At 46.4% G+C, this 72,089-nt stretch overlaps 1 protein-coding gene and 1 pseudogene across 1 annotated transcript; both read left to right on the top strand.

Annotated features, from left to right (window-relative positions):
* Positions 1–22,657: 22,657 nt before the first annotated feature.
* On the top strand, positions 22,658–26,525 carry LOC109774869 (LRR receptor-like serine/threonine-protein kinase FEI 1). Its single transcript, XM_020333663.3, has 13 exons — positions 22,658–22,862; positions 22,951–23,089; positions 23,341–23,412; positions 23,503–23,574; positions 23,724–23,795; positions 23,893–23,964; positions 24,059–24,130; positions 24,298–24,404; positions 24,515–24,697; positions 24,783–25,115; positions 25,222–25,476; positions 25,784–25,917; positions 26,021–26,525. Exons 1-13 carry the CDS (start codon positions 22,739–22,741, stop codon positions 26,243–26,245), a joined length of 1,860 nt encoding a protein of 619 aa, XP_020189252.1. The 5' UTR covers positions 22,658–22,738; the 3' UTR covers positions 26,246–26,525.
* A 3,727-nt stretch (positions 26,526–30,252) lies between these two features.
* Positions 30,253–58,782, top strand: LOC141022243 (uncharacterized; annotated as a pseudogene).
* Positions 58,783–72,089: the final 13,307 nt, after the last annotated feature.

The raw sequence follows: 72,089 nt of genomic DNA, 5'->3' as shown, positions 1-72,089 counted from the left end.
ACTAAGGTTATTTCTCACTTGTACCCTTTTCATCCGTTGGCGGGTGTTATACGTCAGCCACTCAATTCTTCTGACTCAAATTATCAGGAGACCTCCCCCTCTTCGGGCGACTCTATGCAGTCGAGTCTTCCGGCTTTCAAGACCGCGCCCGGGTAATAACAACCATCTCATATTTACTTGACTGTACTTACCCTTTTTGTGCTTAACATTTCTGTCCTTTCAGTGCCCAGGCAAAGCTCACCAAAAGAGCGAAGAAGACCAAATCAGCCGGAGTGCCGGATTTGCCTGAGCCGGAGGTGACGGCTCAAGAACCACCAGCTGCCTCCGCCCCCGAAGCCACCACTCCAATGGACACGACACCTGAGGCCGCTGCCCCAACTACCAAGGCAACTACAGAAGCTTCTGTTAACCCGGAGGCCTCCAGCTCGGCTCCACCAGCAGACGACCCGGACGTGGTAATCACCCGGACGGAGTTCGTTGAGCCGGGGAGACCTACCGTGCTGGCCAAGTGCTCCGCTAAGGGGGAGTTGCTGCAGCCCCGCCGGGTGAACCTGGACCTCTCCGACTATACCAACCTGAGCATTGGAGAGCTCGTCTCTGGCTACATCAACCAAGTACACAAGAGTCGGGACACAGAGGTCGCTATGGTGAACCAGATCCAGCAAAAATCTGAGGTATCATTCTGCTGTCCTCCGACTTACCTCATAATTGCCTTTACCATGCTAGCCCCCAAGTTAACAACTTATGATTGAATATGTTGTAGACTTAAGTTCCAGCTTACTCCATTGAGCCGGTAGTTTGTAGATAGATACGTTCAATATGCATTAGCCCCCAAGTGCCAAGTGTCTTTGCTTGGAAAGCGCTTGGGACTTATATAGTAACTGTTCATGCCATAACCCGGAAATTTATGCAGGCTGCCGGCAAGAAGCTTGAAGCTGACCTTGCTGATGTCAAGAGCCGGCTGAAGATGCAAGAGATGGAGACCCGGAAGGCAAACGCCAAGTTTGTATCCAGCATTGCCGCTCAAGAGAAACTAAAGACAGAATTTGATGCTGAACGGAAGGCATGGGCCGAAGAAAAGGCCGCTTTGGTAACCCGGGCTGAACAGGCGGAGAAGACTCTCTCCGAGAAGACCGCCGAGCTCTCCGGCCTAAAGCGCCAGGTTTCCCAGATGGTGGCTGCCATCTTCGGTAAGTCGCCTCACCGGCTTTCATCAAGTTTACAATGTTTAGATCTCATAATTCATCCGTGTCGCCGGCTTATCTGATTCTGTTAAACAGGTCCCAGAAGTGCCAACCTCAACCAGAGCGTGGTCACCAAGCTGAAGGCCGTGTATACCCTGGTGGAGCAGCTCTACACCAGGTCACAGCGTGCCCTAGCTGTGGTGGCCCTATCCAACGAGGTGCCGACTCACCTGGCAGAAGTCCTGCGCCGGCTCGCCGCTCTGCCTCAGGGGATCCAAGAGCTGCGACGGGCCTCTGCGAGAGCTGGAGCGATCGCAGCGCTGAGCCGGGCCAAAGCATTCCTGCCGGAGTTAGACCCGGCGGACATCGCCCTTGGCTATCCAAGCCTGAAGGAAGACGGCTCAGCTTTCGATCAGAAAGACTTCGCAGCTTGCGTGAAGGCTGTGCGCCCGGTGGCCACCCTTATCGGGAATGACACAGATCTGACCAAGTACCAGGCGGGTTACGATGCGGAGAATCAGAGGATTCCAACCCCTCGCTATGAAGCCCTCAACTTGATCCCGCCGGCTCGTCAGCACACCATCGCCCCGGAGATTGACCCGGCCGGGTTAATTGACGAGGAAGCCCAATTCGAAGCTCTCAGCGGCATCGACTGGAAATCATCAACATTCCAAGTCTTGGGATCAGCCGGAGGAGAGGATAGGAACGAGCCGGAGACTTCGACTCAGCAGGCATCGTAAATCAGCTGGCGGTTCACCAAACAATGCTCCATCCTTTTAGACTTGATCAGTTTTGTAATAGAGTAGGTGCAACAGTTTATCTCTGCCGTGCCATCGTGCACGTAATGAATGCTGAAATCCCTTGAAGTTATCTCTTTGATGTTTCTCCGGGTCATAATCAATCCTTTATTTTTCTTTAACCTCAAAAGAGATGCCTTTAATTATTCTGCATAGAAGGGCAAATCGCAAGTCTCGGGGCGGCTTACCGCCCTAAGAATCACAAGTTTTAGATAACCCGGAATATGAATCAAAAAGGACTTGTCTTCAATGATATCCTGAATACAGCCGTAAGAACATACTTAACAGCCTGCAAGCATACTTCTGGTTTATATAACCCGGATAAAAAGGTTGGTACCGCAACTCCGGTGTACCTGTCTTATAGCACCCATTGTGTTCAGCAATACTGTCAACCCAAATTAAGCCGGCAAAGTGAGACCCGGCTGTACACACTTGAAAGAGTCAGACAAAGCTGACTATAAACTGGGAGAACTTAGGGGCTTCCGGTTCGAATACGACCAGAGACCCGGCCCAAAGGGGTTATGCTAAGATTCGAATACGATCATGTAGCCCCCAGTGGGTGTGGCGATGCCAATCAAGAGGGTACCGACAGCTATGTTCTCTTTGGTTCGAATACGACCCATGTTTGAACAGGAAGCCCCCAAGTGATTTTTAAGAATTGTTTAACGACTCTGATTCGAATACGATCCACGTCGGTTCTCAAAGGGGTTAAACTATGATTCAAATATGACCACAGGTAACCTCCCAATGAGCTCGGCACTTTGCCAATCAAATGGGTATCGACAGCTATGTTCTCTTTGGTTTGAATACGACCTATGTTTGAACAGGAAGCCCCCAAGTGACCTTACTGCTTACGGCTAGATTCGAATACGATCATAAGCCAGATCCTCCTTCAAGTTATCATGTAATCTTGCAATGAAAACAACACGTGCACATTTGGAGGGGAAAAAAGGGACAGAAGCCCTGCTTTATTGCTTATCATAATATATACATGGCTGAGAGAAATATGTACATCACGAGAGCTAGTGGCTCAAGTGTAGTAAGGCCGAAGCTGAGCTATGTTCCACGGCCGACGGGTCTCCTCCTCCGATTTACGTGAATCTTTATGCTCCCGAATGTCAATGAGGTAATATGACCCGTTGTGCAAGTTCTTGCTGACCACAAAAGGTCCTTCCCAAGGCGGGGAGAGCTTGTGTGCATCTGTTTGATCCTGGATGAGCCGGAGCACGAGATCGCCTTCCTGGAAGACCCGGGTTTTAACCCGGCGACTATGATAACGGCGCAGGTCTTGTTGGTAAATCGCGGAGCGAGCTGCGGCCACATCACGCTGTTCGTCCAACAAGTCAAGAGCATCTTGGCGCGCCTGCTCATTGTCCGCCTCAACATAAGCCGCCACTCGAGGTGAGTCGTGACGGATGTCGCTGGGGAGGACAGCCTCCGCCCCATAAACCATGAAGAAAGGCGTGAAGCCTGTAGACCTGTTAGGAGTAGTGTTGATGCTCCATAACACGGAGGGCAATTCCTCCACCCAACAACCCGGCGTCCGTTGCAAAGGGACCAAAAGCCGGGGCTTGATGCCCTTCAGAATCTCCTGATTAGCTCTCTCAGCTTGACCGTTGGATTGAGGATGAGCCACTGAGGAAACATCAAGTCGGATATGCTCTCGTTGACAAAACTCTTCCATGGCGCCTTTGGAGAGATTGGTGCCATTGTCAGTTATAATGCTGTGCGGAAAGCCAAAGCGGAAAATCACCTTTTTCATAAATTGAACGGCCGTGGCCGCATCGCACTTGCCAACTGGCTCAGCTTCCACCCACTTGGTGAATTTGTCAACCGCCACCAAAAGGTGGGTCTTCTTATCTTTGGACCTTTTAAAAGGCCCAACCATATCAAGCCCCCAGACCGCAAAGGGCCAAGTAATTGGAATCATCCTCAGCTCCTGAGCCGGTACATGAGCCCGTCGCGAGAACCTTTGGCAACCATCACATTTACTGACCAAGTCCGCCGCATCAGCATGAGCCGTCAGCCAATAGAAACCATGACGAAAAGCCTTGGCCACAAGAGATTTTGAGCCGGCGTGATGACCACAATCCCCTTCATGAATCTCACGCAAGATCTCTTGACCTTCCTCAGGGGAGACACAATGCTGAAACGCCCCTGTAACACTGCGGTGATGCAACTCTCCATCGATAACAATCATTGACTTAGCCCGCCGGGTTATTTGCCTGGCCAAAGTTTCATCCTCAGGCAACTCGCCCCGGGTCATGTAAGCCAGATATGGCATCGTCCAGTCTGGTATGATATGGAGAGCCGCCACCAGTCGTGCCTCCGGGTCAGGGACAGCCAAGTCTTCCTCCGTAGGCAACTTAACAGAAGGGTTATACAGGACATCCAGGAAAGTATTGGGCGGCACCGGCTTTCGCTGAGAGCCTAGCCGGCTTAGAGCATCAGCCGCCTCGTTCCTCCTGCGATCGATGTGCTCTACTTGGAAACCCTGAAAGTACCCAGCAATGGCCTCAACCTCATGGCGATAAGCCGCCATGAGAGGGTCTTTGGAGTCCCACCTTCCTGATACTTGTTGAGCCACCAAATCTGAGTCGCCAAAGCACCTTACTCGACTCAAATTCATCTCCTTAGCCATCCGAAGACCATGGAGCAAAGCCTCATATTCAGCCGCATTGTTAGTACAAGGAAACCTCAGTTGTATCACATAATGGAACTTGTCACCTTTGGGGGAAGCCAACACCACTCCAGCCCCCGAGCCCTCCAACTGCCTGGACCCGTCAAAGTGGATAGTCCAATACGTGTTATCCGGCTTCTGCTCGGGCACTTGTGACTCTGTCCAATCATTGATGAAATCCACCAAGGCCTGAGATTTAACAGCAGTGTGTGGCACGTACTTGAGACCATGAGGTCCGAGCTCGATAGCCCACTTAGCCACTCTCCTTGTGGCTTCTCTGTTCTGAATGATATCACCAAGAGGGGCAGAGCTGACCACAGTTATGGGATGACCCTGGAAATAATGCTTAAGTTTCCGGCTTGCCATGAACACACCATAAACAAGCTTCTGCCAATGCGGATACCGCTGCTTGGACTCAATGAGCACTTCGCTGATATAATAAACCGGCCTCTGAACCGGATGCTCCTTACCCTCCTCCTTGCGCTCCACCACCATAGCCACACTGACGGCTCGTGCATTCGCCGCCACATATAATAATAAGGGCTCCTTATCAACCGGAGCAGCAAGGACTGGAGGCTCTGCCAGCTGCTTCTTCAAATCCTCAAAGGCAGTATTAGCTGCATCATTCCAGACAAAGTTATCAGTTTTCTTCAGCAACTGGTATAACGGTATGGCCTTCTCACCCAAACGGCTTATAAACCGGCTCAAAGCAGCAATGCGACCCACCAAGCGCTGAACGTCATTGATACACGCCAGCTTAGCCAGGGAGGTGATGGCTTTGATCTTCTCCGGGTTAGCTTCAATGCCTCTGTCAGAAACCAAAAAACCCAAGAGTTTGCCTGCAGGAACACCAAAGACACACTTGGCCGGGTTAAGCATCATCTTGTAGACCCGGAGATTATCAAAGGTTTCTCTCAAATCATCTATCAAAGTTTCCTCCTTTATGGATTTAACCAATGTCGTCTACATAAGCATGAACATTGCGCCCAATCTGTTTATGAAGACAGTTCTGCACGCAACGCTGATAAGTCGCCTGTGCACACTTGAGTCCAAAGGGCATGGAGACATAGCAGAAGGCTCCAAAGGGAGTGATGAATGCTGTCTTCTCCTGGTCCTTAACTGCCATTTTAATCTGATGATACCTAGAATAGGCGTCCAAGAAACTTAAGCGCGCACAACCTGCCGTAGCATCAATAATTTGATCAATACGGGGAAGGGCAAAAGGATCAGCCGGACACGCCTTGTTTAAGTCCGTGTAGTCCACACACATCCGCCAAGTGCCGTTCTTCTTGAGTATGAGCACCGGGTTAGCTAACCATTCTGGGTGAAAGACTTCAACGATGAACCCGGTCGCCAAGAGCCGGGCCACTTCTTCACCAATAGCTTTCCGCCTCTCTTCATTAAACCGCCGAAGGAACTGCCTGACCGGCTTAAATTTCGGATCAACATTGAGAGTGTGCTCAGCGAGTTCTCTAGGTACACCTGGCATGTCAAAAGGTTTCCATGCGAAGATATCCCTATTCTCACGGATGAACTCGATGAGCGCGCTTTCCTATTTCGGATCCAGATTGGCACTGATGCTGAACTGCTGAGATGAATCTCCTGGAACGAAATCAACAAGTTTAGTCTCATCAGCCGACTTAAATTTCATCGCCGGCTCATGCTCCGTAGTCGGCTTTTTCAGAGAGGTCATATCTGTTGGGTCAACATTGTCTTTGTAAAATTTCAACTCTTCTGCCGCACAAACAGACTCTACATAAGCTGCATCGCCTTCCTCACATTCCAAGGCGACCTTCCGGCTGCCGTGAACCGTAATGGTCCCATTATGACCCGGCATCTTGAGCTGTAGATACACATAACACGGCCGTGCCATGAACTTGGCGTAAGCCGGCCGCCCAAATATAGCATGGTACGGGCTTCTTATCTTAACCACCTCAAAGGTCAATTTCTCCACCCTGTAGTTGTTCTCATCTCCAAAGGCCACTTCCAACTCGATCTTGCCGACCGGATAAGCCGACTTACCAGGTACCACACCGTGGAAAACAGTGTTTGACTGGCGGAGGTCCTTATCAACTAACCCCATACGGCGGAAAGTCTCATAATAGAGGATGTTAATACTGCTGCCTCCGTCCATAAGCACCTTAGTGAACTTATATCCTCCTACCTGAGGAGCCACCACCAATGCCAAGTGGCCCGGATTATCCACCCGGGGAGGATGATCTTCCCTACTCCACACTACAGGCTGCTCAGACCACCGTAAATAACGCGGAACTGCCGGCTCAACAGCATTCACAGCCCTCTTATGAAGCTTCTGATCTCGCTTACACAGACTGGTGGTAAACACATGATATTGTCCCCCGCTAAGCTGCTTTGGGTTGGTCTGATAACCCCCCTGCTGCTGTTGATGACCCTGGCCAGACTGTTGATTGAAGCCCCCTTGGCCGTTCGAAGGACCGGAATTTGAGCCGCCGCCCGGGCCATGAAAGCCGCCAGCGCCTGAGCCGCCGCTCGGGCCATTGTAATTCTTAAAGGCCTTCATGATTGCACAATCCTTCCACAGATGAGTCGCTGGCTTCTCCCTAGAGCCATGCCTTGGACAAGGCTCATTCAACAGTTGCTCCAGCGTCGGGCCTGACCCGCCACCTCGGGGAGGTGGCCTCCCCTTGCGTCGCTGGTTATTACCTTGTGAGCTGGCGTTGGCTACAAACTCTAGGCTGCCATCGGCCTTGCGCTTGCCTCCTCCTTGGTTCCCCGGGTTATGCTGAGGACCCTGCCATTGCCATTCTTATTTCCCTTCCCTGCCCTTTCATCATCTGAAGGGGGATCCTTGGTACCATCAGAGTCGGCGTACTTGACAAGAGCCGCCATTAATGTACCCATATCACTGCAGTCGCGCTTAAGCCGCCCGAGTTTCATCTTCAGGGGCACGAAACGACAATTTTGTTCCAACATTAAGACTGCAGAGCCGGCATCCATCTTATCAGACGAATGTATGATCTCCTTGACCCGGCGAACCCAATGCGTCGTGGATTCACCCTCCTGCTGCTTACAGTTAGTCAAATCCACAATTGACATAGACTGCCTGCAGGTATCCTTAAAGTTTTGGATGAACCGGGCCTTCAGCTCAGCCCAAGACCCGATGGAGTTCGGTGGTAACCCTTTCAACCAAGTGCGGGCAGTCCCATCCAACATCATGGTGAAGTACTTGGCCATTGCCGCCTCACTAACCTCCAGTAGTTCCATGGCCATCTCGTAACTCTCGATCCAGGCTGCGGGTTGTAAGTCAGCCGTGTAGTTGGGCACCTTCCTAGGGCCTTTGAAGTCCTTGGGTAAACGTTCATTGCGGATAGCTGGTACTAAGCAAGGGACACCCCCCGTTCTGGTAGGGATACCCACGTCGACGGAAGTCGTCGGATAAGCCGGGGGGGTCTGGTAAGCCGTCAATTGAGGCACCTGCTCCGCCTCTTGCCGTGCTCTGTTTTGGTCCGCTGCGTGATAGGCTCCGTCATAAACCGGGCCATGGCCAGGGGGCGGGTCATGGCGTCGGACGTTGCTTGAGCCGGTCGCTGAGACCATGTGCCTGTTGTAACTCGGGCTCTGACCTGGACGGGGGGTCGAGTGGATCCTATCCCGGCTGTAGGAGTACGCCTCTTGCTGCGCCAGTGCCGTCTGAAGGAGTTCCCTGATCCGCCGGGTTTCAATAGCCGTCGGAGAGTCGCCGTCGACTGGGAGAGCCGCCAGCCGCGCCGCCGCAGCGACCATGTTCTCCAGCGGGTTATTATAATGACCCGGGGGTGTTGGCACATACTGAGGTGGGGCAGGGGGCACCTGAGGAGGCCCCATCACTCGTGGCTGAATAGGGAGCCCAGCCCCGGGCGTTATGACCCCTGGCGGGTTACTAGACCCTGCACCTGGCGTGCTGAAGAGGTTGCGTGGATCGTAAACCGGCGGGAGCCGAGATTGGGTCTTTTGGTGCCTCCTCCGCATGACCTCATTGGACGCATTCTGATCCATCGTGAGTTGGAAGGATTGCGCCTGGATCAACTGAGTTTGGGCATCCAGAGCCGCCCTCTCCGCAGCCAGCCTGATCCCTTCCGCTGCAAGATCCTCCTTAGCTTTCACGAGATCCAATTTTAACTGTGCCACCTCCGCATCATGCTGGGCTTGATCCGCCGGGTCAACCGTGGCAGTTAACAGGGCCGTCATTTTGTCCGTGAGATCCATCAGCACCTGAGCCGGAGAAGGCGCCGGGTTTCCTGCCCCAGGAGCGGGGTTCTGGACAGGCTGTGCACCGGCCATAAAGATCCCGACCCGGCTTGGCAGCTCAAATAGGTCCGGAATACTGTCACCATCGGAATAACCCATGAGCCTGCCATCTTGAAGTTGGTACAACGAGTTTGACTCACCGGTGGCCGATTCGCCGTCAGAGCCGGCGGCCGTCTCATCACCAGATCCAGATCGATCAGAGAGTCCTCCGTGGATACACCCCACAAAAGCGTGCCTTACAGCAGGCCGGGCCCGAGCGGGTCGTGCGCGCTGAGCCACCTCGATGAGATCGGCGCAGAGATCCGACTCAGGGCCCGGCTCACCAATCTTGCTGATGAAAACATGAATACCACCGAAGGGGACCCGGTACCCGTACTCAATTGAGCCGGCGTCGGGGCCCCAGCCCGCATCGTTGATGTAAAGCTTGCCGCGACGACTCTTAGTCATCCGGCCCACAGCGTATCCCTTGAGCCCTTCGAAGCTGCCCTTCAATAACTCAAATCCACCGTGCGCGAGCCCCACGGTGGGCGCCAACTGTCGTGGAATTGTCACGGCAGATGTCCTCGAGCTAGGACTTAGTCGCGGAGCCATCGCAACTAGGAAGCTTGAAGGGGTTAATGCGGGACAAGGAACACGAGGGTTTATACTGGTTCGGCCCCTTACGGTGAAGGTAAAAGCCTACGTCCAGTTTGAGGTGGTATTGATTAGGGTCTCGATGACCAGGGAGCTAAACCGCTATGCCTGGCTCTCAATCAGATTGTTGTCGCCCCCAAACCGCTGCCGAGTCGTCCCTTTATATAGGGAGGCTGACGCCCTGCAGTTCTCAGAGTCCCGGCCGGCTCATAAGAGTGTCCGGCTCGGACTCTCAACTATTCTTGCCTTACACTACAAGTTCTACCATAACAATGATTGTAACTACGGGCCTTAAGCCTCCGCCGGGTCTTAAACCCATCTTTGGCCCACCGTCTTTAATCTTGGCGTCGGGCTTCTGGCAGTGACCACATGAGTAACCCGGCCCCTCCTGGCGGGTGACTCTAAGGTCTATATCCTCAACAGGTATATCTACTTGAAGAAACACAAGTTTGAAACATTTGAAAAGTTCAAAAGAATTTCAGAGTGAAGTGGAGAATCATCATAACAAGAAAATAGAAGTTTCTACGATATGATCACAGAGGTAAAATATTTGAGTTACGAGTTTGGCCTTCAGTTAAATCAATGTGAAATAGTTTCACTAATCACGCCACCTGGAACACCACAGTGTAATGGTGTGTCCGAACGTCGTAATTGTACTTTATTAGATATGGTGCGATCTATGATGTCTCTTATCGATCTACCACTATCGTTTTGGGGCTATGCATTAGAGACAGCTACATTCACATTAAATAGGGCACCATCTAAATCCATGGAGATGACACCGTATGAACTGTGGTTTGGCGAGAAACCTAAGCTGTCGTTTCTTAAAGTTTGGAACTGCGATGCTTATGTGAAAAAAAAGTTTCAACATGATAAGCTCGAACCCAGATCGGAGAAGTAAATCTTCATAGGATACCCAAAAATAAACTATTGGGTACACCTTCTATCACAGATCCGAAGGCAAGATCTTTGTTGCTAAGAATGGATCCTTTCTAGAGAAGAAGTTTTCTCTCGAAAGAAGTGAGTGGGAGGAAAGTAGAAACTTGATGAGGTAATTGTACCTTCTCCCGAATTGGAAAATAGTTCATCACAGAAATCAGTTCCAGTGATGCCTACACCAATTAGTGAGGAAGATTAATGATGATGATCATGAAACTTCAGATCAAGTTACTGCCGAACCTCGTAGGTCAACCAGAGTACGGTCCGCACCAGAGTGGTGCGGTAATCCTGTTCTGGAGGTCATGTTACTTGACCATGATGAACCTAAGAACTATGGGGAAGCGATGATGAGCCCAGATTCCGCAAAATGGCTTGAGGCCATGAAATCTGAGATGGGATTCATGTATGAGAACAAAGTATGGACTTTGGTTGAATTGCCCGATGATTGGCAAGCAATAGAAAAAATAAATGGATCTTCAAGAGGAAGACGGACGCTGATAGTAGTATTACTATCTACAAAGCTCGAACTGCCGCAAAAAATGTTTTCGACAAGCTCAAGGTGTTGACTACGATGAGATTTTCTCACTTGTATCGATGCTTAAAAGTCTATCCGAATTATGTTAGAATTGCCGCATTTTATGAAATCTGGCAAATGGATAACAAAACAGCATTCCTTAATGGATTTATTAAAGAAGAGTTGTATATGATGCAACCAGAAGGTTTCGTCAATCCTAAAGGTGCTAACAAAATGTGCAAGCTCCAGCGATCCATCTATGGAGTGGTGCAAGCATCTCGGAGTTGGAATGTACGCTTTGATAAGTTGATCAAAGCATATAGTTTTATACAGACTTGTGTTGAAGCCTGTATTTACAAGAAAGTGAGTGGGAGCACTACAGCCTTTCTGATAAGTATATGTGAATGACATATTATCAATCGGAAATGATGTAGAATTTTCTAGAAAGCATAAAGGAGTGTCTGAAAGGAGTTTTTCAAAAAGGACCTCGGTGAAAGCTACTTACATATTGAGCATCAAGATCTATAGAGATAGATCAAGACGCTTGATAAGGTTTTTTCAATGAGTACATACCTTGACAAGATTTTGAAGTAGTTCAAAATGGAACAGCCAAAGAAGAAGTTCTTGCCTGTGTTGCTAGGTGTGAAATTGAGTAAGACTCAAAGCCTGACCACAGCAGAAGATAGAAAGAGAATGAAAGTCATTCCCTATGCCTCAGCCATAGGTTCTATAAAGTATGCCATGCTGTGTACCAGATCTATTGTATACCCTACACTGAGTTTGGCAAGGGAGTACAATAGTGATCTAGGAGTAGATCACTGAACAGCGGTCAAAATTATCCTTAGTGGAATAAGGATATGTTTCTCGATTATGGAGGTGACAAAAGGTTCGTCGTAAAGGGTTACGTCGATGCAAGTTTTGACACTGATCCAAATGACTCTAAGTCTCAATCTGGATACATATTGAAAGTGGGAGCTATTAGCTAAAGTAGCTCCGTCCAGAGCATTGTTGACATAGAAATTTGCAAAATACATACGGATCTGAATTTGGCAGACCCGTTGACTAAACTTCTCTCACAAGCAAAACATGATCACACCTTAGTACTCTTTGGGTGTTAATCACATGGCGACGTGAACTAGATTACTGACTCTAGTAAACCCTCTGAGTGTTGGCCACATGGCGATGTGAACTATATGGATATTAATCACATGATGATGTGAACTATTGGTGTTAAATCACATGGCGATGTGAACTAGATTATTGACTCTAGTGCAAGTGGGAGACTGAAGGAAATATGCCCTAGAGGCAATAATAAAGTTGTTATTTATATTTCCTTATATCATGATAAATGTTTATTATTCATGCTAGAATTGTATTAACTGGAAACTTAGTACATGTGTGAATACATAGACAAACAGAGTGTCACTAGTATGCCTCTACTTGACTAGCTCGTTGAATCAAAGATGGTCAAGTTTCCTAGCCATAGACGAGTTGTCATTTGATTAACGGGATCACATCATTAGAGAATGATGTGATTGAATTGACCCATTCCGTTAGCTTAGCACTTGATCGTTTAAGTATATTGCTATTGCTTTCTTCATGACTTATACATGTTCCGATGACTATGAGATTATGCAACTCCCGAATACCGAAGGAACACTTTGTGTGCTACCAAACGTCACAACATAACTGGGTGATTATAAAGGTGCTCTACAGGTGTCTCCGATGGTACTTGTTGAGTTAGCATAGATCAAGATTAGGATTTGTCACTCCGATTGTCGGAGAGGTATCTCTGGGCCCTCTCGGTAATGCACATCACTATAAGCCTTGCAAGCAATGTGACTAATGAGTTAGTTGCGGGATGATGCATTACGGAACGAGTAAAGAGACTTGCCAGTAACAAGATTGAACTAGGTATTGAGATATCGACGATCGAATCTCGGGCAAGTAACATACCGATGACAAAGGGAACAACGTATGTTGTTATGCGGTTTGACCGATAAAGATCTTCGTAGAATATGTAGGAGCCAATATGGGCATCCAGGTTCCGCTATTGGTTATTGACCGGAGACATGTCTCGGCCATGTCTACATAGTTCTCGAACCCGTAGGGTCCGCACGCTTAACGTTCGGTGACGATTGGTAATATTAGTTTATGTGTTTTGATGTACCGAAGGAAGTTTGGAGTCCCGGATGAGATCATGGACATGACGAGGAGTCTCGAAATGGTCGAGACATAAAGATGGATATATTGGAAGCCTATATTTGGACATCGGAATAGTTCCGGGTGAAATCGGGATTTTACCGGAGTGCCGGAGGGGTTACCGGAACCCCTCCGGGGATTAATGGGCCTTGTTGGGCCCTAGTGGAGAGAGAGAGGGGCCGGCCAAGGAAGGCCGCGCGTCCCCTCCCCTTGAGTCCGAATAGGACAAGGAAGGGGGGCGGCGCCCCCCTTGCCTTTCCCCTCTCCCACTCCTTCCTTCCCCCTCCTAGTGGGACTAGGAAAGGGGACTCCTCCTCCTGGCACGCCCTGCTAGGGCCGGCCGGCCTCCCCCCTTGCTCCTTTATATAAGGGGGCAGGGGGGGCACCCCAGAACACACAAGTTGATCATTGATCTCTCTTAGCCGTGTGCGGTGCCCCTCTCCACCTTAATCCACCTCGGTCATATCGTAGCCGTGCTTAGGCGAAGCCCTGCGTCGGTAGCATCATCATCACCGTCATCACGCCGTCGTGCTGACGGAACTCTCCCGCAAAGCTCTACTGGATCATGATTTCGTGGGACGTCGTCGAGCTGAACGTGTGCAGTCCGCGGAGGTGCCGTAACTTCGGGCTGGGATCGGTCGATCGTGAAGACGTACGACTACATCAACCGCGTTGTCATAACGCTTTCGCTTACGGTCTACGAGGGTGCGTAGACGATACTCTCCCCTCTCGTTGCTATGTATCACCATGATCTTGCGTGTGCGTAGGAATTTTTTTGAAATTACTACGTTACCCAACAGGTTCATCATTCTTTATTTGGTGCTTATGTAATTCTTAAACATATATACCAGTGAATCGAATAATGCATTGGTTGTTTGAACCTGATGGATATGAATAAAGCTAAAGCCTACTTTCAAGTTTAAATTAGGTACAATTTTAAATAGCAACAATTAAATTAGGGCGAAATTAGGGTGTGCAGGTCATTACAGCGCACACGGTCAATAAAGCATAGCGTGTGCGATATACATCATAATCCAACACAGTTCACGGAGAGGAAACATGTGTAACAATGCACACAGTTGCCGTTTGCAAAGCGTGTGTGATGTCAGACACTATCTCATACGGTGCGGGAAAACTAAATGTGTGTGATTGTCTACGTATCGTACACGGTTTTATAATCATGAACTGTTTGTGATGTGCCAGGCATCGTAAAACTCCCGTGCCTGGAATCTGCCTGGAATCTGCCTAGATTTAGGTAAAACCACAAAACTCCGACTGCGATGGCAATGCGAGCACAAACGAGTAGCAAGGATGAAGCGTTTGGGATATTCGAGATATCGGAAAGGTTATATAGGGACAACTGTATGCATCAAGGATCCCTATCCCCGACGTTTTCTGGGTCGTGTGGGAAGGACCCCCCTATCAACGTCACTCACTAGGCGACGGTTCCAAATGTCGTCGCGGAAAGGGGTTAAAAACCGTTTGTATAGCACCGACGCGTACTAGTGGATGTGGAAAATCTCAAGATGAAAATTTTTGTGCCTAAAGTAGATGAATCAATTAAAGCTCTTTATGTTTCTATGGATGAAAGTAGAAAAGAACCGCTATGCTTAGAGCTAGAAGAGAATTTTTAGAAAAAAACGTTTTCTAGTGATTGCTTTCATAAAAGTGTTGAAAATCTTAAAATGATTGGTGTTTCTTCTATTGATTCCTTGTTTAGTAAAGTTAATATTGATGATAAAGGGACTGGAGAAGAGTCAACTTTAGCTAGAAGGCGTCCCGATAATTCGGAGGGTGAAAATCTTGTTGAGAAAATTGATAAAAGTGGGTTTGAAGAGGTCAAGACTTTAACTAGTGATGTGCCCACTGTTTTGGATTACAGAGACTTTAATTATGATAGTTCCTATTTTGATTGATTGTATTTCTTTGTTGCAATCCATGATAAATTCACCCCATGCCTATGAACAAAATAAAGCTTTTACTAAACATATTGTTGATGCTATGATAAGCTTTTGAAGAAAAGTTGGAATTAGAAGTTTCAATTCCTAGAAAATTACATGATGAGTGGGAACCTACTATCAAATTCAATATTAAAAATTATGAGTGTTTTGCTTCATGTGACTTGGGTGTTAGTGTTTCTACGATTCCGAAATCTTTATGTGATGTGCTTGGTCTTACCGATATTGAAGAATGTTCTTTAAATTTGCACTTGGCGGATTCTACTATTAAAAAGCCTATGGGAAGAATTAATGATATTCTTATTCTTGCAAATAGGAATTATGTGCCCATAGATTTTATTGTTCTTGATATTGATTGCAATCCGTCTTGTCCAATTATTCTTGGTAGACCGTTTTTACGCACTATCGGTGCCGTGATTGATATGAAAGAAGGCAATATTAAATTCCAATTTACACTAAGGAAGGGAATGGAACACGTCCCAAGAAAAAGAATTAGGCCACCATAGGAATCAATCATGAGGGCATCCTATGGATCTCGAAACAAAGATGACAAAACTTAGATCCTTGCTTTATGCCTAGCTAAGGGCGTAAAACGATAGCGCTTGTTGGGAGGCAACCCAATGAATAAAATTTATTTTTACTTTTTGCTTTCTGTTCTTCAGTATTTCCACAATTATGCTACTGTTATGATTGTGTTTTTTTGTTTTAATTAATGTTTGTGCCAAGCAAAGCCTTTAGGATCTTCTTGAGTGATAGTTGTTTGATCTTGCTGAAAAACAGAAACTTATGCACTCACAAACATAATTTTCATCAATTACAGAAAAGTGCTTTTGCTCTGATTCGTTTTGCAGAAGATTAATATACAAATTTCTCAGGCTTTCCTAATTTCCCAATATTTTTGGAGTTCAATAAGTATTCAAAATATTCAAATTGCTACAGACTGTGCTGTTTTTGACAGATTCTGTTTTCTTTGCGTTGTGTGCTTGTTTTGATGATTCTATGGCTTTGTTTGATGAATTTTTGCCATAGAAAAGTTGGAATACAGTAGATATAATGAAAAAAAATAAAATATGGATTGTTTTGCTACAATACTTATAGTAGTGATTTGCTTTCTTATACTAACGGATCTCATGAAGGTTTTGTTGAGTTTTGTGTGATTGAAGTTTTCAAGTTTTGGGTTATCTTACGATGGATGAAGGAATAAGGAGTAAGAAGAGCCTAAGCTTGGGGATTCCCATGGCACCCCAAGTTATTATCGAAAAATAAGCAAGCAACTAAGCTTAGGGATGCCCCGAGTGGCATCCCCTCTTTCTTCTAACGACCATCGGTATTTTACTCGAAGCTATATTTTTATTTGTCACATACTATGTGTTTTGCTTGGAGCGTCTTGTATGATTTGAGTCTTTGCTTGTTTTGCTTTGTGTTCTAAGTCATGATCCCTTGGTGGACACACCTATTTGAGAGAGCCAAAATTATGCCATGAATTGTTAGAATAGCTCTCTCTGCTTCACTTAATTTTTATGAGCTATGGTTTTGCTCTAGTGCTTCACTTATATCTTTTTGAGCACGGTGTGCTTTAGTATTTTTGAAGGAATGGTCTCTTGCTTCACTTAGATTTGTTTGAGAGTTAGTAAATTTTCAAGAAATTCTCTCTTGCTTCACTTAAATTATTTTGAGAGAAAGAAATATTATGCTCATGATCTTCACTTATATTTGTTTGAGCTTATCAAAAGCAACACATGAATAGTCCCAAAGTGATATATATCCAAGAAGGATATAATAAAAACTTTCATGAAGATCATTGGACAAAATAAACTTGATTCTTCGTAATAATTTTGAGATATGATGATGTGATATGTGAGTCATGTTGATGAGTAATTATGCTTTAGTAAGAATATTGGTGTTAAGGTTTGTGATTCCCTATGCAAGCACGAAGGTCAATAGTTATGCAATGAAATTACATCCTACTTATGGTGCATTATTCGGTGTTAATTATGCTTAATGCACACTTATGAGATTATTCACTTCTTGGTTGGTCGCTTCTTAATCTTTTGCTAGCCTTCATTTTGTAGTAAGTATGATCACTACTTGTGCATCCAAAATCCTTTAAACCAGTTTTGCCACATGAGTCCACTATACCTACCTATATGCGGTATTCTTTTGCCGTTCTCAGCAAATTTGTATGTGCAATCTCTAATTTTCAAAATAAATTTCTTTTTTGTGTGGTCGTACCGCTCGCAAGGCGGTGAGGGGTGGCAAATATTTTCCATGGAAGATGTGTTATTCTCACGATGAGTGTTTATTCACTTGTCATTGCACGAGAGTAAGGCAAAGGTATTAGGGATGCCCAGTCCGAAATGAAAAATGAATTTACTTTATGTTGTCAAATAATAAATTCCTTGGAAAGTGTTAGTATGGAGGGCAACCGTGGATTCGGCTAGCCATGGAAAGTGAAAGTATGGTGGAAAAGGATTAAACTTTATTTTCTGTTTGGGAACCGCCTATGATATATCTAGCATGGAAAGTGTTGGGAGCTCTAAGTCGTTTTCGTTGGTGGGAAAAGTATGCCTCTCAAAATGTTTTTATCTCTCAATTTTCGCTTTGAGCTCTCGCACCTCTACAAATCCCTACTTCCCTCTGTGAAGGCCCTTTCTTTTACTTTATGCAATTTTTATTTTGAATTTGAGTCTCCATCTTCTCTTATAAAGCACCAACTAGGAGGCACTATGATCGTACTTGAGCATTGGGTGTAGCTAATATGCGAGTGTGTTTCATGAATGGATCAATGATTGAGCATGATGGGCTAGGGATAACTTATTTTAGCGTTGATATTCTGAAAGACATGGTTGCTTGTTGATATGCTTGAGTATTTAAATCTTATGTCAAAACTAGACTATTGCTTTGAACCATATAAAAGTCCAAATGTCCATGCTATAAAGAAAGAATATGTGATGAATATGTTAGGCAGCATTCCACATCAAAAATTCTGTTTTTATCATTTACCTACTCGAGGACGAGTAGGAATTAAGCTTGGGGATGCTGATACATCTCCAATGTATCTATAATTTTTGATTGTTCCATGCTGTTATATTATCATTCATGGATGTTTTACAATATTTTTATAGTCATTTTATATCATTTTTTGGTACTAACCTATTGACATAGTGCCAAGTGCCAGTTACTGTTTTTTGCATGTTTTTTACATCACAGAAAATCTATATCAAACGGAGTCCAAATGCAGCAAAACTTTTTTTGGATTTTTTTGGACCAGAAGACATCCAATGGGCCGGAGAAGCGCCTGGGGGGTGCTCCGAGGGGAGCACAACCCACCAGGGCACGCTAGGAGGCCCAGGCGCGCCCTGGTGGGTTGTGCCCACATCGGGTGCCCCCTGAACCGCCTCTTTGCTCTATAAATACCTCAGTATTCCAGAAACCCTAGGGGAGTCGACGAAAATCAATTACAGCCGCCACAGAGTCCAGAACCACCAGATCCAATCTAGACACCATGACGGAGGGGTGCATCATGTCCATTGGTGCCTCTCCGATGATGCGTGAGTAGTTCTTTGTAGACCTACGGGTCCGTAGTTAGTAGCTAGATGGCTTCCTGTCTCTCGTTTGATTCTCAATACAATGGTATCTTGGAGATCCATATGATGTAACTCTTTTTGCGGTGTGTTTGTTGGGATCCAATGAACTTTGAGTTTATGATCAGATCTATCTTTTTATCCATGAAAGTTATTTGAGTCTTCTTTGATCTCTTATATGCATGATTTCTTATAGCCTCATATTTCTGCTCTGATATTTGGGTTTTGTTTGGCCAACTTGATCTATTTATCTTGCAATGGAAAGAGGTGCTTTGTAGTGAGTTCGATCTTACGGTGCTTGATTCCAGTGACAGAAGGGGAACCGACACGTATGTATCGTTGCTACTAGGATAAAATGATGGGGTCTATTTCTACATAAATAGATCTTGTCTACATCATGTCATCGTTCTTATTGCATTACTCCGTTTTTCCATGAACTTAATACACTAGATGCATGCTGGATAGTGGTCGATATGTGGAGTAATAGTAGTAGATGCAGGCAGGAGTCGGTCTACTAATCTTGGACGTGATGCCTATGTAATGATCATTGCCTGGATATCGTCATCATTATTTGAAGTTCTATCAATTGCCCAACAGTAATTTGTTCACCCACCGTTTGCTATTTCTCTCGAGAGAAGCCACTAGTGAAACCTACGGCCCCCGGGTCTCTTCTTTATTATATTTGCCTTTGCGATCTATTTTATTTACCTTTTATTTTCAGATCTATTAAACCAAAAACACAAAAATACCTTGCTGCAATTTATTTTATTTGGCGTTTGATCTATCAATATTTACAACTCTCTCATGTCCGTTTGGCAATTTCTGGCGCCGCTACCCGAAAGGGATTTTTACCCGTGGGGTTGCGAGTATTTGTTATTTGTGTGCAGGTGCTGTTTACGTAGAGTTGCTTGGTTCTCCTACTGGTTCGATAACCTTGGTCTCATCACTGAGTGAAATACCTACGTCGCTGTGCTGCATCATCCCTTCCTCTTTGAGGAAATACCGAAGTAGTTCTAGCAGGCATCAAACGGCAGCACGCGGGTCGGTGCAGTCGCGGGGAGAACCACGAGGCGGCAGCGGCCCAACGGGGTGACACAACGGCAACCCGATGCTCGATCGGTGTAGGGGTGCGTTGTACTCTGGACAGTCTTCATGGGACCTACGGAGGCGCGCACAACTGACGGGCCAGGTCGGTCGCATGGCATAGATGAGGCGGATCGAGGCGGCGGGCGGGTGATCAATCCGATCGAGCGTGAGGTCGGTGACGCCGCTTGGTGGAGGCGGGGTGGTGGCGGCGTCCAAGCTGAAGCCGGCGGCGATGACCTTCGTAGTATGACGTGCGGACGAGTGCGCCAGCAGAGACGCGCGGGTGGCCAACACAGCGTCGGCGCCCGAGCGGCCAACGCAACAGCGACACCCTCTCGGCCAAGACCGAAGCGGCGAACGCAACGTCGTGCAGATGCGGCCGTACATACACGGTGGAGGCGGGTGGTGATGCAGGAGTCTCGGTCGGAGCAGGGTGGCGACGGCCGACGTAGAGCGACGGGCGGGCAGAGGCACGAACGACGGCAGTGTCGGGCCGCCGTGTCGCACGAGGCCGCCAGGTCAGAGAAGAGGCCGAGTGTCGCGCCGGTGTTGGAGTAGAGGCGCGTGGTCGACGGTGGCGGCGGGAGACGCAAACCGATCTTAGATCGGAAAACCAAAAAGAAACGCCGATTAAGACGACTGGCGAGGGAGAAAAATCCGGATTAAGAGATCGAAAAAAGACTCTCTAGGGTAGCCGGTCTACACGACCGGCGGACGAACCCTAGATACAGGCACCGCGGCCCCCGTAGGTGGTCATGGAGGCCGACCGCCCCGGGGGCGGCGCGCAGGGCAGAAGCGGCGGGCGACGGCTACGATTTGGATCGGTTCTGATACCATGTTAGAAGGGATATAGCGAGGGCGCGAGGACGGGCCTTCTGGACACTTAATCTTCTGGGCACGCAGCTTGGGTATTCTTTCTTGTTATCCATGCGCTGGTGCGGCCAGGTGTTGATATGTATCTTTTTACTTTTTTTTGTTGTTGCAATGAGGCGAGTCACTAGTGTTGAAGAGATGATACATTGTTTACACTTATTATTTCTTAGTTTAGTGTTTGTACGTAATGGTGGATGGAATCGGGCAGTCGGTTTGTTTGTTTACACTTATCCATGCGCTTTGTTTGTTTTGCCATTTTTCAAACGTGAATGAATGGATGAATACTTGGCCTCGGTTTCTCCTGGTGGATGCTCGGTGGTTGGCCACCCGCCCATCCCATCCCATCCCATCCCATCATCAACGGCTAGTAGAGTAAATCCAGTTCCGTTGAGTAGTTTTGGATTTGGATCTTGCTCCCCGCACTTCCGACACCATCCACACTCCCCTCAACTGCTGCGTCATATATGGCACGCACTAATGGCTTGCTGCTCAGTTGGCTATAAATATTGCCACCTTTCGAGTTCACCGTCTCATCTCTGGTCTTTCAACGCTAGTCACCGAGTGGGCATCTTGAAATGTCCGAGACTACTTATCCGCCCATTGACCAATGAAGAGAGGAGTAAAAGAAAGGATTAATAAAAATACTAATAGTGTTAAAAGGGAGAGAGGGATTTGGTGGAATAGTTGTTGTATTGCTTGAGCCTCGTGGGCATATATATAGGAGTACAATGATCTATTTGGAGTACAAGACAAGCCAGCACAAATCCTAGTCTATCTCGTCTTTCCTAATATAATCACGTTACTCAACATCCCCCGCAGTCACAACAGTAGCGACGCGGACGGTGAGACTGGAGAAGAATCCGAAGGCAAGCCGACGGACACCCCCCACAGTCGTAACAGTCGACGCATCGCGGAGTCGTGGCTGGAGTGGAAACCGACGAGGTTGCTCAAGCAAGGCGGTAGCCCTTTGTGCCGTTTGTCGAGGTAGCCGAGAGTGTATGGTGGTGGAGCCGTGGTCGAGGTAGCCGTGCGAAGAATGCCGTGGTCGATGTCGAGTCGGGGTAGCCGGTGTCGAGGAAGTCGCCGTGGAGCCGCGGGCGAAGGGGGCGCCGAGTTAGTCATAGGCGCAGTAGTGTCGAAGTAGTGGTACGCCGGGGAGAAGACGTTATTGACGACACGTCGCGCCGAACGGTTAGCCGAGCTAGAGCCACTCTTGGCTGTTTTTCCCTCTGGCTTGTCCAAGGCATTCCTCGCCACTGTCTTGGTCCATACTCTCCTTTTCTCTTGTTGGTTCATTCATTTCTTGCAGCAAAAGTTTAGTTTAGTTTACTTTAGTTTGTTTGCTTCGACAAGAAAACAAAATATTTGCTAATGGCATCCGTTTTATCCACGGCAAGATCGATCGGTGGCGTTTAGTCCAGCTGAGCTGAGGCCAGACGTGAGTGTTTTGTCCAATCTTATCTCCTCTCCATAGCGCCAGTTTTTTTGGTGGCTTCTAGAATAAGCTGCAAAAAGCTACCCCTACCTAGACCAATCAATTTTTTTTAGAAGCCTAGTAGTTAAGAATTGACTAGTAGGCTTCTAAAAAGAAAATTTTGGTTGGGCTTCTAGAATAAGCTAGATAGGGGCAGCTTATTCTGAAAGCCCAAAAAGCCCTTAGCCAGTTCTTCTGTTTTGCTTGAAAAAAAAACTATGCTAATCTATCTCCCTGCCCGCTTTTCGTTGTTGGCTCCTGCTGCCTCCGCCTTTTTCGAAAGCGGCCACGACCCCTGTCTCGTGGACCAGCAGCCCCTCCCTGCGTCTCTGACTGGGCAGCGGGACCACGGACACGCCCGGCCCCACGGGTCAGCGGGTCTACAGTGCCCCGCCTGGGACTCCCCGTCAGCCGCACACATGCGCAGGCAGCATCCAATAATTAAAGCAAAGGCTTGGCCAGCTTCTCCCACACCTCGCTCACTCCCCAAGCTCACTCTCACACCCACTTCAAACCCCTCCACCCCAAACCCCAGCCACCCACCCACCATGGCCGCCCACCCCACCGGGACCAAGAAGCGGAGCGGCAGCGGCCATGGGGCCGCCGCGGCCCTCGTCGTCGCCGCCCTCCTCGTCCTCTGCTCCACCGCGTCCATGGCGCTCACCCCGGACGGTACGGCACCGCCGCATTCCAGTTCCATCTACTGTGCTGAATAAATCTCCCTAACCAAGAGCTGACGTGATGTGGTGGTCGGTCGCAGGCGAGGCGCTGCTGGAGCTCAAGCTGGCATTCAACGCCACGGCGGGGCAGCGGCTGGGCAGCTGGCGGGCCGCCGACCCCAACCCCTGCGGCTGGGAGGGCGTCTCCTGCTCCTTCCCGGACCTCAGGGTCCAGGCCATGTATATACACCATATGCTCCGGCCTTCTCCTTCTCCTTCTTCTTCCACCATCCCCCTTGTACATTTTAGATCAGATTCATTAGACCGAGTAGCATTTTTGGTTTCTCTCGATTCGATTGTTGCGGGGGTGCTGGCTGGCTGGCTGGCACGGTTCCCCATGCATGTGTGTGTTCCACCTTGGATTCCTTAGCCCCACCCGTGAATGAATGTATAACCTCTAACTTATATTTTTGTGTGTGTTTGTGTGGCAGAAATCTGCCCTACATGCAGCTCGGGGGCATCATCTCGCCCAGCATCGGCAGGCTCACCAAGCTGCAGAGACTGTAAGATTTGATTTTTTTTACCACCTCCACAAATCCACCATTCAGTGGATGCATATGCACTGGCCTCACACCCCCTGTTTCTTCCTTCAGAGCTCTGCACCAGAACAGCCTGCACGGCCCCATCCCCGCCGAGATCAGGAACTGCACCGAGCTCAGAGCCATGTAAGTATGCCACCAGTATACCATCTAGATTTTCTTTGTACCACTACTAGGAGTTCATTGGATTGGATTTGTTTTCTTTTGTTTGGTAGATTATCAGTTTGTTGAAATAAAATGCTGGTGTTCTGATTGTCTGCCTGTATGTTCTTCAGTTACCTGAGAGCCAACTACCTGCAAGGCGGCATCCCTCCGGGGATCGGCGACCTCACTCACCTCACCATCCTGTAGGTTCTTGATACCGCCATCGTCCTCTTTGTTACATGGTTTGACGCTCTAATGTGCTGTCGGTCTGATGACGAACGTGTGTCGAATAAAATGCAGGGACCTGTCCAGCAATCTGCTGCGGGGTGCAATACCGGCGACGATCGGGAGCCTAACTCATTTGCGGTTCCTGTAAGTTGTTGGGGATGTGGTCTGAATCTCATTGACAATGCCTACAGTTCCAGTTCACAAGGGTGCTCATGGGAAGCTTGAACTGACAATGTAGGAACCTCTCCACCAACTTCTTCTCGGGAGAGATCCCGAATGTCGGCGTCCTCGGAACCTTCAAGAGCAGCTCGTAAGCTTAGCTCCAGCCTCATCTCCATCCAGTTTGTGTGTCTTTCTATATGATGTCAGTATAAGTTGTAAATATATGAATGAGTGGTGTCATTTAGTTTGTACCACAGCTGCACTGTATCAGCTTCAGCCTGTTTTTAATGCCCTGGTGTGTTTCAAATGCTGCAGGTATGTCGGAAATCTGGAGCTTTGTGGGCTGCCCATACAGAAAGGTTGCCGCGGAACCCTCGGGTTCCCTGCGGTGCTGCCGCACTCTGACCCCCTCTCCTCCTCTGGCAAGTCTTAAATTCTAATGCTACCTTGGCAATGTGGGGACTAATTTTTGAATTTTGGTAGGATCTGTGCCACTAACTGACGTGGTCATTTATTTTTGGTCACCATGTAGGTGTTTCTCCAATCACCAACAATAATAAAACCTCACACTTTCTGAATGGCGTTGTGATCGGTTCAATGTCAACCATGGCCGTCGCGCTGGTCGCGGTGCTAGGCTTCCTCTGGGTATGCTTGCTGTCCAGGAAGAAGAATGGTGTGAACTATGAGAAAATGGACAAGCAAACTGTCCCGGATGGTAATGGAAAAACTGACACCAACTATGTCACTCCATAATTTTGTCCAGGCTCACTAACTAACTGTGTGATGTCTTGGCGACTCAGGTGCAAAGCTTGTGACATACCAGTGGAACCTTCCGTATTCGTCGGGCGAGATCATTAGAAGGCTGGAGCTGCTTGATGAAGAGGATGTGGTTGGTTGCGGCGGGTTTGGTACGGTGTACAAGATGGTGATGGATGATGGCACGGCGTTTGCCGTCAAGAGGATTGACCTCAATCGAGAGAGGCGAGACAAGACTTTTGAGAAGGAGCTCGAGATCCTGGGCAGCATTAGGCATATCAACCTTGTCAATCTGCAAGGATACTGCCGGCTCTCCACGGCCAAACTACTCATATATGATTTCATGGAGCTGGGCAGCTTGGATAGCTACCTCCATGGTAAGGCCCACTATATCTCTTGACATACTAACTAATATTTCATCATTGTGGTTGCAATGCCATCTTATGTTCACTGGTGCTTACTCTGCTGTGTTACAATTGGCAGGAGATGCACAGGAGGATCAGCCATTGAACTGGAATGCGCGTATGAAGATCGCCCTGGGCTCTGCCCGCGGTTTGGCATATCTGCACCATGATTGCTCGCCGGGGATCGTCCACCGGGACATCAAAGCCAGCAACATCCTTCTGGACAGATGCTTGGAGCCGCGCGTGTCTGATTTCGGCCTCGCGAGGCTGCTGGTGGACAATGAGACCCACGTAACCACTGTCGTGGCGGGTACCTTCGGGTACCTAGCACCAGGTACTCGTTCTCTCTATGCTAAAGTTCTATGCTAAAGTTATATGAATATTTATGCATTACTATTTCGAGGATAGTATGTTGACATATTCGTTCGAAAAAAATATATTCGTAGGAATATTTGTATTACTTACTCCTTTCCCAGCATATTATCTGAAAGAACTCCTTTCACTGAATGTGATTGTGTAGTTTCTAGTTAGAAGTAGTTGACACAATGCAAATTTAGACATCTCGTGTTCTCAAAAAATTAATAGCTTACCTTATCTTCTAGTAGTACCTTAAGTCCAAGCTAACAAAGCTTTGCTGCCAGAGTACCTGCAAAATGGGCATTCGACCGAGAAATCAGACGTGTATAGCTTTGGGGTGCTTTTGCTGGAACTGGTGACCGGAAAGAGGCCTACGGATTCTTGCTTCCTCAACAAGGGTCTCAACATCGTCGGCTGGGTAAGCAGTCTTGTTCCAAAGCTGTTGTAACCAGTAATATATCCCAAAGCAAGCAAGCAGCTCCGATGTCTCAACCTTTGCTTTACTGTCGAAATGCATGCAGCTGAACACGCTGAGCGGGGAGCATCGCCTGGAGGAGATCCTGGACTCGCGGTCGGGCGACGCGGAGGTGGAGGCGGTGGAGGGGATCCTGGACATCGCGGCCATGTGCACGGACGCGGACCCGGGGCAGCGGCCGTCCATGGGCGCGGTGCTCAAGATGCTGGAGGAGGAGATCCTGTCGCCCTGCCTCAGCGAGCTCTACTACGAGCAGCACCTGGAGCTCTGAGAGCCTTGAGTGTAGGTGAGTGAGTGGACAGTGCCAGTTGTGCAGGTACTGCTGCTCATGATCGACCGATGATGGCCTGGATCTGGATTGAAGAAGCTCAAGTTTTGTAGATACGCTTGATGATGAACCACCACCGTGTGTGTAGGATGGACTGAAGTTGGCATCTCTAGACTAGCGAGTGGTTCTTGGGTCAGAACCAGGACCAATGCAGCAATCGGCTGTGCTTTTTGTACATAGGGTTGGAGACCTTTGAGCCTTTTCTTTCATCCCCTTTTTCCGACGTGGTTGCTTCTTCATTCGAGCTTAATTTCTTGCTGCATTTCCCCCTTTTCTTTTACCACCTTTTCATTTTTGATTTTAGCTGCATTTTTGACTGCACTGCCACTTTCTTTGGACCAAATCACGCAGGTAAGACAAGGCAACGTGAGCTAGGAGCTAGTGGTTCTCATCAGACAAGGGTGGGTCAACACCAGGGAGGCAACTTTCTATAAGCAGCTGCTAGTTGGTAGTCTCACCTTTGTCAACAGCTTAATGGTGGTTTAGGAGTAGTATCATGTTGTGGCATTAGCCTTTATGATTAGTTTATGAGAGGCCGTGCGTGCGTGCATTAGTTTATTAGTATTAGAGCATCTGTTGCTGATGGAGTGGCTCCAAATATTCCAACTCTTCTTGGGCAAGCACAAGCAGGAATCCTGGCTGCTGCACAATGCTCCAAGATTAAATTAGTGGCCTTGAGTACTCTGCTCTGCTCTCACCGTTGGCCGCATCCATCCACGGCACGCCACACTTGGAGAAACGAGCCTCCCTCGTACTCGAAATCGCCATCGCTTTGGAGAGAAAGGAGCGCAGCAGCTTACTTGATGGATGGGGAGTGAGATCTGAATGAATGAATGGATATTGACACCATGTTCAAGATGGAGCATGCATGCACCATGTTCAAGAGTGAGCCTTTAAACGCATGGACGGACATCGAGTGCAGGAGGACGCAGAGAAAGGCCCGGCTGCACCTTCATCGAAGCATTTACTATTAATTACAGAGCCCTGCCCTCCCTGCGTGTGTTAAAATGAATCTGCCCCTTCTCTAAAACTTTAGCATGGAATGAACCGATTCAATTTCCCCCCCATAAAAATGACCCATTTACATGATGCCTTGGGCTAGGGCACCATGCTAGATAACACGACGCCCTAGGTCCCTGGCCCTGGGTTGAGGCGGCTGTCACGCAATCTAGCGTGACGCTCCGGGCCAAGGTGTCGTGCTATCTAGCATACCCACAAGCCAAGGCGCCATGCTAGATAGCATCTCGTCCTAGCTCCAGACATCACATTTTAAATGTCTCATTTTGTGATTTTTTGTATTAGATTCATGCTGGTAAAATAGATGTTCGACATGACAGGCAGTGCTTCTTGCTAGCATTAGCATAAGAGCATTTACAACCAGCAAATCCGGCCACCTAAACTTCGATGGAGGCATCTGGATGTGTCAGTCGACAGCGCCAATCCGGCCTTTAAATATCCTTCTACACAATCATAGCCTCCACTTTTGAAACCTCAAACCCATATGCACGTCGATCATTACACGTAAACAATGAATACCACACACAAATTAAAATTATGTGGACATAAAAGTACATAGTTCAAACATAAAATCTATTCAAAGCCTAACTGAAACATATAATTCAGTGATTTGATTTCCGACGTGGGTCCACATATACTCCACAAGACCATTGAGTAGTACACATGTTGATCTCAAAGTTGTCGACAACACAACATGATCTTGTTGCTTCTCACATTCCTCATGAATGCTCGTTATCATCATCATTTCAGCATCTTCGTCATCTAAATCCGATGAGTCAATGAACTCTTTTGTATATGAATTCGTCAAGGTCCTTGTTCCCATACTCATCATCCGGCGAATCAACCGCATCCTACAAACGGGCAAACGAATAAAAGATCCGTTCAGACATTTCATCGGACACATAGAGGGCGAGGCGTATGTCCGGAGGAGTTGGACATACTTGGGCGGCGTCAGGTGGTGGCACGGACGGTGGCGTTGTAGGTTGGGGCCTATGATGGCAGCTGCGCGGATGAGGAAGACGAGAGGAGATGAAGAGGGCATGTCGGACTACGTCAGGGTCGACATGAAGTGATTTTGGATGGGCCCCTCCCGTCAGTCTGACGTGGTGGACATGTCCTGACGTCTCCATATCTGCCTCCAATATGAGCTGGATTTGAGGGGTGACAAACAACCTGGACGTTTGGGTCTGGTAGAGGGGTTTTTGGTTGGGTGTCAATTTTGCGACCGGGCCGTCCCCCTGGACGTAGGGGATTTAAAGGGTCCGGTTGTAGATGCTCCAACTAATCCATTTCATTTGGGTATATATTTGTCGGCTCCAAAGAATTGCGGAAATCCACGTTGGCTAGTTGCTTTATATTACTATTACCTGTTGCGTCCATGGCGCAAAGGTCAAATGAACCAAGAAGTTATGCAAACTACATGAAACAACAATTGTCACCGCTTGGAATTAGGAAATATAAATTACCTACAATATCTTGACCTAACAACACACATGAGAAGAACACAAGCCTCTAAATTGAAAACATTGTAATTCGACAAAAATATCGAAGTAGTAGTGGTTCATCACCAGTGAAGCAACAATGGTGATGTAGGGTGGAACCCTAGGGGCCGATCTTTCACGATTTGGAGGGGGATTCCCGAAGAACATGATGAACACACACACTAGTAGAAAAGGGTCAAATGTTCAGCTCATTAGTCCCGGTTTGTATTTGAGCCGGCACTAATGGTTCCAACGGCTAGGCGGGCCGCTCTCATTAGTACCGGTTCGTGCCGAACTTTTAGCACCGGTTCGTGCCACGAGCCGGTACTAAAGAGAGTGGTGGCAGGATGTTGTCAGTCTGGGGCCCTTCCAGCACCTTTAGTACCGGTTCGTGCCTCGAACAGGTACTAAAGGTCGTCCTATATAAACCCTTCGTCCACCCGTGCTCTGTTCTTCCCCCTTTCCCCTTTCCTCTCTGTTCTTCCCTTCTTCCTCTCGAGCTCATCACACATTTTGCCCAAATTTTGTCAAGATTTGAAGGCCCCCATCCATTCAAAGGATCACAAAGGTTAGCAACTTTGTCCTTTCATCTCTCATTGGTAGATTAGCTCTTGCAATGGTTTATATAGTGACTAATTTGTGGGTTTTAGTAATTTGGGAGGAATTATATGTGGTAGTATTTGATTTATATGCAATTTAAGGTCAAAATAACACTTAGTTTGCATATGTAGGTGTGGTTTACTTAGTGCCTTCTAAATCTCTGTCGTAACCACCGTCGATCGCCCGCACCGTCCCGTCGCAGGCACCACCTTGTGGTGAGCCTCTTGTTCTTATCTTTTTTATATAAAAAATTCATGTTTGTGTGATTTGGATATATAGTTACTCGTATAATTATCTTACCCGTACGTTGTTTGTTATACATAGTGCCATGGTTTTGATATCCGTCCCCGTCGGCCCTCGTCCGTGTTATGATTCGGATGTGGTATGTTCTCTTTTAAAACTATTTGTTGCATTTCGTGTTTATGACAAATTATGCCCATCAAGTTGACATAGATATTTTTATCTAGGAGGTATGAGAACCGGAAATTCCAACCGACCCTATTGTCGAGAGGTTAAATTTAGTTGAAAGAGAAAACGAGTATTTGAAAGAAAATTGAAAAGAATTGAGGGGGAGAAGATGGAATTGGAGTTGCATGTTGCCGATGATCACAAGGTCAAGATGGAGAAAATGCGCTTGAAGATTAGAAAGATTAGAAAATATGCCATTGATAGTGAGGCTTAGTATCATTATGTTGTTGGATCAATTGTTACCTTAGTTGCGATCTTGATCGCATTTGTTGTTGCATTTAAATGCTTTAGCTAGAGAGTTATTTGTTTGTTGCATTTAAGTGTTGTATGAACTTTATGTATGAACTTGTATTAATTTGGTCTTTTCGGTGTTGTGTAATGAAGATGAGCCGACAATGGATGTATGATGACCGATGCTCTCCCGAGTTCATTAATGGCGTGCATACTTTTCGGCTTGCGGCTGAGGCAAACAAGCGGGCGGATGGTTTTATGGTGCTGGCTGTAAGAATGATCACAATTACTCTAACTCAAGAACCATTCACATCCACCTGTTTGAGTCCGGTTTCATGCACCACTATAATGTTTGGATCAAGCACGGAGAAAGAGGGGTTATGATGGAAGACAATGAAGAAGAAGAGGACGACGACAGCTATCCTGGCCATGGGTTCCCTGAATACGATGATACAACAATGGGGGAAGAAGCTGAGCCGGCAATGGGGGAAGAAGCTGAGCCGGCAATGCGGGAAGAAGCTGAAGAAGAGGCATCAGATGAGCCCGCTGATGATCTAGGTCAGGCCATTGCCGATGCAAAGAGAAACTGCGCAAGTGAAAAGGAGAAGAAGAAGTTGCAGCGCATGTTAGAGGATCACAAAAAATTGTTGTACCCGAATTGCGAAGCTGACAAGAAAAAGTTGGGCACCACACTGGAATTGCTGCAATGGAAGGCAGAGAATGGTGTATCTGACAAGGGATTAGGAAAGTTGCTGGTAATGATAAAGAATATGCTTCCAAAGGACAACAAATTGCCCGAGAGTACGTACGAAGCAAAGAAGGCTGTCTGCCCTCTAGGGTTAGAGGTGCAGAAGATACATGCATGCCCTAATGACTGCATCCTCTACCGCGGTGAGTGCGAGGATTTGAACGCGTGCTAAGTATGCGGTGCATTGCGCTATAAGATCAGCCGCGATGACCCTGGTGATGTCGAGGGCGAGCGCCCAAGGAAAAAGATTCCTGCTAAGGTGATGTGTTATGCTCCTATAATACCACGGTTGAAACGTTTCTTCCAAAACAAAGAGCATGCCAAGGCGATGTGATGGCACAGAGAAGACCGTCAGAAAGACGGAAAGTTGAGAGTACCCGCTGACGGGTCGCAGTGGAGAAAAATCGAGAGAAAGTACATGGAGGAGTTTGCAGGTGACGCAAGGAACGTATGGTTTGGTCTAAGCGCAGATGGCATTAATCCTTTTGGGGAGCAGAGCAGCAACCATAGCACATGGCCTGTGACTCTATGTATGTATAACCTTCCTCCTTGGTTGTGCATGAAGCGGAAGTTCATTATGATGCCAGTGCTCATCCAAGGCCCTAAGCAACCCGGCAACGACATTGATGTGTACCTAAGGCCATTAGTTGAAGAACTCTTACAGCTGTGGAATGGAACAGGTGTACGTGCGTGGGATGAGCACAAGCATGCCAAGGCGATGTGATGGCACAGAGAAGACCGTCAGAAACACGGAAAGTTGAGAGTACCCGCTGACGGGTCGCAGTGGAGAAAAATTGAGAGAAAGTACATGGAGGAGTTTGCAGGTGACGCAAGGAACGTATGGTTTGGTCTAAGCGCAGATGGCATTAATCCTTTTGGGGAGCAGAGCAGCAACCATGGCACATGGCCTGTGACTCTATGTATGTATAACCTTCCTCCTTGGTTGTGCATGAAGCGGAAGTTCATTATGATGCCAGTGCTCATCCAAGGCCCTTAGCAACCCGGCAACGACATTGATGTGTACCTAAGGCCATTAGTTGAAGAACTCTTACAGCTGTGGAATGGAACAGGTGTACGTGCGTGGGATGAGCACAGACAGGAAGAATTTGACCTAAAGGCGTTGTTGTTCGTGACCATTGATAACCCACAAGTATAGGGGATCGCAACAGTTTTCGAGGGTAGAGTATTCAACCCAAATTTATTGATTCGACACAAGGGGAGCCAAAGAATATTCTCAAGTATTAGCAGTTGAGTTGTCAATTCAACCACATCTGGATAACTTAATATCTGCAGCAAAGTATTTAGTAGCAAAGTAGTATGATAGTAACAGTAAGAGTGGCAAAAGTAACGATAGCAGTATTGTAATGATTGTAACAGTGGCAACGGTAAAGTAACCAAGCAAGGATCAATATGTGAAAAGCTCGTAGGCATTGGATCGGTGATGGATAATTATGTCGGATGCGGTTCATCATGTAACAGTTATAACATAGGGTGACACAGAAGTAGCTCCAATTCATCAATGTAATGTAGGCATGTATTCCGAATATAGTCATACGTGCTTATGGAAAAGAACTTGCATGACATTTTGTCCTACCCTCCCGTGGCAGCGGGGTCCTAGTGGAAACTAAGGGATATTAAGGCCTCCTTTTAATAGAGTACCGGACCAAAGCATTAACACTTAGTGAATACATGAACTCCTCAAACTACGGTCATCACCGGGAGTGGTCCCGATTATTGTCACTTCGGGGTTGCCGGATCATAACACATAGTAGGTGACTATTGACTTGCAAGATAGGATCAAGAACTCACATGTATTCATGAAAACATAATAGGTCCAGATCTGAAATCATGGCACTCGGGCCCTAGTGACAAGCATTAAGCATAGCAAAGTCATAGCAACACCAATCTCAGAACATAGTGGATACTAGGGATCAAACCCTAACAAAACTAACTCGATTACATGATAAATCTCATCCAACCCATCACCGTCCAGCAAGCCTACGATGGAATTACTCACGCACGGCGGTGAGCATCATGAAATTGGTGATGGAGGAAGGTTGATGATGACGACGGCGATGGATTCCCCTCTCCGGAGCCCCGAACGGACGCCAGATCAGCCCTCCCGAGAGAGTTTAGGGCTTGGCGGCGGCTCCATATCGTAAAACGCGATGAATCCTTCTCTCTGATTTTTTTCTCCCCGAACGTGAATATATGGAGTTGGAGTTGAGGTCGGTGGAGCACCATGGGGCCCACGAGGTAGGGAGGCGCGCCCCAGGGGGTGGGCGCGCCCCCACCCTCGTGGACAGGGTGTGGCCCCCCTGGCCTTGATTTTTTCGCCAGTATTTTTTTATTAATTTCAAAAATATTCTCCGTGAAGTTTCAGGTCATTCCGAGAACTTTTATTTCCGCACAAAAATAACACCATGGCAATTCTGCTGAAAAGAGCGTCAGTCCGGGTTAGTTCCATTCAAATCATGCAAGTTAGAGTCCAAAACAAGGGCAAAAGTGTTTGGAAAAGTAGATACGATGGAGACGTATCAACTCCCCCAAGCTTAAACCTTTGCTTGTCTTCAAGCAATTCAGTTGACAAACTGAAAGTGATAAAGAAAAACTTTTACAAACTCTGTTTGCTCTTGTTGTTGTAAATATGTAAAGGCAGCATTCAAGTTTTCAGCAAAGATTATGACTAACCATATTCACAATAACAATTAGTTCTCATGTTTACTCATATCAATGGCATAATCAACTAGCGAGCAATAATAATAAATCTCGGATGACAACACTTTCTCAAAACAATCATAATATGATATAACAAGATGGTATCTCGCTAGCCCTTTCTGAGACCGCAAAACATAAATGCAGAGCACCTTTAAAGATCAAGGACTGACTAGACATTGTAATTCATGGTAAAAGAGATCCAGTCATAGTCATACCCAATATAAATTAATAGTAATGGATGCAAATGACATCGGTGCTCTCCAACTGGTGGTTTTTAATAAGAGGGTGATGACTCAACATAAAAGTAAATAGATAGGCCCTTCACAGAGGGAAGCAGGGATTTGTAGAGGTGCCAGAGCTCGGTTTTGAAATAGAGATAAATAATATTTTGAGTGGTATACTTTCATTGTCAACATAACAAACGAGAGATCTCGATATCTTCCATGCTACACACATTATAGGCGGTTCCCAAGCAGAATGGTAAAGTTTATACTCCCCCTCCACCAACAAGCATCAATCCATGGCTTGCTCGAAACAACGAGTGCCTCCAACTAATAACAGTCCCGGGGGAGTTTTGTTTGCAATTATTTCGATTTGATTTGCTTAAAGCATGGGACTGGGCATCCCGGTGACCAGCCATTTTCTCGTGAGTGAGGAGTGGAGTCCACTCCTCTTGAGAATAACCCGCCTAACATGGAAGATACAGACAGCCCTAGTTGATACATGAGCTATTCGAGCATACAAAACAGAATTTCATTTGAAGGATTATAGTTTGGCACATACAAATTTACTTGGAACGGCAGGTAGATACCACATATAGGAAGGTATGGTGGACTCATATGGAATGACTTTGGGGTTTAAGGGATTGGATGCACAAGCAGTATTTCCGCTTAGTACAAGTGAAGGCTAGCAAAAGACTGGGAAGCGACCAGCTAGAGAGCGACAACAGTCATGAACATGCATTAAAATTAATCAACATTGAATACAAGCATGAGTAGGATATAATCCACCATGAACATAAATATCGTGGATGTTATGTTGATTTTTTTCAACTACATGTGTGAACATGTGCCAAGTCAAGCCACTCGAATTGTTCAAAGGAGGATACCACCCCATCATACCACATCACAACCATTTTAATAGCATGTTGGCATGCAAGGTAAACCATTATAAACTCCTAGCTAATTAAGCATGGCATAAGCAACTATAATCTCTAATTGTCATTGCAAACATGTTCATTCATAATAGGCTGAATCAGGAACGATGAACTAATATATTTACAAAAACAAGAGAGGTCGAGTTCATACCAGCTTCTCTCATCTCAATCAGTCCATCATATATCATCATTATTGCCTTTCACTTGCACGACCGAACGGTGTGTATAATAATAATAGTGCACGTGCATTGGACTAAGCTGGAATCTGCAAGCATTCAATAAACAGGAGAAGACAAGGCAATATAGGCTCTTGGTTAAATCAACAATAATGCATATAAGAGCCACTTCAAAATTTTTATTATGGTCTTCTCCTATCGACCCCAAAGAAAAGAAAGAAAATAAAACTATTTACACGGGAAAGCTCCCAACAAGCAAAAGAAGAACAAGAAATGTTTTTGGGTTTTCTTTTAATTACTACTACAAGCATGAAAAGTAAACTAGCTAAAGGCTACTATTAATTTTTTTTGGTTTTTCTTAAGGTTTTTCAAACACACAAGAAGAAGGCATAAAAAGGAAAATAAACTAGCATGGATATTACAGTGAAAAAGTATGAGCACCGACAACTAGCATGAGTGTGTGAACGTGAATGTAATGTCGGTGAGAAATACGTACTCCCCCAAGCTTAGGCTTTTGGCCTAAGTTGGTTTATGCCCATGGATCAAAGTTGTAGTTGGGGTCGTACTGAGGTGCATCTTCAGGGTGCCACTGGTTGGCAATTTCCTTCAGATCCCACTGATAAACAGACTGACGGTGTGGGTCGAGGGATGGCTCCGGTTCAGGTTCCGGAGCTGGTAGCTGGTTCTGGTAGGCGTGAATGGCCTTTGGCAGAACAAGGTACTTGCCTGCAGATAAGTCAAACAAGGAAGGAGCAGGCAAAGTAATAGTCTTAAAATAATTCTTATCAAATATCAGTCTATAGTTAAGCTCCTTTTTCTTGTTCTTAACAATAAAATCATGTGCTACCATACTCTTATAGTCTAGAAAAACAGGAGGCAACAACTTTTCTTATTTTTCATAATGCCTAATAGGTATGTTAAAATGTGCAGCGAGGCGCGAGGCGAAGATACCTCCCAAGATGGGGCCCTTCGTACGGTTAAGATTTAACCTCTTTGCAACAATAGCACCCATACTAAATGTGTCGTCACGGAACAAGGCATGGCACAAAATAACAATATCAGGGGCACTAAGGTTGCCACAATTTCCGCGACCAATTAAGCATCTACTAGCAAATATTGCAAAGTAACATAGAACAGGAAAGTGTATGCTAGTAATTCTTGCATCGGAAACCTTCCTCGTTTCCCCTACAGCAACTGTATCAATAAACCCTTCCACATCGTTACGATGTGGTTCCTCTACACTGCCCGTAAAAGGCAGCTTGCAAACCTCACAAAATTCATAAAGAGACATCTCCTTATACTTATCATATAAATAAAAATCCACCGAAGGTGGTGACCTCCTAGAATGGAAATGAAAATTTTGCTCAAAGATATTAGTGAGTAGGAGATACTGTTCGCGTTGGTCGTGGAGGAAGTCGGTGAGGCCTGCATTCTCAGCCAACTCATAAAAATCATCATAAAACTCGTCTGCTCTCAAGAAATCATCACAAGGCCATTCACACGGCCGAACCTCCGTGGTGCGAGGGAGATTATATTAGGGCCTCTTGTCTTCTTCACTTTGCTTATCCTTCGAGCTTCGGCTCGAAGAGCCCCTCAAAATTCTCTTCATCATTTTCTGAAAATTTCTGAATTTTTTAGTAACTTCAAATAAAAGTGAACCAAACTCAACAAAATTGATAACAACTACTCCCACAAGTGCCTAGAGACTATATCATGCATTAGAACTACTTGGGGCCAAATAAATTTGACATGCAAGCTCAAGAACAGGGTCACCTAAGCAGCAAAAATTTGCAATAAATAAAACACTAGAACAAAAACTAATTGGACCATTGGAGGAGTCACATACCAAAGAACAATCCCCCAAAGCAGTTTTGTGAGTGGAGCTTTGAGCAAGGAGATTGAAAATGGCAGCAAGATGAGCTAGAACTCGTGCTTGAGCTGGCTGGTGATTTTTTTGGGAGGAAGAAGAAGTGTGTGGTAGCTGGAATAAGTGGAGGGAGCCACCAGGGGCCCACAAGGCAGGGGCGGGCGCGCCCTGGACCCTCGTGGCCAGGTGCCAGCTCCCCCCGATGTGTTCTCAGTGCCAGATATTCTTAAATATTCCAGAAAAAATCATATTTCAATTTCAGGGCATTTGGAGAACTTTTATTATCGGGGTATTTTTTTATTGCACGGATAAATCAAAAAACAGACAGAAAATACTATTTTTACTTTATTTCAACTAAATAACAGAAAATAAAAAGAGGGTACAGAGAGTTGTGCTTTCTAACTTCATCCATCTCATGCTCTTCAAAAAGGAATCCACTAACAAGGTTGATCAGGTCTTGTTAACAAACTCATTCCGAATCGCATGAAACCAGAGAATTTTCGAATAGCACTAAGTTACCTCAACGGGGATATGCACTGTTGGGGAACGTAGTAATTTCAAAAAATTTCCTACGCACACGCAAGATCATGGTGATGCATAGCAACGAGAGGGGAGAGTGTTGTCCACGTACCCTCGTAGACCGACAGCGGAAGCGTTATCACAACGCGGTCGATGTAGTCGTACGTCTTCACGATCCGACCGATCAAGTACCGAACGCACGGCACCTCCTAGTTCTACACACGTTCAGCTCGATGACGTCCCTCGAACTCCGATCCAGCCGAGTGTTGAGGGAGAGTTTCGTCAGCACGACGGCGTGGTGACGATGATGATGTTCCACCGACGCAGGGCTTCGTCTAAGCTCCGCAACGGTATTATCGAGGTGTAATATGGTGGAGGGGGGCACCGCACACGGCTAAGAATAACGTATATCAAGTGTGTCCATGGGGTGCCCCCTGCCCCCGTATATAAAGGAGCAAGGGAGGAGGAGGCCGGCCCTAGGAGGGGGCGCACCAAGTGTGGAGTCCTACTAGGACTCCCTAGTCCTAGTAGGATTCCATCTCCCATATGGAATAGGAAAAGAGGAAGGGAAAAAGAGAAGGAAGGAAGGGGGCGCCCCCCTTCCCTAGTCCAATTCGGACCAGACCAAGGGGAGGGGTGCGGCCACCCTTGAGGCCCTTTTCCTTCTTTCCCGTATGGCCCAATAAGGCCCAATACGTATTCCCGTAACTCTCCGGTACTCCGAAAAATACCCGAATCACTCGGAACCTTTCCGAAGTCCGAATATAGTCGTCCAATATATCGATCTTTACGTCTCGACCATTTCGAGACTCCTCGTCATATCCCCGATCTCATCCGGGACTCCGAACTCCTTCGGTACATCAAAACTCAATAAAACTGTCATCATAACGTTAAGCGTGCGGACCCTACGGGTTCGAGAACTATGTAGACATGACCGAGACACGTCTCCGGTCAATAACCAATAGCGGGACCTGGATGCCCATATTGGCTCCCACATATTCTACGAAGATCTTTATCAGTCAGACCGCATAACAACATACGTTGTTCCCTTTGTCACCGGTATGTTACTTGCCCGAGATTTGATCGTCGGTATCTCGATACCTAGTTCAATCTCGTTACCGGCAAGTCTCTTTACTCGTTCCGTAACACATCATCCCGCAACTAACTTATTAGTCACAATGCTTGCAAGGCTTATAGTGATGTGCATTACCAAGTGGGCCCAGAGATACCTCTCCGACAATCGGAGTGACAAATCCTAATCTCGAAATACGCCAACCCAACAAGTACCTTTGGAGACACCTGTAGAGCACCTTTATAATCACCCATTTACGTTGTGACATTTGGTAGCACACAAAGTGTTCCTCCGATAAACGGGAGTTGCATAATCTCATAGTCATAGGAACATGTATAAGTCATGAAGAAAGCAATAGCAACATACTAAACGATCGGGTGCTAAGCTAACGGAATGGGTCAAGTCAATCACGTCATTCTCCTAATGAGGTGATCCCGTTAATCAAATGACAACTCATGTCTATGGCTAGGAAACATAACCATCTTTGATTAACGAGCTAGTCAAGTAGAGGCATACTAGTGACACTCTGTTTGTCTATGTATTCACACATGTATTATGTTTCCGGTTAATACAATTCTAGCATGAATAATAAACATTTATCATGATATAAGGAAATAAATAATAACTTTATTATTGCCTCTAGGGCATATTTCCTTCATGCACGTCCCCAATAATAAGGATATCATATCTCTTTTTGACAGTAGGAAGAGGAAATTCAAAACCTCCAAAAATAATCGATGGAATTTTTCCAATAGAGTTTATACTATGAACTTGAGGTTGTTTCCTCGGAAAGTGTACCGTATGCTCATTGCCATTAACATGAAAAGTGACATTGCCTTTGTTGCAATCAATAACAGCCCCTGCAGTATTCAAAAAGGGTCTTCCAAGAATAATAGACATGCTATCGTCCTCGGGAATATCAAGAATAACAAAGTCCATTAAGATAGTAATGTTTGCAACTACAACAGGCACATCCTCACAAATACCGACAGGTATAGCAGTTGATTTATCGGCCATTTGTAATGATATTTCAGTAGGTGTCAACTTATTCAAATCAAGTCTACGATATAAAGAGAGAGGCACAACACTAACACCGGCTCCAAGATCACACAAAGCAGTTTTAACATAGTTTCTTTTAATGGAGCATGGTATAGTTGGTACTCCTGGATCTCCTAATTTCTTAGGTATTCCACCCTTTAAAGTATAATTAGCAAGCATGGTGGAAATTTCAGCTTCCGGTATCTTTCTTTTATTAGTAACAATTTCTTTCATATACTTAGCATAAGGATTCATTTTGAGTATATCAGTTAAATGCATACGCAAAAAGATAGGTCTAACCATTTCAGCAAAGCGCTCAAAATCCTCATCATCCTTTTTCTTAGATGGTTTAGGAGGAAAAGGCATGGGTTACTGAACCCATGGCTCCCTTTCTTTACCGTGCTTCCTAGCAACATAGTCTCTCTTATCATAATGTTGATTCTTTGATTGTGGGTTATCAAGATCAACAGCAGGTTCAATTTCTACATCATTATAATTGCTAGGTTGAACATCAACATGAACATCATCATTAACATTATCACTAGGTTCATGTTCATCACCAGATTGTGTTTTAGTATCAGAAATAGAAATATCATTTGGATTCTCAGGTGTTTCAACAACAGGTTCACTAGAAGCATGCAAAGTCCTATCATTTTTCTTTTCCTTCTTCTTAGAAGGACTAGGTGCATCTATATTGGTTCTCTGAGGATCTTGCTCAATTCTCTTAGGGTGGCCCTCAGGATACAAAGGTTCCTGAGTCATTCTACCCCCTCTAGTCACAACTCTAACAACATTATCATTTTTCTTATTATTTAATTCATTGAGCAAATCATTCTGAGCTTTAAGTACTTGTTCTACTTGAGTGGTAACCATAGAAGCATGTTTACTAATAAGTTTAAGTTCGCCTTTAACTCTAGACATATAATCACTCAAGTGTTCAATCATATAATCATTGCGTTTTAATTCTCTATCAAAATAAGCATTAAAGTTTTCTTGCTTAACCATAAAGTCATCAAACTCATCCAAGCATTGGCTAGCAAACTTAGTAGGCGGGATTTCAGCTTTATCATATCTATAGAGAGAATTTACCTTTACTACCTGTGTCGGGTTATCAAGACCATGTGTCTCTTCAATAGGTGATGAATTAAGACCATGTATTTCTTCGACAGGAGGTAAATTCTTAACATCTTCAGCTTTTATACATTTTTCTTTCATAGATTTCTTTGCCTCTTGCATATCTTTAGGACTGAGAAATAGAATACCCCTTTTCTTCGGAGTTGGCTTAGGAGTTGGTTCAGGAAGTGTCCAATTATTTTAATTAGTCAACGTATTATTCAATAGCAATTCAGCTTGATCAACTGTTCTTTCCCTGAAAACACAACCAGCACAACTATCCAGGTGGTCTCTGGAAGCATCAGTTAGTCCATTATAAAAGATATCAAGTATTTCATTTTTCTTGAGAGGATGATCAGGCAAAGCATTAAGTAATTGGAGAAGCCTCCCCCAAGCTTGTGGGAGACTCTCTTCTTCAATTTTCACAAATATATATATATATATATCCCTTAAAGCAGCTTGTTTCTTATGAGCAGGGAAATATTTAGCAGAGAAGTAATAAATCATATCCTGGGGACTACGCACACAACCAGGATCAAGAGAATTAAACCAAGTCTTAGCATCACCCTTTAATGAGAACGGAAATAATTTAAGGATATAATAGTAGTGAGTTTTCTCATCATTAGTGAATAGGGTGGCTATATCATTTAATTTAGTAAGATGTGCCACAACAGTTTCAGACTCATAACCATAGAAAGGATCAGATTCAACCAAAGTAATTATCTCAGGATCAACAGACAAATCATAATCCATATCAGTAACAAAGATAGGTGAAGTAGCATAAGCAGGATCATATTTCATTCTAGCATTCAGAGATTTTTCTTTCAGCTTAAATAATAATTTCTTAAGATCACTTCTATCATTGCAAGCAAGGAAATCTCTAGCAGTTTCTTCATCCATAACATAACCCTCGGGCACAACAGGAAATTCATATGTAGGGGGATAATCTTCATCATCACTTTCATCAATATTATCAGTTTCAATAATTTCATTCTCTCTAGCCCTAGCAAGTTGTTCATCAAGAAATTCACCTAGTGGCAGAGTGTTATCAAGCATAGAAGTAGTTTCATCATAAGTATCATGCATAGCAGAAGTGGCATCATCAATAACATGCGACATATCAGAATTAATAGCAGAAGCAGGTTTAGGTGTCGCAAGCTTACTCAAAACAGAAGGAGAATCAAGTGCAGAGCCAGATGGCAGTTCCTTACCTCCCCTCGTTGTTGAGGGATAAATTTTAGTTTTCTCGTCTTTCAAGTTCCTCAGAGTGACCAGCAGATATAAATCCCAAGTGACTCAAAGAATAGAGCTATGCTCCCCGGCAACGGCGCCGGAAAATAGTCTTGATAACCCACAAGTATAGTGGATCGCAACAGTTTTCGAGGGTAGAGTATTCAAACCAAATTTATTGATTCGACACAAGGGGAGCCAAAGAATATTCTCAAGTATTAGCAGTTGAGTTGTCAATTCAACCACACCTGGATAACTTAATATCTGCAGCAAAGTATTTAGTAGCAAAGTAGTATGATAGTAACGGTAACAGTGGCAAAAGTAACGATAGCAGTATTGTAATGATTGTAACAGTGGCAACGGTGAAGTAACTAAGCAAGGATCAATATGTGAAAAGCTCATAGGCATTGGATCGGTGATGGATAATTATGTCGGATGCGGTTCATCATGTAACAGTTATAACATAGGGTGACACAGAAGTAGCTCCAATTCATCAATGTAATGTAGGCATGTATTCTGAATATAGTCATACGTGCTTATGGAAAAGAACTTGCATGACATCTTTTGTCCTACCCTCCCGTGGCAGCGGGGTCCTAGTGGAAACTAAGGGATATTAAGGCCTCCTTTTAAAAGAGTACCGGACCAAAGCATTAACACTTAGTGAATACATGAACTCCTCAAACTACGTCCATCACCAGGAGTGGTCCCGATTATTGTCACTTTGGGGTTGCCGGATCATAACACATAGTAGGTGACTATTGACTTGCAAGATAGGATCAAGAACTCACATGTATTCATGAAAACATAATAGGTTCAGATCTGAAATCATGGCACTCGGGCCCTAGTGACAAGCATTAAGCATAGCAAAGTCATAGCAACACCAATCTCAGAACATAGTGGATACTAGGGATCAAACCCTAACAAAACTAACTCGATTACATGATAAATCTCATCCAACCCATCACCGTCCAGCAAGCCTACGATGGAATTACTCACGCACGGCGGTGGGCATCATGAAATTGGTGATGGAGGAAGGTTGATGATGACGACGGCGACGGATTCCCCTCTTCGGAGCCCCGAACGGACTCCAGATCAGCCCTCCCGAGAGAGTTTAGGGCCTGGCGGCGGCTCCGTATCGTAAAACGCGATGAATCCTGATACGTCTCCAACGTATCTATAATTTTTGATTGTTCCATGCTATATTATATTCCGTTTTGAATGTTTATTGGGCTTTATTATACACTTTTATATTATTTTTGGGACTAACCTATTAACCGGAGGCCCAACCCAAATTGCTGTTTTTTGCCTGTTTCAGTGTTTCGCAGAAAAAGAATATCAAACGGAGTTCAACCGGAATGAAACCTTCGGGAACGTGATTTTCGGAACAAACGTGATCCAGAGGACTTGGAGTCTACGTAAAGCAATCAAGGAGGAAGGCACAAGGCAGGGGGGCGCGCCTACCCCCTGGGCGCGCCCTCCACCCTCATGGGGGCCATGTTGCTCCACCGACGTACTTCTTCCTCCTATATATACCCATATACCCGGAAAACATCAGAAGAGGAGCCGAAACCCTATTTCCACCGCCGCAACCTTCTGTACCCGTGAGATCCCATCTTGGGGCCTTTTCCGGCGCTCCGCCGGAGGGGGCATTGATCACGGAGGGCTTCTACATCAACACCATAGCCTCTCCGATGATGTGTGAGTAGTTTACCTCAGAACTTCGGGTCCATAGTTATTAGCTAGATGGCTTCTTCTCTCTCTTTGGATCTCAATACAAAGTTCTCCTTGTTTCTCTTGGAGATCTATTCGATATAATCTTCTTTTGTGGTGTATTTGTCGAGATCCGATGAATTGTGGGTTTATGATCAAGTTTATCTATGAACAATATTTGAATCTCTTCTGAATTCTTTTATGTATGATTGGTTATCTTTGCAAGTCTCTTCGAATTATCAGTTTGGTTTGGCCTACTAGATTGATCTTTCTTGCAATGGGAGAAGTGCTTAGCTTTGGGTTCAATCTTGCGGTGTCCTTTCCCAGTGACAGCAGGGGCAGCAAGGCACGTATTGTATTGTTGCCATCGAGGATAAAAAGATGGGGTTTATATCATATTGCTTGAGTTTATCCCTCTACATCATGTCATCTTGCTTAATGCGTTACTGCGTTCTTATGAACTTAATACTCTAGATGCATGCTGGATAGCAGTCGATGTGTGGAGTAATAGTAGTAGATGCAAAATCGTTTTGGTCTACTTGTCGCGGACGTGATGCCTATATACATGATCATGCCTAGATATTCTCATAACTATGCTCAATTCTATCAAGTGCTCGACAATAATTTGTTTACCCATCGCAATACTTATGCTATCTTGAGAGAAGCCACTAGTGAAACCTATGGCCCCCGGGTCTATTTTCAATCATATTAATCTTCCAACACTTAGCTATTTCTATTACCGTTTATTTTACTTTGCATCTTTATCATAAAAATACCAAAAATATTATCCTATCATATCTATCAAATCTCACTCTCGTAAGTGACCGTGAAGGGATTGACAACCCCTTTATCGCGTTGGTTGCGAGGTTCTTATTTGTTTGTGTAGGTGCGTGGGACTCGCGCGTGGTCTCCTACTGGATTGATACCTTGGTTCTCAAAACTGAGGGAAATACTTACGCTACTTTACTGCATCACCCTTTCCTCTTCAAGGGAAAACCAACGCAGTGCTCAAGAGGTAGCAAATCCTTCTCTCTGATTTTTTCTCCCTGAACGTGAATATATGTTGTTGGAGTTGAGGTCGGTGGAGCACCAGGGGGCCCACGAGGCAGGGAGGCGCGCCCGCCACCCTCGTGGACAGGGTGTGGGCCCCCTGGCCTTGATTCTTTCGCCAGTATTTTTTATTAATTCCAAAAATATTCTCCGTGAAGTTTCAGGCCATTTCGAGAACTTTTATTTCTGCACAAAAATAACACCATGGCAATTCTGCTGAAAACATCGTCAGTCCGGGTTAGTTCCATTCAAATCATGCAAGTTAGAGTCCAAAACAAGGGCAAAAGTGTTTGAAAAAGTAGATACGATGGAGACGTATCAACCATCAATGATTGGCCTGCTCTCAATAACCTTTCAGGACAGACAAATAAGGGATACCGCGCATGCACGCACTGTTGTGATGATACCGACAATATTATTTGGATAATTGTAGGAAGAATGTGTACCTGGGACATCGTCGATTTCTTCCGAGCAGGCATCCCGTAGGAAGGAAGGCAAGCATTTCAAAGGTGAGGCGGATCACCGGACGAAGCCTCGCCACCGTACTGGTGCTGATGTACATGATATGGTAAAGGATTTGAAGGTAGTCTTTGGAAAGGGTCCTGGCGGACAACCTGTTCCAAATGATGCTGACGGACGCACACCATGTGGAAGAAGAAATCAATATTTTGGGACCTGCCCTATTGGAAAGACCTAGAGGTCCGCTCCGCAATCGACATGATGCATGTGACGAAGAATCTTTGCGTGACCCTGCTTGGCTTCTTGGGCGTGTATGGGAAGACAAAAGATACACCGGAGGCACGGGAGGACTAGCAACGTATGCACGGAAAAGACGGCATACATCAGGGTCATGCCAGCTACGCTCTTACCAAAGAAGAGAAGGAAATCTTCTTTGAATGCCTGCTCAGTATTAAGGTACTGTCTGGCTTCTCGTCGAATATAAAGGGAATAATAAATATGGCAGAGAAAAAGTTCCAGAACCTAAAGTCTCATGACTGCCACGTGATTATGACGCAACTACTTCCGGTTGCATTGAGGGGGCTTCTACCGAAAAACGTTCGATTAGCGATTGTGAAGCTATGTGCATTCCTGAATGCAATCTCTCAGAAGGTAATCGATCCAGAAATCATACCAAGGTTAGAGAATGATTTGGTGCAATGTCTTGTCAGTTTCGAGTTGGTGTTCCCACCATCCTTCTTCAACATCATGATGCACGTCCTAGTTCACCTATGCGAAGAGATTAACGTTTTGGGTCCTGTATTTCTACACAATATGTTCCCCTTATAGAGGTTCATGGGAGTCTTAAACACTACTAGAAAAAGGGCTATAGATGGGATTGACATTAATGGCGCACCACACAAGCAGTGCGCCATTAGTATATACTAATGGCGCACCACCTTCTGACACGCCATTAGAGATGAAACTACTAATGGCGCACCTGGGCCAGGGTGCGCCATTAGTATCAATTTTTTTTAACTAGTGCGCCTGTCCAAACATACTAATGGCGCATCCAGACAAAGTGCGCCATTAGTAGTTGAAACTACTAATGGCGCACCATGCACAGGGTGCGCCATTAGTATATATAGAAAAAAATTTAACTAGTGCGCCTGTCCAAACATACTAATGGGGCTTTCTGACCGAAGAGTGCATCTCCTACTGCACGAATTATCTAGGCATCGAGAACCCCGTTGGTCTTCCCGTCAACAGGCACCTCGGCAGGCTCGCTGGATGGGGTCACCGTGAGGGTCGCCGCGAAATGCATGTCGACTTCGAGGGTCGACTCGCCGACTTTGAAAGAGCAAACCTAGTCGTGCTACAACACATAGACGTGGTCGATCCTTGGGTGGTAGAGCACAAAACCTTTATTAAGAAGACGTACAATGACCGAGGCCAACAGAGGACGGACGGAGATATACTCAAAGAGCACAACTCATGTTTCACGCGTTGGTTCAAGCAGAAGCTTCTGTCGTACCCTTTACATGAGGATTCTTCCGCGGAAGAACAACTCATATTCGCCTTGTCATAGGGCGCCGAGCACAACCTGATGACCTATGAGGCGTACGATATCAACGGCTACACATTCTACACCGAGGCCAAGGACATGAAGAGCGATGGTTATCAGAACTCCGGGGTAACGATGGAATCCTACACCGGTAACGACAAGGACAGATACTACGGAAGGATCGAGGAGATCTGGGAGCTGAGCTACGCTGGAGAGAAGGTCCCGATGTTCCGTGTCAGATGGGCCAAGAGCGTCCTAAAAGAAGACCGGTATTTCACCACCATGGTTATACCCGAAGCCAAATCCAAGACCGCAGGCGCAAATGTCACCGCGAAAAATGAGCCATGGATACTGGCTTCCCAAGTGGACCAATGCTTCTTCATTACCGACCCGTCAAAGCCCAGTCGTGTTGTCGTGAGGAGAGGCAAAAGGAAGATCATCGGAATGGATGGAGTAGCCAATGAGCAAGACTTCGACAAGTACGGCGACCCGAGAATCGAACATGACGACGATGATGAAGTAGCAGCATACACCACAAGAAGAAGCAGGACCACCCTACCTAAAGGACGTCCGTTCCACCGAAGAACTCCATTTGCGAAAAAGAAGGGCAAGAAGATTGTGAACAGATAGCTAGCTAAGATCGATTGTATTTAAATCGTAGCCTTCATTTCTCGATTGTATTTCATGGGCACTTTTTGAACTATCATGAATATTTTTAAATTTCATGGACACTCGATCTTGATCCCCCTCCATCTCGATCGCTAGCTATCCCACCTCGCCAGATCCGGTCCCCCTCGCCGCCGAGCACCCCCCGGTCCACCGGCCCCCCGCACCCCGCGCACCCTCCCCCGCTCCACCGGCATTACTGTTTGATGATATTTTTTTAAAAATATTATTGTCTTATAAAAAAATTATTACTGTCTTAAAAAAAATTATTACTGTCTTATAAAAAATTATTACTGTCTTATAAAAAAATTATTACTGTCTTATAAAAAAATTATTACTGTCTTATAAAAAATTATTACTGTCTTATAAAAAATTATTACTGTCTTATAAAAAAATTGTGGAGCCTGGGAATCGAACCCAGGACCTCCTGGTGTGAGAACTGGCTGCTGACCAATCGAGCTAGTAGAGGGGACTTGGTGTGGATCAGGTAAGGTGGAAGATAACCTGTTGGCTCGAGCAGAAAAAAAAAGATACTAATGGCGCACCAGGGTGAGGTGCGCCATTAGTGTGGATGTACTTATGGCGCACCGAGGGGAGGTGCGCCATTAGTATTGTGCCCTCGCCCTCGCCTATCCCCGGCCCAAACCTATCCCCTCTCTCTCCCTCGCCCTCGCCCTCGATCCCCTTCCCCTCTCCTCTCCCAACGTCGCTGCCCCGCCGCCTCGACGCCGCCCCGTCGTCCTCGTCTCCGCCCCGACGCCCCGACGCCGCTGCCCCTTCCCCTCTCCGCCCCGTCGTCCTCGTCTCCGCCCCGACGCCCCGACGCCTCGACGCCGCCCCGTCGTCCTCATCCTCGCCCTCCTCCTCGTCCGCGCCACCGCCGCGCCGCTCCGACCTCCTCCTTGTCCCCTCCGGCCTCCTCCGCCTCCTCAGGTACTGCCCCACCTCTCCCTCCCCCTCCGGCGTCCTCCTTCCTCTCCCTCCACCACATTGGCCTTGAACTGACCGTTGTGCCCCTCTATTTGTTTGTTCTACTTCTACTTGTAAGTGAAATGCTAAAACCCATTTTCAGCCTGCTCTCCTGCCTCAGCTTTAGAATCATCTTTTCAACCTTCAGAAACAGAAGCATAATATTTTTCCATGTCAGAGGGTGTTCAAATGCAAGCAATCTAAGTTAATAAAACAATATAAGCTCCACTGTATCATGAGGATGTGCTTTGCAGCGCACTGTTGATGCTAAGAACTTAAGATGTACTTTGCATATATAAGTTCCTGACACAATTTGTAGCTGCTATTTATAGATGCATATGTTCACATATTTTTGCTGGACTGGTGTTTGACTTTGCAAATACTTTGCCGAACTAGTAGCTGATCATACTGTTTTTTTTAGAATGAACATAATAGTGCAGGTGCATGCAGTTGATCACCTAGATTGCACATAAGATCAAGAACTCAATCTTGTACTTGTAATGCAAGGCAACGGTAAGTCTAGAATAGCAGTTAGAACTTGGAATATAGACCTGACTAACCAGTACATGGGTGAGAGTCATAGGCTCTGTTCTTGTTGATGAGAAGTGGGTTGGATGCCATTTTGGAAGAAGAAGAAGATGGTGATGTGTCAATTCTATTTATGGCCATGAATATCTTCAGTCTTGCAACCAGTTAACAGGATCTCATACTGCACATATGTACATTCCTTTTTTAAAAACTTAAATGTGTTCAACCACTGAGGATTCTGTTGGGAGTTCTCTGTGTCCTACAGTATTTAATGATCATGCATAACTTCCCTTGTCCTCTTGCTGTTGGCCAAGTGGTTTTCCATTTTAAGCTTCAGTGCTCTGCATGCGTTGCAAGTAGAACACCACAGCTGCTGTTTCTTGTTATGAATAATAATTGCTTTATGTAACTTGGATGCGTGGTCAGTCATCAGTCAGTATATAATGATCACACTAATTCTCTATTTCATATATATGGAAAAATAGTTCAACTTTTATTACTAACTTTCTGTATGTCTACTGAGAAATAGAAGCTGTAGATAATTTCTACTCCCAACTATTCATCATCTGTAATAAGAGTCACTTTCTCTGGTAATTTCCGTTCCTTAAGCTATTCACTTTTCTTCACTAACAATTACTTCCTCTGATGTGCAGTTGGCCCGTGAATTTGTGGATACAGAGGAATTTCAGAGGTGACTTGAGTTTTCCCAAATCGCCGCTGCACATTTGCCTATTTTAACTTTCTAGTTGGCCTAATTATGTGTTCATTTCATTGCATCATTTCATCCAGGTTGCGGGATCTGAAACAGCTTGGTGAGTTTTCTTCCCTCGCTAGAGAAACCATATTGGGAACTTTGCATTTCTGCCTTGCTGGGAGTGTCAGAAATCTAAATGTAGTCACATGTCCTATGTTTTGTTTGTGTGCTAGTGAACAGTGAAAGTGCATTGCTACTTATAAATTTTAAGTTCATTTCCTTTTTTATCATATTGCTTGATGGCCATTTAGACAGCATCAGCACCCATTTAAACAGCTTGCAACCAAGGGTAATATGCCACTTATCATATCGGCCAAATTCCATATCACTGAAAATATGTCGCTAACTGGAGTAATATGCCACTTATCATATTGGCCAAATTTCAAGGAGTCATGTTACTTTATTTCAGATTTGTCAGCTCCATTCACTAGCAGCAGCCAACACTTCTGAATCTAATCTTTCTTGGCAAGCTCGGCTACTTGTTGTTAGTCATTCACTAAAAGATCCTCAATAGACTGCATGCATCTAGTATTAAATTTCTTGGACGGATCATCTCTTTTAGCAAAGGACTGTAATAATTAACTAACTGAAAATTTGACATTCTGGACTATGCTTGGCTCTGGTTTTGTGAAATCTCATCTCTTTTCTACTGCCATGACTAGTCGTGAATTTTATTTTACTTTCCCCACTTTATAACATTCAGAAATTGTTTACTAGCTCAAGCTTCTCCTTTGCACTTTATCACTTCAATCTGCTGCTACCTCAAGCTTCTCGTTTAGACTTGTGCCAAGTAACATTTTTTCCTTGTATAATTATATGGTGCTTGACTGAGCTGCTACTTTTTCCTTGTAGAAGATCGCAGGTCCAGTGGGAGGGATCCAGTTGCGACAACACCGAATCACCAGCAAGGCAGCTGCCTAGAATAATAGGTTGACTCACCTATATATACTACTATCTTGCATCTCTCTCGTTTCTTCTTCTACTACAATACAAAGAGAGTCATTTCAGTTACTTGTCTTAGTGTGTGGTGTGGCTGTTTATTGTTCAACACCAGCAGCTAGCTCTATTTAGGTCCAGTAGAAACGACATGGCTCTCCAATTTTTACGTAATCTTGCATATGACTTGGTTTAAAACTGTAACCAGCACACATGGCTCTATTTAGGTGCATTTTCTTTGTGTAACTTGGTTTAAAACTGTGATTTGGTCTTTTGTGGCATTTGGATGCCTAAATCCCATTTTCTTAATCATATTGCTTGGAAACTTTTGGTTATCTCCTCTCAGTGATGAAATAATTTATATGTACTGCACTTCTTTCATAATTAGGTAATAACGTTGGTTACAGTTTTGGTAGTTCAAACGGGATGTATCTCATTTTGTAGACAGATTATTTTCTGGAATATCATATATTCAAATTTGTTATGAATGATGGCTTCTACCTGAATTAGTATACTCTGTGGCGTTAGTTTGTTCTAAATACAGTAACATAATTTTAACAACTGTAGAACATGTTGAGACTAGCAACTTTTTTGTGACATCAACCAACAGTCCTGCCACTGGGTTATCCTATTTTATATTTTTAATTACTAACTTAAGTTTGAGTAAACAGTGGCAGTGAAGTCCTCATAATAATCAGGCGGATGTTAACTTTCTGATGTCCCCAGAAGTTAACTAAGATTGTGGTGCTAGTAGAGGCACATTGTGGCCTTTTCATCCATATGAAAGTAGAGGCACATTGTGGTGCTTGTTTGCTGGGTTTTGTATCCGACCATCGTGTCGTGATGATTTTGCAGGTACCCCGAGAGGCCCTTGAGTTTGCCGGAATGTCGATTAACTTCCGTTCCGGCAAATTCGGGTACTCCATATGTCCTATTTTCAGCAAAGGTCATGCTGAAATTTTCCGTGAATTTTAGCATGACTTTGCTAAAAATAGGACATATGGGGTACTTGTGACTAATGCATGGGCCGGGGTATCTTAGTAGGTAATTAAGTAGGATCAAGTGACCCGGCGTACTTGTGACTAATGCATGGCTTTTAGGGTGCCTCGGTGTCGATAAAAACCGAAATGATGAAAGCTTAGGCTTTTAGGGTGCCTCGGCGTCGAAAAACCCTCAATGATAAAAGCTTAGCTTTTAGGATGCCTCGGTGTCGACAAACCCTAAATGATGAGACCATGATCTTGTTCCTTGACAATAACCAACTTTTTGACCAAACTTTGTTCCTATTTAGAGAGAAACATGGCCAACAACGATGAGGCCGGGGGTTCGAGCGTCAAGCCATTCTGGATGCTATCCCAGGAGATGGAGGAACAACCTCACTTGTATGAGGACGCCGCCTTCCCCACCGATCCTGAGACCACTGATGGTACCGCCGAGGATGACCCCACTGATGCCACCACTGATGGTGCCGCCGAGGATGCCACCACTGATGGTGCCGCCGAGGATGCCACCACTGATGATGGCGGCGCACGCACAGATGGCAGCCAACCGAAGAGGCAACGGAAGGACCGGCGCCCGACCGTGCTCCGCACCCTCAAGGAGGAAGTTACTGAAGTGGACTCCGACGGGAATCCAACGGCGCCCGAACGAATAGTCAAGGGGTACTCGCTTCAGCTCGGGTGCATTCTCCGGAGCACCGTCTCGATCAACATCGAGAACCTGAGGCATCCTGACCGAGGGAATTTGCGCAACCTCCTCTTCACGAAGCTGCACGAACGATACAAGTTCCCCGCTGAATTTGAAAACACAAGCCTCAAAGGGAATAAAGTGAACAATGCTGCCCTCACGAAGATGAGCAAGGCCCTGTCTACTTGGAAAAGCAATGTGAAGAGAATGGTCGAGAAAGGTGAGAGTTATGAGAAGATCAAGGAGAAAAATCCTTCGATCACCGAAGATGACTACAATGACTTCAAGATCAATTGCTCGAGCACCGCAAACTCCGAATCAAGTAAGTGGGGGAAAGAAATGCGGGAGCTGAACTTAGGGGAACACACACTCGGTCCCGGCGGTTACAGAGTGCCGGAGCCTATATGGGACAAGGAGGAGGCGGACCGTGCCGAGCAAGGCCTACCGCCCCTCTTCGATAAATACGGTGACAAGCAGACCAGGAACTTTGTCAGGGCCCGGTACAAGAAGGACCCGAAAACAAAGGAGCTTACCACGGATCCGAAGACCAGGGCGCTTGAGCTTGTTCTGGTAAGGAATACACCCCCTCGTAATTAGCTCCATATGGTTGCATTCTAATTAATGAAGCCAAATTTCTAAATGGTTCACATTCCTTCCGCAGGCGACTGAAAGCAGTAGCGCGGGGTCGACTAAGAGCAACCCTTGGGACACCACTCTAAATAGGGCGTTGAATGTAATGAAGAACAAGGATAAGCTCAGTAAGCCGACGTCAGCTGGTCGTGTGGCCGGCAAAGGCTTGTCGACAAAATGGTCGTCATACTATGACACTGCTGGGCGAAAGGAGAAAAAGACCAGCTCGGAAAGCCAGGCGCGTGAGGTTCAAGAACTCAGGGCACAGGTGGCGCGGATTCCGGAGATTGTCCAAGAGCAAGTGCAACAACAACTCAGAGCGACGATCACCGCCATTGTGCCTACCTTGATCCAGGGGATTAGTGCGTGGATTGTGGGTGGCCAACAAGGGCCGCCCCTGATTCCTAGCTTCACGGCCAGCAACTCGCAGAACGCGATGGCGGGGCCATTGGTGTCTCCGGCGGAGCCGGCATTGGTGTCTCCGACGCCGGCACGGGAGCTTAATGCACCCAGGTGTACGCCGGCCGGCACCTCTGCAGCAAGCGGCCCCTCCGTCAACTGCACGCCCGCCGTTGGCGGTGCCTCGACATTAGCCGAGCTCGACGCCATCATCACGGTAACTAATTAAGCCTCTCTCGGCCGAGGACTTCATCTCCTTGCCTTTGACTGGGCATCCCTAACGCCCTACATGTTTTCGCAGGGCGCCGCCGACGTTCCGTGCACTCTCCTGCACTTCGTGAACAACGAGTTGGTCGATGTCGCCAAGGGCAAAATCGTTCAACCGGGCAACCCCTTGTTCCACGGTACCCAGATGCCACCCAACTTGTTTAGGGTTCAACTGGTTCGGGTGCTGCCAGGCTGCGACGAGGTGTTACCTCTGATTCAACCAATGGGGGCCGACGATGATGACGTGATGAACCTCAGCGCCTGCCTGAGCTGGCCCCTGCTTTGGCCGAAGAGCCAGATTCGTTTGGGGGCGGGGGACACCACCCCAAAGACAACACCGCCAGTCGTGCCAGCGCCAAGTCGGCCCCATGGCAAGACCGCCGCAACGGTGCCGGACATCCCTATGCCACTGGATCCAAACATGCATATGGCACAGGATCAGAACGACGACAACGACGATACATTTGCCAACGTCGATCAGTACTTTGCCGATCATGGGGATGGTGGCGACTTCATGGGGCCTCCTTCTCCAGAACCCAACCCAACAAAAGACGTGTGCGATCTAGCTGGTACCGCGGAGAAGCCAAGTTGCAACAAGCGTCGTCTGCTGTTCAGCTCTCAGGAGACGCCTCCAGCTGCCGACTTCACCGAGCCTCAGATAGGCGAGGTGCGAAATATGATCAGCCCCAACACACTCAAGAAGGCGGTCTGTGAGCAGAACTCGGTCCCATTACAGGAGATCAAGAAGAAGGCACGCAAAAGAAAGACTAACAAGGGTGCGGGCCAGCCGGCACCGAGTACGATCCGTGCTCAGGACGGGCCACCTTCAACTGCGGATATCTCGAAGAGGGTGCATGTGGCGGGTAGGCCGATGCTACCGAGAAATATGCTTGATGCTGCAACCGGTGCTATGCGGAGTCTGCATGACAGTGTGCTTTCTTTGGAGAAGCGGCGTCTCCGAGAGAAGGATGTGGCATACCCGGTTTTCGCGGCCAAGGTGCAAGAGGGCAAGGGCTTTGTGGATAACTCCATCGGGGGTACGATCGTCCTGCGGTTTGATGACATCCACGCTATGTTGAACCTTCATCCGCTGCACTACACCTTCGTTCGGCTATTTTCGCTGAGTATGGAGATGCGGATCATTCGCGACAAGACCCCGGACATCGTGATAGTCGACCCCTTCTACATGCGTGCCAAGATCTTGGGCAGCGCTGGGGACCGGCAAGTCGCGAGTTCTTACCTCGAAGGTGTCATTCTGGCAAACCAAGATAAGGACAACTTCCTCGTGCCTTACTTTCCCGAGTAAGTCCTCCCCTCAACCGCCCCGTAACATATGAATTCTTAGATTTCGATCGTTTTTCTTTTAACATTCCGTGTTTTCTGCAGTGACACACATTGCACGCTCATCCTCCTAAGCCCCAAATATTCCATGGCCACGTATTTCGACCCGGACCATCAGTCGAACGTAGACTACACAAATGTCAAGAAGGTTCTTGATGATGTTCTCCCCGGCTACGTCAAATCTGGAGGCACCTTCACCAGGCCTATTCGTAAGTATGGCAAGCACGTGTTCTCCCACAACACGACGTTCTGCTGCGTCAAGCAGCCGCCTGGCGGTCAGAAGGGTGCCTACTACGCCATCCATCACATGCGGGCGATCGTACGGGACCATCATCAAGTACTGCTACCGAGTAGACTCAAAGATTGGGCCGCGAGCGTGTCGGCAATCCAGGACGCGGACATCAGACAAGAATTCTTTCGCATCCAGTCGGAGTTTGCGGAAATCATCCATCAGGATGTCCTTCGTACCTCGGGGCAGTTCTACCTCAGAAATCAACCGTCCAACAATGACATCGACACAATCCTACAAATACAGGCTGACAACGCCCATGGTTTCATGACTCCCACGATAGACGGCGGCTTCATCCATGCTCCGGTCCCTTGAGTCGAGTCGAAAGCAGTGATGCTGTGTCTAGTTCTGAAACATCGATTGGCTCATGTTGTAATTAAACTTTAATGAACTTGTAGTATGTCTCTTTGGTTTCGAGAGTCCTTCAACTTAGATGTAATCGATGCTATTAATGTCTTGTTTTTCTCTTCCGATCGTTCTGTTGCATACTTATATATTGCTTATGTATTGTCTGTGAATTGGTACTAACGTTTCGTTTGGCTACTGCATAGCGATGCCGTGGTATGTCGTGTACAACGGTAAGGTTCCCGGAGTCTACGACGACTGGGAGGAGTGTCGGAGACAGGTTCACCGATTCAGCGGTAACAGTTACAAAGGGTACGCCACTAGGGCCGAGGCCGAATCTAGATACGCCCGCTATCTAGCGGGAGAGGGGAGGGAGCGTTGGAGGAACCGGATGAAGACGAGTTTCATCGTGATGATGCTCATCGTGATGACCGCAGCTCTCTTCTATGTGATGGTAGTTTAGATGATCGATATCGACTTGTAATGTGAAGACAAACTCGCGGTCTCGAGACTTGTAATATAATGTTCTATCTTTGTTCGGTCTTTTCAATTCGGAGACTAATATGATGAATTGTATTCGGAGACTAAAATGATGAATTGTATAATCTTCTATTGTATTCGATGAATCTGTTGTTGATGTGTGCTGTCTATATTTTGTCCAATTATACATTTTGTAACCTGTGCAAAAAACAGAAAATAAAAAATAAAAAAACCTAATATTCATACTAATGGCGCATCACATCATAGTGCGCCATTAGTATGCCAGAGCATACTAATGGCGCATCACTAAACAGTGCGCCATTAGTATGCCGAAGTTACTAATGGCGCATCCTGTTGCTGTGCGCCATTAGTATGCCAAAGCACCTGGGTATAGATGGCACCCTGGGAGGCATACTAATGGCGCATCTGTGATGCGCCATTAGTATACCAGATACTAATGGCGCACCAGTGGTGCGCCATTAGTAAAATATACTAATGGCGTGCTACTAATGGCGCACCACTAATGCGCCAGTAATGGCAAGATTAGGTGCGCCATTAGTAGGCCTTTTCCTAGTAGTGAAAGAAATATGTTCATAACCGTGCTAGGCCAGAAGGAAGCATCTCCAAGGGCCATGAAAATGAGGAGGTCATTGAGTTTTGTATTGACTTTATTCCTGACCTTAAGCCGATTGGTGTTCTTGAATCGCGGCATAAGGGCAGACTGGATGGAAAAGTCACGCTAGGAGGGGATCAAATAATATGTATGGACGGCCATTCTCTCACTCAAGCACACTACACAGTTCTACAGAATTCCGCCTTGGTGGCTCCGTATATGGACGAACACAATAATTTTCTATGCTCCAAACACCTGGAGCAGTCTGACGACTGGATTACATGTGAACAAATGGGGATTTCGCCGGCTGGTTGCAGACACGTGCCATGCATGACGCCGCTATTGAAGATGACCTGTACTTGCTTTCCCAGTTACAATCTTCGAATATAATGACTTTCAAAGGGTACGAGATAAATGGGAATACATTTTACACAATCGCCCAAGATAAGAAGAGCACCAACCAAAACAGTGGTGTCCGCTTTGATGCAGCAACAAGACAGGAAAGGAAACATATTATGGTTACATAGAGGACATATGGGAACTTGACTATGGACGTGGTTTGAAGGTCCCTTTGTTTTGGTGCAAATGGGTCAATATGACACCAGGCGGGGTAACGGAAGACCCGTAGTACGGAATGACAACAGTGGATCTCAACAATCTTGCGTATGCAGATGAACGATTCGTCCTAGCCAATGATGTGGCACAGGTTTTCTATGTGAAGGACATGTCTACTAAGACGAGAAAAAGAAAAGATAAGCAAGCGAATACATCATACGATGAGCCAAAGCGCCATATAGTTCTTTCTGGGAAAAGAAACATCGTGGGAGTGGATGACAAGACAGACATGTCAGAAGATTATGAAAAGTTTGATGAAATTGCTCCATTCACAGTGAATATTGACCCGAGCATCCAGTTAAATGATGAAGATTGTCCATGGTTACGGTGCAAAGGGACACACGCGAAGAAAAAGTTTCACACCCAAAGATGTGGGATGTGATCGGCTTCAGTGTCATAACTTTCTTCTGTGTTTCACACCCAGGAGGGAATCTTTATAATAGTTAGGGTACTTATGTGTTTTGGCATTTGAAACGCGAAGAAATTTTATGTGCAAACAAATTCTTTCATGCATTTACTGATTTTTTCAGCTAAATGACCCTGAAATTGTAAAACACTTCAAATGAACTCCGAAAAGGTTGAAAGTTGGCATGGTATCATAATTTCACCCACATAGCATGTGCAAAAAAGTAGAGAGGGTTACAGCAAAAACTGGATGCACTTCGTGTACAAAATGGACAATCTCTTTCGAAGTATCAGGGTTTCGGACGAAAACTCATCTGTTACAAAGGCATTTCATTTTTTAAATAATCTAAGTACTACCAAATTGAATATAATGATAAAACACACTAATATTAAACATAAGAAAAAAGAATCACTGAAAAATCTATTTTTAAAGTTAAGTTATTCACAAACTAGTGATTCACACAAATTTCAAATAATTCAAAATTTAAACTATTCAAATTTGAAAACTACCGACACTAACAGAAAGTTTGTAATTTTTTGTACCTAAAACAAAAATATTCACAAAGAAACTCGAAATACAGCAAAAACAACTCAATAATAAATAAAACAAAATAAATAAAGCAGAAAAGAAAAAAAGAAGAAAAAACTAAATGAAAAAAAGCCCGCCTACTGGGCCACAGCGGCGTGCATACGACTAGAAACCCAAATTCTAGTTGGGCCAGGATGGAGGCCCGCTAGCCCAGTAGGCCCAATAGGGCATCGCAGCAGAGGTAGGCCGAGAAGGCCTGCTTTAGAGAGGAGCTCGAGACAGCAACGGCGGCGGGGCTTATAAGCAGGTGCGAGCGCCCCTCAGCTAGCGAGGTGGGACTAAACTTCTGCGTCTCTCGCCTGGCAGCGCACCACCTTTAGTATCGGGTCGTGGCTCGAACCGGTACTAAAGTCTTTAGTATCAATTGGAGCCACGACCCGGTACTAAAGGGCTGCCGTTCCCGCCGCTTGGCCTGGCAGAAAATAGGCCTTTAGTACCGGTTGGTGGCTCCAACCAGGACTAAAGGTCCCTCCTATATAAACAACACTTGAAAAAATTTCATTCTCCCTCTGTTTCTTCCTCTATTTCTCCATCGAAGCACCGCCTGCCCCGATCGATCGACGCCGTCGCCGCCCCCGTCCCGCGCCGTCCCCGTCGCCGCCTCCGTCGTGCGCCGTTGTCGTCGCCGCCCCCGTCGTGCGCCGTTGTCGTCGCCGCCCCCGTCCCCGTCGCCGCCCTCGTCTCCGTGACCGCCCCCGGCCTGTCCCCGTCGCGCCGTCCCCGCGTCGCCGCGCCCGGCCGTCGCCTCGCCGTCGCCATCGCCCCGCTGTGAGCTCTCCCCCCTCTCCCCCTCTCCCTCGCCCCCGGCCACCATGGGCACCGCCCCTCCCCGAGCCCCCCCCACACACAAGCATGATGAACACACACACACACATTTCCGTTAATTAGTATATATGTATTTTTGTATGTTTAATTAGTTTAGATGTTTTAGATTATTATATTTTTCACTAGTATATATGTATGAATGCATGTTAGATGGATATAATTAGTGTTTAATTAGTATGGAATTTTTTTATATAATGTTGTTTTTCTGTTTTTTAATGGATGTATAGAAGTTGCTTTTTCTGTTTTTAGTGTTAGATGCTTAGTTAGTATGAAATTGCATATAGATTTTTGACATATGCAATGATAGCATTTTTCAAATTTCTATATAAGAAATCACAATCCAATAATTTAAAAAATGTTACATTTGCATATTGTATTTGTTCTCGACGATGCCCGGCCCGCATCCTCGCCGTCGACCCGTTCGCGACGACGTCCTGCTTCAGAGGACCCATGTCCGGGACTGGGCTCCGCCGAGCTGGCACTGGGAGGTCCTACCTTCAGGGGTGCGCCGCTTGGTGAGGAACCCGGCCCCGGGTCCCATCGTCGACCCTGATCTCCTTTGGTGGCGTTCGCGTGGGCCATGTTCGTGCAGAGGGAGCCGGACCCGCCGGAGGTGGTGCGTCGCTGTGTCAGGGAGGAGGACGAGCACGTCCGTCTCTACATCGCTGCTATGGACGTCAGGTTCTCCAATACCTGGCAGGTTCTTTGGGGAGATGACCGGAGCTATGATCCTGTGATGGTTCCTTCTCTTTGGGTGTCCACCGCCCGCGCCTCAGGAACCGCGAGTGGCCTAGATTCTTTTGTAGTATTCGATCTTTATTAGCTAGCTAGCTAGTGATGTATTCGACATATAATATTCGAGACGACGTATTCGAGATTATATATATTATTAGAGACGATGTATTCGAGATTATATATTATTCGAGACGATGTATTCGAGACGATGCATATTATGTACTATGATTCCGTTTTTCCTTATTGATTGCATCCATGCATTGTAATTTGAATACAAAATTGTTTTATATTTCTTCTGGATTAGTTAAATAAAAGCTATGGCGGACAATACCGGCAGAGAGGGAGAAGAGGCCCTGTTCGAGATCATACGCACCCCTCGCGAGCCAGATGATCAGAATGAAGAAGATGATAGCTCCCAATATCTGAACAATGTCTGGGAGGGTGATAATATGATATTCGATCGCGACGACCGAATTGATGAAGTCATGAACTATGATTATGATGACGCCGACAATGTTGATCTTGAAATAACAGAGACCGGCGAGGTATATTTATATAAGCAGGCATCTGGTGATCATCACATGTTTTTAATGATTTGAAGATATATTAACGAATCATCTTTCTACTTTCAGCCGTCCGAATCGAGCAAATCTGCTTCTACAGGTAGCAGGATAGTGCGAGGCCCGGGCAAAAAGTTGAAGAAGGGCGTAAAGTACAACATCGATGCCATCAAAACTAATGGCGAACCAAGCGCGCCTAAGAACATTGTGAACAAGTTCATTCGTCAGTGCGGAGTTCTTGTGAGGGACCAACTCCCGATCTCCATTCAAGAATGGAAAGAGCCAAAAAAGAAACATCCAGATCTTACTTGGGTTGACGACAGAGCAAAAAAATGCTTTGGGAATCTCTCATGGAACATTTCACCCTACCAGATCATTTCACTGATGCAGATGTGCAGAAAGTCAAGGACGCTGCTCTTAGGAAGATGGCAATTGCATTCAACACCCACAAGAAAACTATATGGACCAAGTACGTCGCAAGAGCAAGGAAGACTCCAGAATTCACGGGAACACTAGAGAAGCAAAGATATCACTGGCCCGCTTTCGTGAAATTCAAGGAATCAGAATTATCTAAGAAACGGTCGAGAAAAAACAAGGCCAATGCCACAAAAAAGGAGTAGTTCCATAGGCTGGGGCCAGGTGGCTACGCGGTGGCAATGCCTAAGTGGGATAAGTCTGAGCAAGAGATGCTAGATGCAGAGGTCATTCCAGTTACTAAGAGCTGGCCCCCCAGGTGCAGAACTTGGTTCTATGCACATGGGGGGCCGTTGGACCCGAAGACAGGCCAGGTTTCGAAGAAGGCATGTCTTAAAGGAGCCGAAGATAAGTTACTTGATGCAATAGAAGATGCTCGAAAGGGGGTGTTCACGCCCAACAGAGAGAACGACGAGCTTACATGCGCCCTGGGAAATCCTGAACACCCGGGAACAACACGAGGCAAGGGCGTTGTTCCGTGGTATGAGGGATTTTCGGACTGGAAGACCGTCTACAGAAGCCGTGCGAGAAGGAAGAAGCTGGAGGAGGAGCAGAGGAAGCAGGAAGCAGAACGCCTTCAAGGCCTAGAAGAATCAGCGCACGCGGACTTGGCACTCAAATTCTAGCGGCAGCAGCAGCAGCAGATCGACTCACTTAGCAAGGAAAGGGGGTCTCAGCAGCGGCAGCAGCTAGCCAGCTAGCGGATGATCCAGCATTAGATAGCACCTTCCCATCCATGCCGAGAAGCAGCGTGGGTTCCGCCCCGGGCGACGCACTGCTGGATAGATACTACTTCCTTACAACTTCCAGTGAGTCACACTGTCTTGTACTACAAATTCTGTTTTTGCTTACTAGCTAGATGTTAATAAGTGTATAGGGTTTAAGGTTAGTTGATGAGTGTTATGCACATGCCCGCTTAATTTATACATGCATACGTATGCGCATGCAGGTACCAGTGGATCTTGTTAGACATTCAAGTTGAAGAAGGAAAAGTTGAAGTACTAGACTCACTGCTTAAAAAACCTAAAGAGTACTCAATCGTGAAGGGGATAGTCAACAGCTAATTTCAATCATTATATATATATGTCCTGATATCAACTAATTAATAACTCATTTATTCATTTTCTTTGCCGACGGGCCGGCAGGGCTTGGCAAAAGTTCATCAAAGACGTTCCAGGCCCGTTCAGAGAAAATCTGTATTGGTATCGACCCACAGTAATTAATTAAGTAGTACTAGCTAGCTAGCTACCATGCAATCTCTTTAATTCTAGTTTCAATACCATTAATTATCATGCTTGATTAATTATTATCTCATTGAACTCTATTCTCGTACAGGCCATGAAGCAGGAGCCGGGGAATGATTTATGTGCATACTACGTTTGCGAGAACATTCGCATGATGAAGTCCGAAATGAGCACATCTGATAGACAGCTATGGGTACGTTTGCCAGAACACTACACAATTTTTTTACATCATTATCGATATCTAGTCAGACAACTAATACATGCATATTGATCTCCTTCTTAACAGTTCAATAAGGTGCGGGAGAAGCTCCTACCAATGGATCGCGTACGAGCAATTGCAGAGGAAATAGCAGGATTTTTGCTCGACTAGGTTATAGATCCCATAGGAGAATTCCATTACCCGCAACCGCAGTAATGCCTCCATGTAGGAGAAATTGTATATACCAAATTGTATATATATACGTACATGTGTATGTGTGAATGGTGGTGCGAGACATTCGATTATATATATATATATATATATGCATAACGTGTACAATATGTAGTATCGTAAAATACCAGCAAACGAAAAAGAATTAAATGGAAAACACAAAATTAAAGGAAAAAGAAACCCTGAACCCAAAACCCCCCAAACCTTTTAGTACCGGTTGATGTTACCAACCGGTACTAAAGAGCTCCCCGCTCCCGGCGCAGGCTTGTGCCACGTGGTGGCCCTTTAGCGGCGGTTCGTGCAGAACCGGTACTAAAGGAGGGGGACCTTTTGTCCCCACCCTTTAGTGCCGGTTACAGAACCGGCACTAAAGGCCCTTACGAACCGGTGCTATAGCCCGGTTTTGCACTAGTGACAGGAGGAAAACACTCAGATCAACTAGATCCGATCACACATGTGCTAGGTCCACATACACAAGGAGATAGCAAATGTCCAAATCCAATAAAGGGGGATACAAAAGGGCCACTAGTTCGTCCTAATCCATGAGGATTTGAGGTCTTCATCCACTAGGGTATCTTCCCACAAGGGGGTCTTGAATCCACTTGGGGGACCTTCTCCTCGGAGGCCTTGGTCTCCAATGGAGTAGGGGTACAAGTAGATGAGCAAGGCTCTATCTCCAAAATGAGCTATCAGAATGCTAACCCTAAAACATTGGGGGAGAAGGAGTATATATAGTCTAGGGGGGGCGAAAGGGTACATGGGCCTCAGCTCGTTACTGCGCGCAGACAGGGGCCCGGATGTCCGGGACTTCGAGTGGGGGCTGGATGCGTTCTATGATGGACGGGCTAGATTTTCGGGCTGGCGCCGGATGTCCGAGGCCAGGCGGGATGGCCTGTTTGGGAACGTAGTATTTCAAAAAAAATTCCTACGATCACGCAAGATCTATCTAGGAGAAGCATAGCAACGAGCGGGGAGAGTGTGTCCACGTACCCTCGTAGACCGAAAGAGGAAGCATTAAGTAACGCGGTTGATGTAGTCGAACGTCTTCGTGATCCAACTGATCAAGTACCGAACGCACGACACCTCCGCGATATGCACACGTTCAGCTCTTTGACGTCCCTCGAACTCTAGATCCAGCTGAGGCCGAGGGAGAGTTCCGTCAGCACGACGGTGTGGTGACAGTGATGATGAAGTTACCGACGCAGGGCTTCGCCTAAGCACTACGACAATATGATCGAGGTGGAAAACTGTGGAGGGGGCACCACACACGGCTAAAGATCAACTTGTGTCTCTATGGGGTGCCCCCTCCCCCGTATATAAAGGAGGGGAGGAGGGGGCCGGCCGGCCTCAAGGGCGCGCCCAAGGGGGGGATCCTACTCTTACTAGGAGTAGGTTCCCCCTTTCCTAGTCCAACAAGGGGGGGGGGAGGAAGGAGGAAGGGGAGAGAAGGAAGGAGGGGGGCGCCGCCCCCACCCCTTGTCCAATTCGGACTGGGGGCGCGCGCCACCTCCTGGCCGGCCCTCTCTCCTCTAAGGCCCATGGTGGCCCATTAACTTCCCCGGCGGGGGGGGGGGGGCAGGGGTTCCGGTAACCCTCCAGCACTCCGGTTTTATCCGAAACTCTCCAGAACACTTCCGGTGTCCGAACAGCATGGTCCAATATATCAATCTTTATGTCTCGACCATTTCGAGACTCCTCGTCATGTCTGTGATCTCATCCGGGACTCCGAACAACCTTCGGTACATCAAATCACATAAACTCATAATACCAATCGTCATCGAACGTTAAGCGTGCGGACCCTACGGGTTCGAGAACTATGTAGACATGACCGAGACACTTCTCCGGTCAATAACCAACAGCGGAATCTGGATGCTCATAATGATTCCTACATATTCTACGAAGATCTTTATCGGTCAAACCGCACAACAACATACGTTGTTCCCTTTGTCATCGGTATGTTACTTGCCCGAGATTCGATCGTCGGTATCATCATACCTAGTTCAATCTCATTACCGGCAAGTCTCTTTACTCGTTCCGTAGTGCATCATCCCGCAACTAACTCATTAGTCACATTGCTTGCAAGGCTTATAGTGATGTGCATTACCGAGAGGGCCCAGAGATACCTCTCCGACAATCGGAGTGACAAATCCTAATCTCGATCTATGCCAACTCAACAAACACCATCGGAGACACCTGTAGAGCATCTTTATAATCACCCAGTTACGTTGTGACGTTTGATAGCACACTAAGTGGTCCTCCGGTATTCGGGAGTTGCATAATCTCATAGTCATAGGAACATGTATAAGTCATGAAGAAAGCAATAGCAATAAACTAAACGATCATAGTGCTAAGCTAACGGATGGGTCATGTCAATCACATCATTCTCTAATGATGTGATCCAGTTCATCAAATGACAACTCATGTCTATGGCTAGGAAACTTAACCATCTTTGATTAACGAGCTAGTCAAGTAGAGGCATACTAGTGACACTCTGTTTGTCTATGTATTCACACATCTACTAAGTTTCCGGTTAATACAATTCTAGCTTGAATAATAAATATTTATCATGATATAAGGAAATATAAATAACAACTTTATTATTGCCTCTAGGGCATATTTCCTTCATGGCCATGTAGCTTTGGCTGCTGGGCTGCGGCTGCACTCTCCAGGTGCCGGATGTCCGGATCCTGGAGACTTCTCCGGTTCCTTCCGTTGGTCCTCTTCATCCATGTGTTTGGGGACTTGTCCGTCTTCACGAGCATCTCCGAGAGGGTCTTCTTGATACTTGATAACGCATAGCATCCCAGACTTAGGTAGTAACCATGTCTCGTGCGGGTCATTTGCAATATCACAAAGGAGAGATGTCACCTCGGTTTCGAGAATCTTGCACGTGCTCGTGTCATCGGTTCGGTTGGCTCTTGAGGAGGCGACAGTAGGTCCATGGGGATGACCGTAGGATGCTCCGCATCAAATGGTTTCCCTTACGACGCCTGCAGTCGCTTGACAATCCATCGTCTACCTTGCATGCTGGAAAGATGTCTTGTTAATTCCTCTAAATTTCTTCTACGTCGCATAATTGTGATGTAGTTTGTAATTGAGAAATTTGGCATGTTCTGAATAATAAATAAATAGCTTATATTTTCTTCTAATCCGGTAAAATTTAACTTTGCTGTCAGAGTACGTGCAAAATGGGCATCCAACTTTGGAGTGCTTTTTTCTCAACAATGCATTAACATGAATGGCCTCTGCCCTCCATTCTGTGGTATAGTGCGGCAGCTCATCCGGGCTATATAATAACGTGATGATCATCAAGTTGCAACATTAAGTGAATCGACGAATTGACCAATATGTAGAGCAACAAGAAACAAAACTTATGATCTCCATGATTGACGCGCCCGGTGGCCACATTCTACCTACTTGTGCAACCGCAGCACAATACTTCATGATGGTGTTGAAGATGGTGCGCCACTGATGGGGTAGCAACTTCACATTGGGTTCATGGATCATGTGCAAGTCGTAGGGCGCGAAGTGCTTGTGCTCATGAAAAGAAGGATGCACGTTTTGCTAAAAGGTCAAGCCCCTTGCGTCATGCCTACAAAGTCCATATATACGACCAACCACACATCTCACAGGAACTCATCCTCCATCACCGGGTACCTCGTCATCGTGCTTACTGTAGGAAACTACGAGAATGTAAAAAAAAGCTACATTTGACCGAACACCAGCCAGGCGTGGTGTCCGCCAAGGACGACGTCAGCAGGAGGGCGGAGGGTACCTGGTGGCGGATAGCGAATCCGGGGTGGATGACAACGTAGTCCAAGGCGGGCAGGCACGTGGGTGGGGGCTACGGACGTCTGCCGGGGAGGTACAACAGCGGCGGCAGATGAGGAGGGTGCAAATGCAGAGCAAGGGAGAATAAGGGTGGAGGGGAAGAAAAATGGTTCAGAAGGGGGATTTGAGTGGGGTCACTTGTCGCACGCACATGGGACGGATGTCCAGACTCATGCAAAGCCTCCTTAGGTTGCTTCGGTTTGTGAGATTTTAGACACACGGATAAGTCGCGGATAGATGCGAAATGGCGTTGGATAGCTTACTGTATCTGAAGACGTCGGTCTGGACGTTTTTCTTTTGAAATTTGAGGAGGTCCGTGTCGAAGATGGCCCAAGGAGGGAACGAATATATATAGATGCGTGCGGAAATGTCCAATACAGCAGCTGACAGGTGAGGCACGTCTCCTAATTTTACTGGGTCGTGCTAGTATTATCTTTTTTCGGGAGAATAAACACAAATGATTAAATTAATTAAAAATTTGGAAATGAATGGTAGTATCGCGAGCTTGATTAGCGGAGACGCGCCTGCCTGCCTATAAAAGGGTTCATCGTCTCATCTCACATCTATCCATTCATCATCGCTCACTTGAAACAAACTAACAAAAACAAACATTCTCTCCTCCTCCTGATCGGGTGGGGTGTTGGGACCAGCATGGCGCACCGGGCCATGGACTCCATACTGGGCCCGCGCACCGTCAGGGTCGTCGAGGAGCCGGCTGCCGCCTCTCCTGCCGCCGACGCGTGCGGCGTCCAGAACCAGGCCTTCAGCAACGTACGTGCATACTATCTTGTTTCAGTCTCTTTATTTTTTACAGGAATTGGGCCAGTTGCCATCATGCATCGATCTAATCATGTACGTTGGTTGATGGAACTTTGTGATGTATGCATGTGTATGCAGTGCATCTACGGCAACGAGAGCGACATCAGCAGGTGCCAGAACTACTTCGACCTGCTCTGCCAGTGCCGCCGCTCAGGAGGAGGAGCAGAAGGAGGAGCGCCCACCATCGCATAAACTCTAACTAAGACCATTCTAGAATCTTTGATAGCTTTATGATCCTACTAGCTTGTTTCCTTCAGAGTCTTCAATTTCGTTATACCGCTCGCCGACTTATCAGCCAGTCAGTCGTCGGTGCTTGAATAATAGAGTGAACAACAACTGGATGAGAGAGAGAGATATACAACATGTCTTATGTTTGTAACAGATCATTTTTTATCTTGTCCCCGACTCCCGAATTTACAAATTTAATTTGTTCTGTTTGAGGCGCAAGTTGGTTTGGTTGTGCCCTACGTGCTCGACCAATGGACCAGCGAGATAAAACTTGATTTGGGAAATATTTACTGGCGGACATCAGATATTAAGACAGTTCCACCGAACGCGTCAGCCACCGTTCCATCGAAAGTACACACCTTAAAGCTCACGCAGCAGCCACGTCACCCCTTTCTTCTCGTTCGCTGTGTTCTGTCGGTGCGAACGCACACTTTATCCTCTCAGCAGTACTCCATTTTCTCATCTCTCTCCTGCATACCTGAGGCCATTTCCCCTCCGGCAACTGCTGGTTCCCGATGCCACCGCCCCTCTCCTTTCTGGCGATCGCTGGTTCCTGAGGCCACCACCCCTCTCCTCTCCGGCGACGCTGCTCTTTGGCTTGTTGCTGTACGGCAAAGAAATCCTGCTTTCAGCCAAGTTATCCTTCATTTGTAGTATACTAGCCCGCGCCTCCCACTGTCTGACTTCTTCTAGGCGGCCTATAGTACATCATCGCAATAATGTCATCATCGTTGCAATGCATAAATGGGCTTTCATGTACGTGGAAGATCAATGAAGTAGGACATACTTGCACTTGGTAGGTCATAGGGACATGTCAAACCAAGATTGACCCCATGTCTTCACATGATTCCCTCCCTTCACCTTGAAGCATAGTTTAAAAACCGGACCGGGCCGGCGGTCGGACCAGAAAAGACCGGAACCGGCGATCCCAACGGTTCTTTAAGCCTGGTGGACCATTTGAGCAATCAAACCAGAAAAAACCGGTCGAACCGGCCGGTTTTGGATAAACCGGTGAGCCGGGAGGTTCACATAAAACCGGGTGGTTCGATGTTGATTCTAGAAAAGCCCCTCGATTGACTCGTTTTTCTATGTACAAGCTAAGGGTAAAGTTGGTAAAGGAAAAACAACCCTCTTTTGGTAGGGTTTCGACCGATTGGGAGCTTTCTCCCTCGATTTTGTCCACAGAGACAAACTCATCAGCGCCGCCAGCCCCATCGCAGCCACCCTTGCTCGGGGTCGTGGCATGGCGACCCCGCCTCTCCCTCGCCACTCTGGCTCCGCGCAACAGCAACAACACATTTTTTATCATGTATATGAATTAGATATTAACATGTAGTTATTGGTTAATCTGTCATGCAATTACACATTTTATATCTATTGATTGGCGTATTTATTGACAAAATATATATTATTTTATTGCTTAAAAAGCCGACAATCGAACCGGTGAACTGGCGGTCCGACCGGTAAAAATCTGAACCGACAGCCTTGTCGGTTCAATTGCCGGTTTGGTTTTTTAAACTATGCCTTGAAGTGGGGGATTCACACTCTATGCCCAAAACCTTCATGCTGGATAGTCTTGTTATTGAAGTAAGTCCCACATCAAGTTGTGTATTGGATCTTTTCACATCACACCACCCTTTTATACATATAATACTCCCTCACGCGTTTCCAGGCGAAAACGCTGATCTGTGGGTCTCACGTCGTCCTGCCCTTTGATAGGCTTCAAAAGGGTTTAGACAATGGGGCCTTTCTCTTTGTTTCCATTAGGGTAGGTCATAGGGACATGGAAAACCAAGATTGAGCCCAAGTCTTCACAAGATTCCGTTCGTTCGCCTCAAAGTGCAGGATTCATACTAAAGTTCACAAAATTCACTCTTGATAGGTAGATCATATGCCCTGTAATTGTCCTCTTTTTTGTTGCTCACGGTCTTATGACCAATTATGGCACACACAAAGAGGATAGTCCAGATGGAATCACTCCTTTTCAAGAAAAGCTAGGGGGTAGACGTTTATGGGCTCACCGAACAGAAGACTCATCAAATCGCGTGAAGTATGGTCGGAACAACTTAGCGTTCTGCATGTGGTCCTAATATGGGCACACTAGGGTGTGAAGATGAAAGAACATGCAGTGCCCCCATATTTGGTTTTGGTAATTAATGACTATCTCTATAGACTAATGGTTGCCTTGAGTTATATTTGAAGGTTTTGTCCATAGGCTTTTCTTGGAGTCCATTTGTTGGTTTCAAGGAGAGTTTGTGATGACCAAGGTGCTACTCAAGGAATTACCTAAAGATTGGTCATGTGAGAGGTTGATCAAGACTAAATCAAAGAGTAAATCAAAGTGATCAACACACAAAGCGTACAAGATGTACCAAGGGATCAAGTGATCCCATGGTATGGTAAGCATTGTCCATTACACTTTGTATGCTAACCCATGGTATTCGTGAGAGTTCTTTGTGAGGTTAGGTTGCGGTGTGCAAGTTCAAGTGGAGCATAACGAAGAGATCAAATGCTTGAAGCTTGCCGTCCATTGTGGTAACAATGGATTTGTGAAGATGTGCGGAAGACTGGCTCATCCATAGTGGTGTATGGGGGAGCAATCAACTAGTCTTCATCAAGCCAACGCAATCAAGAAAGATGGTCCAACTTAAGGGAGTCAAGATCGTCATCATCTAGCTCAAGTGGACCATGTGCGAGGCAAATGTTTGCCCTTGATAGGTTTTCTATTTTACCGGTCTCATGGTGGTAGTCGAGAGACCGGGTTATAGGATCGATTGCCGTACTATCAAGGGGGGCTCTCGATGAGTAGCTTGATTGTATTATTTGTAGAGATCTCAAACCATTGCATCCTTGCATCATCTTTCTTGGTTCTTGTTTGGTTCCCTTTGTGAGATTTTGAGCTTATGGTCATCTTGATGACAAGCTCGAGTTCATCAAAAACGGAGTTCACATGCATCTTCTATGATGTTTTCGATGTTGGAGGTTCTGCCGGTTCTTCTCGGTTGGAGGTTTCTCTCCTCTTTTTGTTAGGCATACCTCCCCTGCCTCTTCTTTCTGCCTGCCTCTTCTCGGTTGATGCTACTCGTTGTCTTGTATCGAACAAGCTTGAGTTGGCTCAATTCGGAGCTCATTTGCAGAAGTTATGGCAGTTCTGGTTTTATTGGATCCGTCTGTTGTCTTTAGCTGCGTTTTGAAGGCATCCAAGTGCTAAAGCCTCTGTGGCGTGCGGTAATACTGCTCAAGGGAGCGGTAGTACCGCACGGGCCAGCGGTAGTACCGCTCCTGGTGAGCGGTAGTACCGCTGCCTCTGGCCCAGAACGCTGGCGGTGATGATGAAGTTACCGACGCAGGGCTTCGCCTAAGCACTACAACGATATGACCGAGGTGGAAATCTGTGGAGGGGGGCACCGCACATGGCTAAACAATCAACTTGTGTGTCTGTGGGGTGCCCCCCCGTATATAAAGGAGCAAGGGGGAGGCCGGCCGACCCTCATAGGGTGCGCCCAAGGGGGGCAATCCTACTCCAAGTAGGAGTTGGTGTTGGGGAACGTAGTAATTTCAAAAAAATTCCTACGCACACGCAAGATCATGGTGATGCATAGCAACGAGAGGGGAGAGTGTTGTCCACGTACCCTCGTAGACCGAAAGTGAAAGCGTTAGCACAACGCGGTTGATGTAGTCGTACGTCTTCACGATCCGGCCGATCAAGTACCGAACGCACGGCACCTCCGAGTTCAGCACACGTTCAGCCCGATGACGTCCCTCGAACTCCGATCCAGCCGAGTGTTGAGGGAGAGTTTCGTCAGCACGACGGCGTGGTGACGATGATGATGTTCTACCGACGCAGGGCTTCGCCTAAGCACCGCTACAGTATTATCGAGGTGGACTATGGTGGAGGGGGGCACTGCACACGGCTAAAAAAATCAAACGATCAATTGTTGTCCCTCTGGGGTGCCCCCTGCCCCCGTATATAAAGGAGCAAGGGAGGAGGAGGCCGGCCCTAGGAGGGGCGCGCCAAGGGAGTAGGATTCCTACTCCTAGTTGGAGTAGGTTTCCTCCTTTCCTAGTCCAACTAGGAGAAGGGGGAAAGGGGGCAAGAGGAGAAGGAAGGGAGAGGGGGGCCGCGCCCCAAACCCCTTGTCCAATTCGGACTGGGCTTGGGAGGTGCGCGCGCCACCTCCTGGCCGCTGCCTCTCCTTCCCACTAAGGTCCATTAAGGCCCAATACTTCTTTCCCATATTCCCGTAACTCCCCGGTACTCCGAAAAATACCCGAATCACTCGGAACCTTTCCGATGTCCGAATATAGTCGTCCAATATATCGATCTTTACGTCTCGACCATTTCGAGACTCCTCGTCATGTCCCCGATCTCATCCGGGACTCCGAACTACCTTCGGTACATCAAAACTCATAAACTCATAATATAACTGTCATCGAAACTTTAAGCGTGCGGACCCTACGGGTTCGAGAACTATGTAGACATGACCGAGACACGTCTCCGGTCAATAACCAATAGCGGAACCTCGATGCTCATATTGGCTCTCACATATTCTACGAAGATCTTTATCGGTCAAACCGCATAACAACATACGTTGTTCCCTTTGTCATCGGTATGTTATTTGCCCGAGATTCGATCGTCGGTATCTCAATACCTAGTTCAATCTCGTTACCGGCAAGTCTCTTTACTCGTTCCGTAATACATCATCCCGCAACTAACTCATTAGTTGCAATGCTTGCAAGGCTTATAGTGATGTGCATTACCGAGTGGGCCCAGAGATACCTCTCCGACAATCGGAGTGACAAATCCTAATCTCAAAATACGCCAACCCAACAAGTACCTTCGGAGACACCTGTAGAGCACCTTTATAATCACCCAGTTACGTTGTGACGTTTGGTAGCACACAAAGTGTTTCTCCGGTAAACGGGACTTGCA

Source organism: Aegilops tauschii, chromosome 5, assembly GCF_002575655.3.
Source record: "Aegilops tauschii subsp. strangulata cultivar AL8/78 chromosome 5, Aet v6.0, whole genome shotgun sequence".
Taxonomy (NCBI): domain Eukaryota; kingdom Viridiplantae; phylum Streptophyta; class Magnoliopsida; order Poales; family Poaceae; genus Aegilops; species Aegilops tauschii.
The sequence above is the reverse complement of the archived record's forward strand: the minus strand, read 5'-3'. Positions and strand labels throughout refer to the sequence as shown.

Bases quoted from the DNA above. Each gene is read 5' to 3' on its own strand.
- LOC109774869 (XM_020333663.3), top strand. From the start codon at position 22,739: ATGGCCGCCCACCCCACCGGGACCAAGAAGCGGAGCGGCAGCGGCCAT. The intron at 24,405-24,514 runs GCAAGTCTTAAA...GTCACCATGTAG, and splicing joins TGACCCCCTCTCCTCCTCTG to GTGTTTCTCCAATCACCAAC. The intron at 25,918-26,020 runs GTAAGCAGTCTT...AAATGCATGCAG, and splicing joins GTCTCAACATCGTCGGCTGG to CTGAACACGCTGAGCGGGGA.